This window comes from Oreochromis aureus, linkage group 18, assembly GCF_013358895.1.
Source record: "Oreochromis aureus strain Israel breed Guangdong linkage group 18, ZZ_aureus, whole genome shotgun sequence".
Classification (NCBI taxonomy): domain Eukaryota; kingdom Metazoa; phylum Chordata; class Actinopteri; order Cichliformes; family Cichlidae; genus Oreochromis; species Oreochromis aureus.
In genome coordinates, this window is record NC_052959.1 from 35373268 (window position 1) to 35434215 (window position 60948).

The 60948-nt window shown below is 42.1% G+C and overlaps 2 protein-coding genes and 2 gene segments (V, D, J or C); 3 read left to right on the plus strand and 1 right to left on the minus strand.

The window, feature by feature from the left end:
- Positions 1-6308, plus strand: part of iqub (IQ motif and ubiquitin domain containing) — a 7368-nt gene extending 1060 nt beyond the window's left edge. Inside the window, exons 4-12 of the mRNA XM_031759923.2 lie at positions 293-468; positions 1168-1323; positions 1873-2083; positions 2168-2343; positions 3425-3595; positions 4343-4519; positions 4603-4851; positions 4937-5122; positions 6027-6308. Of these exons, the coding sequence (XP_031615783.1) occupies positions 293-468; positions 1168-1323; positions 1873-2083; positions 2168-2343; positions 3425-3595; positions 4343-4519; positions 4603-4851; positions 4937-5122; positions 6027-6224 (1700 nt within the window). The 3' untranslated portion in view covers positions 6225-6308. The remainder of the gene's footprint in view (positions 1-292; positions 469-1167; positions 1324-1872; positions 2084-2167; positions 2344-3424; positions 3596-4342; positions 4520-4602; positions 4852-4936; positions 5123-6026) is intronic.
- A 1429-nt stretch (positions 6309-7737) lies between these two features.
- LOC120434325 lies at positions 7738-9744 on the plus strand. The segment is given in 3 exon segments: positions 7738-7803; positions 7917-8131; positions 9338-9744. Coding segments are annotated over 3 exon segments (276 nt in total).
- Positions 9745-15326: 5582 nt separating this feature from the next.
- Positions 15327-16325, plus strand: LOC116336135. The segment is given in 2 exon segments: positions 15327-15617; positions 15771-16325. Coding segments are annotated over 2 exon segments (426 nt in total).
- Positions 16326-35858: 19533 nt separating this feature from the next.
- Positions 35859-40068, minus strand: LOC120434308 (zinc finger protein 525-like). Of its 2 annotated transcripts, XM_039602161.1 has the most exons (3): positions 39567-40068; positions 38854-38941; positions 35859-37106 (listed from the first exon to the last, which is right to left on the minus strand). In XM_039602161.1, exons 2-3 carry the CDS (start codon positions 38873-38875, stop codon positions 36157-36159), a joined length of 972 nt encoding a protein of 323 aa, XP_039458095.1. In that variant the 5' UTR covers positions 38876-38941; positions 39567-40068; the 3' UTR covers positions 35859-36156. The 2 variants fall into 2 exon arrangements, 1 of the variants encoding a protein (XP_039458095.1); XR_005609047.1 differs by lacking the exon at positions 38854-38941.
- Between the last annotated feature and the right edge of the window lie 20880 nt (positions 40069-60948).

The following is a 60948-nucleotide window of genomic DNA, read 5'->3' on the forward strand; positions in this document are numbered from 1 at the left end:
CACAAGCTGCTTCATGTCCGTATACACAAAGTGCTTCCATAAGACATGACAACGCACTAAGAGATCATGAGTTACATCTGATTTATATAAAACTACAAGACTCCATAGTAAATAACACTGTAAAGATAGGGATAAGAGAGAATCATCATAATGTGACGTGCATTCATTTGAACCGACTTTTAGCTAAACTCCTGCAACAAGTTTGCCAGACCTGGGTTAATCCTGGTGCCAAGCTAAAGATTTCCATACAAAAATATGCCGTCTTTGAAAAACCTCAGTTATTGTCTCTCAGATGGGGGGGTGCTTCAGGAGGTGGTGGTGGAGATTGAGCGCCCACGCCATCAGAAAGCCTTCCTCGGTGGCTACAGGCATCGGCTGACGGGGGTGGAGTACCATCACGCCGCAGTCCAGACACTGCCCAAGAGGAGACCTGATAGAGGAGTGGCGGTCTTCAGCCGTGACACACAAGTACAGAAAACAGCTTCAAAAGCACCACAGTTTATATCAGAGTCAAAACTGGGACTAAATAAGTCTTTACATAAATAATGAAAAAGATCAGCACAGGAAACCCAGACTTCATGTTCAAATTAAACAATGTAATTATAGAGATAAGAAGAGAGTGTAATGAGCTCCCTGGACCAACAGACACAAACACCTCTGAGGATTACAGCGTTCAGCTAGTGTGATTCTGGCTTTGTTTCACGCTGATGTGCTCATTTAAAGATTCATCTACTTTCTTTTTTGTTTAAAATCTCTTAAACTCTCCACACTCGAGGTTTTATGTGGTCAATGCTGCAGCTTTCTGTCAATTTTACATCACAGGGGATCTTTTCTTATTCCTTTCATTTATTCCATCACAGTCAATACTTAATTTGTTTCAGTTTGAATTCAGTTTTAGTTACGACTTGAGTACTATTACACCAAATGTCAATGAGATTAACATTACAGTAATCTTATTCAAGTCTAATGTTAGTTATGTCGACTGAATTTGATCAAAAACTTTCCATTGAAACAAAACCCAGCCGAGTCAAACAAAACAAAGTCAGGAGGTCTGGAAGCTTCTCACCGAACTTTCACATTATTTGTAATTAACTTTGGTTACATGTTTATAGATGTGTGCTCTTAAAGCCAGTCAGCCCCTGATTTAGTTTGTTTTCGCTGCATCAGACAGTAGAGCTGAAGTCTCAGGCTCAGCAGTGTCCAGTCAATGCCTCCACCCAGATGACTGGCATCGGCTGCTACGTCTCCTGCATGAACGACAGGTTGGTGACTCCAGGGAAATACACCACTGCTGATGAGTACCACGACCGGAGGCTGAGAGCTGTGAGTGTACACTGAGCATGTGTGGTTACAATGCAGTGTTTTTGAGTAGCTGCTGGACCAAATGTTTGGACACACCTGCTCTAAAAGGTTTTTCATCTTTCATGCTGTTTCCAGCTCTGTAGAACAAGACTGAAGATATCAAAACTAGGAAATAACAAATTTGAGCTTCGTAGTGCGAGTGATGATTCAGTGTTGCCTTGAATTCTGAATATAAATGTGACCAGCAATGCTGCGCTGTTAGAGCTCAGCATGCTTTATGGTGGGAACACATGCCCAGATTTCTGAGGCTGGTAACTTCAGGCTGCTGGCCCTCTGTGTTACAGTGAAATCTTGCTCTTCTTCGTCATCTCAGGGATTCATGGTGTTTGAATTTTCAGATTTTTGGTGTTTGAAAAGGTTTTGATGTCTTCAGTCTCGTTCTGCATCACAGAAGATGAAGAACAGTGTGTGTGTAGTTATCATATACACAGTAAATTCAGTGTGTTGCTTTTAACATTAAATAAAAAATAAATTTAGTGGGACTAAGTATGTGACCCGTCACACACCCAGGTGATCCGTCTGCAGACGTTTGCTCGGCGCTGGTTGGCCCAGCAGGTGGTGGACCACCTGAGGAAGGAACGAGTCCGGCGGTTGGCCTGGCTGGAGATGCAGGAAAGGAGGAGGAACGAGGAGAAAGAGGAGCAGCTGAGAGACCGCCGAAACCGCTGGCTGAATCCGAAGAGGCAGGAGGACTTCAACCTGCTGTACCAAGCTCTGGAGAGTAGGCTTTAGGGGCAGGAGCAGTTCACCGCTTTATGTCTGTGAATGCAGCTGAGCAGTTACGTATTTTAACTTTGTGTCTCAGAGTGGAGGAACGAGGAGGAGCAGAGGATCAGCTCGTCCCTGCGAGGAGCTGAGAGGAAAGCAGCTCTCTGCGCGCTGCTGGACCAGGAGATGGATCTCATTGCTGCTATCGGACGCCATCACATCGCCGTTCACAGCAACAACTACGACAAAGCTGTCAGGAACTTCCTGGACAAGGTCAGAGGTCGCTCCTCCTACTCTACTCCAGCTCTCAACCCACTTTCATAATTTATCATTTATATGCAAAGAAAAGTCATCATTAAAAAGAACCATGGTTAAGTGTGTGTAGTCAGCACATAAGCTTGTTGTTCGTTGTGGATTATCGATTGCAACCAGAATCTAAAAGTGTGCCGGAAGAATCTCAGCTTTCGTTACATAATGTAAAGCAAATTTTTGGCCACAGATCTAATATTTTATACTGTACTGACATGTGTTATGAGGCATAGCTTCTAAGTTTGAAAACTTGATCTTGCATTCTTTCCAATGGCCAGCAGAGGGTGACTCCTCTGCTTGTAAAAAAAACAGTTCAGTTCTGTAGGAGTTTAAGGAAATGACTCCTTTGGCTCACTTAATTAGGAAAGACTTTCCTGATCAGTCTATGGTCTCAACTGCTGGTTTTTATATCTGATCAGTCATTATTTAACGTATCCTCGTTAGAATCGGAGAGACCTTGCACACTTTCCTAAGTGACTGTCCAAGAGTGGAGGGTGTTCTGGAAATCCATCCTACCTGACAAACCATCCTACCCATCGTTTCTACACATGCGCACAACACGAAATTAAGTGGCAAACTGCCGTACCCTTGTGAATATGAGCTAGAAACATACTTTAACGGGTAAAATGAAGTGGCAAACCGTCCTGGCTTTATGAATATGGGCTACAAGCATACTCTAATGGGCAACGTTAAGTGGCAAACCATCATGGCTGCTTAAATTTGTGCTGGAATTACTCTGTGACAGCAGACATGTGCATAAACTACTTACAGTAGGACGTTTTGCCAAAGTAGGATGGTTTGTCAGAATAGAGGGTCCCTCAGTTTCCAGTCAGATCCCCACCAACACGGTGATCACAAAAACACTCAACTTTCAAAAAGGACTTGGGTGAGACCTTGGTGGCTACCGCCATCTTTTATATACAGTCTCTGGTTTCTCCGTAAATGTTGGATCGGTTCAGGTGACTGTGGAATGTATTTTTTTAGAGCAAACTTTAGAGGAGCGTTTGGTCTCACAGGTACTAACACTGTGCTGTATCTGCTCCAGTCTGCGTCTCCTCATCAAAGGCGAGCAGCGGACGGTCGTCTGATTGAGATTGACACTCAGAACACCATCAGAGCCCGAGAGCTGCGAGATCTGTACAACAGCATCAGCCTGACCACCGTCAGCCAGGAGCAGAGGCTCCACTTCCTCATGACACTGAAACACACTGTCAAGGTAAAACACACACAGTTCTTTCACAGCTAACAGTACTCTGATGTCGTCCTCTTATTTTTAATATTATTTTTGGGGCCTTTTGCCTTATTCAGTCATGGGGAGGGGACAGGAAAGCAGGGACTCGCTGAGGACAAACAGCAAAGGGGCTCAGGTCAGACTCAGACTGAGACACAACATTTCAGCCTTGTAGCATTTGGTCAGCTGCTCATGCTGTTACGTTTTTATCAAAAATAAGTGGAAGTGAATCGCTCATGCTTCATAGCATAAATGAGTCCCTAAACTGAGGCTCAGTGGTTAGGACCACTGCCTTCACAGTAAGAGGTTACTGGGTTCATTTCTCTGGGAGCTTCAGTTTTTTTCCCATTGAATGTTAATAATAATCTGTGTCACTCTGAATCTCATGACTTTCACTTCTTGGTCAAAAGTGTTATTTTTAGAATAAAACATAACCTTTTCATAACCAAAACATTGGCTATTACAGAAGTGTACACATTCAACAGAAAACTATTTACTGCCACCAAAATCAACTTTAAACAGCACTTAAAATGCCAAATATACAATATGAAGCTCAGACAAGTAGTGCCCTTCAGAATAAAAGTCTGTGCTTGGTGTTGCCCTGTTCATAATTTGACAAATCAACTTTACTGACCTGGAGATACTAACGTACATTACAATAACATAAATATCTGTTTTACATGAGCAGTGCAGTTGCGCTGAAATGTTTTTTCTTCCATGCTCATTGGACAGGAGCAGGAGTGTGAGCTGACCCGGGACATCATGGATTTGGTTGACAGGGAGGTAGACCTAATGACTCGAGGGGTTAAATCAGCCAAGTTGGAGGGCCTGAGGAAGAGGATCTGTACTCTGTTACTTCAGTACATCAAAACTCCAGCCTTCAACCCTGAGGTGGCCAAGCTGCTGAAGGTGAGCAACCATCCCTCCTCATCTCACATGTTTAGCACAATCTGAAATATGATTTCATATGTAAAATGAAAAATCTGCCCCAGGTTCCCCAGAATCCCTCCCAGCTGAAGAATGACATGATACTCTGCCAATACTGTCATCGTTACCTGCGCCTCACGGACTTCATTATGTCAGCCAGCGGCAGTCTGAACCGCCAGTGCCACCAGTGCGCCAGACTCAACAACATAGCCAGATCTCGCGATGACTTCACCTTTTACAAAAGCATCCTGATGAGGCTGAGAGACGACGAGCAGAGGCTCAACGCAGAAGCTAAGATCCCCTTCCTGCTAAAGGTGAACTGCTTTCATTGTGTATATTGAACAGCTCCACTGATTTCACTCTTTTATCTACAGAAGTCTGCGATCTTCATCATTTCAGGTGCAGGACATGCAGTACTTGGTGGAAGCAGTGTGGGCGTCCCGGTCGGCCCTCAGCGCCAGCATCGACCTCTACAACCTGGTGTTTGTTCGGTGGGATCGTCAGAAGGACTGGAGCCCCTGGAACTGCATTCTGCTGTCCAAAGAAGAGACCTCAGCTCACTTAGAGGTGGAGGACATCCACACGGTCTGTACATGTCTGTACAATATCAATGTCTCTTTTGTTGAGAGAAAGTCTGTATTAGGACTGCCTCTCTCAGGTTCCACTAGAAGGAACTCTGACTCTGTGTTTCACTTCTGAATCGACCTCCTTGATGCTAATCTCTGTGAGCAGGTATCTGCACACCACGTCCAGTCCACCGTCTACATTTCACGCTTTGCCTGTCCAAAACGTGAAATGTTCACGCATGCAGAAGTTACAGTAAGTTGCAGTAACAGCAACAGAGGGAGATATTTTATTTCCAGCCAACATGAAAATAATCAAGAGAAAGTGTTTAAACAGACAGTAACACATTTACAAGTAAATACATATTAGTCCCTAGCTTAATCGATTCTGACGATTTAGGACCTTGGAATGTACTTATTGGCATTTTTTGCTCATTACCGACTTCTTGGCTTTAAATATATTATATATTATCTCCCCCTGCTGGTAATGCAACTTCTGCATACGTGTCCATTTCATGTTTTGGAGAGGTAAAGCGTGAAATGGACACGATGGACGGTGTGTCTATTACACGTTTTGCGGTTTGACATGTATCCAGAGCCTGAAGCCATCAGAGCAGAACTGTTGACTGGTTCCGTTACTGATGGTTTTTGGCACAGCACCTGCTCATGTTTCTGGCTAGAATGTTGTTCTTAGTTTTGTACAAAGCTTACATATTTGCACTGTAACTGAAGGCACTCTGCGCATTTTCTAATACTTTCCAATGTACATTTCATTGTTTTACATTGTATTTGTTTTAGTGGCATTTTACATTGTTAAGCACTTTGTGCAGAATGGACTGTTTGGAAATGTGCTATATAAATAGACTTGACCTTGATGCATTCTCTAAGCCACCTGTTCCAACACCTGTGTGTGTTTGTGTGTTCAGACATACGACACGACGTTAATCCACGAGATCGAACGCAAACACGCACAAGCTCGACGCCACTTCAGCCAGGTTCCCATTATGTCCGAGCACCTGGATACTCACCCTGTTGCTGTCCTTGGCAACCAACTTTTCTCCAAGCCCATTACCATGGCGATAGTCAAGCATGCCAAAGACATCACTCAGACCTCAGATCATTAACACTCTGTGCAGTTTTATTTCTTCTGCCTGATATTTCTTGTAACTTTCATTTGAAGTCTACAGTAAAGCTTATGTTGGTTCTGACTCTTGTACATTTATTTCTCTGATTTCATTTTTAAGGTAGAGGCTCATCTTAAAATGTCTCATACAAACATCTCGAGGATGTTTTGAGTTTGCCAAGATGTTCAGCTTTATGAAAAGTCATGTGCTTAACAAGCTTTTATATTCATAGCTTGATTTTTGGCCTGGTATGCAGGGTGAACTGTGGGGCCTTATTCAGTATCAGCGCAAGTTGCCATAAGAAGACATTCAGTTTCTAGATGATGATACTCACACTTACCAATGACAGCAGAACAGAATCCCAGCAGAGACGGGATTTAAGACAGACTGGTTTTAGATTTTAACAAATTAAAAACTGCTCACAGTTACAGATTTGTGTGTCCAAATGCAGGTTAAAGCTCCATCATGCAAAGCAATCTTCTCTGGACCATTATTTCAAATTTGAACTTTTTTTTGGCAAATGTGGATGTGTTATTAGACTAAAGAGGAGGGCGGCCGACCCGCTCATTATCAGCGCAGAGTTCAAACACCTGCATCTCAGATGATGGTGGTGCCTCAGTGCCTATGGAACCAGCAGCGTACTTGGAGAGTCCATGTGCTGAACTGGCCAGCCTGCAGTCCAGACTTTTTACTAGCTGAGAACATCTGGAGCCTCATAAAGCAAAAGAAACCATAAAGAACACTCGAGCATTGGGCAGCTACAATCCTCCATCCTTCACCAAGTCCAGGAGCAGAAACAGATGTTACACAAGCTGTCGCTGATTTGTGACCCCTGGACACTATAAACCTGTTATAAACAGGTAAATTCAAAGTGAATTTAAACAGCATTAACATCTTTAATGTAAATTGATGTCTGCTGCTCTCAGTGTAATTTACCATTGACCATGAACACCGCAGCTGCTCTGCAGCAGTCAAACATTGAGCATCACTGTAAATTTCACTGTAAACTAACCAGTGTAGCCTGCACTAAACTTTACCAGACTGACAGAAATTCCCACGCAGTCTTTGAATAACATCAACTATAACCGGTTATGTCAAAGCTAAAGATGTTTATTGACTCGTACAACAGACTGAGATGCTGAGTTCTACAAGTGAGAACTTTATTTACAACTACACATTGAGCAGTCTGTTGTAGGCAGTATTCTATTCTTTTGGAGATTGTGTTTTAGGTTTATCCCATGATCTTAAAAACTAAAGCTAAAAGGCATTTTTAAAATATTTCACTTTATGTTAGGAAAAATGCAAAAATGCACACAAAAGATGAGGCTAGAAATCAATGTTGACTGTTAGTGACCTTCAGGCCTTCAGATGGGTTTAGATTAAGTTTTATAAAAAAAACTAATATAGCAATATGAGAGGAGGAAGAGGCTGAAGGAGGAGCAACACTGTCACAGAGCAGAAAAGGACTCCCACTGTCAGATACATTCAGTATCTAAAGCATACAGAACAGATAGTGTGTGGAAGATGCTGTCACTGCATTACTGGCTCATGTTTCCTTTGTTTCTGATCACACTAACAGGTCGGTTAAAGCAGGAAGAAGAAATGTCTTTAAAGGATCTGTTTGCTAGAAATCACTGGAACAGGCGCTCACAGTTTAACATCGTCTTTAACAACATTTATCTCTTCCTTTAGGTGTCAGCTGTGATCAACTCACTGCAGTCAAGGATGAAGAGTCCACTTTAGAAGGAAACACTCTCACTCTGTCCTACAGATTATCCAGAGAAGCAAGAAGTGACGATTATTTCTACTGGTATCGGCAATATCCTGGAAAACCACCAGAGTTCCTGATCTCTCATTCAGGGACAGGAGTGGAAATATCAGATCCAGTTCCTGGAGTAACCTTTAAAGTGAGTGACAACAAAACACTGATGACTCTTCAGATCTCCTCTGCTGCAGTGACAGACTCTGCTGTGTACTACAGTGAGAGGAAACACCAAAACTCTGTACAAAACTGTTGGAGTCAAATTGTTAAATATTGTCATTGTGTTACTTAAATTTGTAAGTCTTAGTTCAAGCAGCATTCTCACAGACATTCCTTTGTCTCTGACCAGCTCTCCAGCCTGTTTGTTGGTGGGGAGGCTGTAGCGTTTTATTATAGGGACATCTATGTGAGGGTTCTGTTTTGTTGCTTGGTAAACTTCCTGCCTTTATGACCCTTTTGAGGGCAGGAGGTCACACAAACGCACACTACATGCACACACACACACACACACACACACACACACACACACACACACACACACACAGATGCTCGCACATGCATATACACACACACACACAAACACACACAGATGCTCGCACATGCATATACACACACACACACACACACGTGCACACAAATACACACATAGTGCCTTATCTTTTAGAACCATAGCGGGGTTTTACAATGGGAGGTGCTTGTGTGTACTGTAACTGTTTTCAATAAAAGGCGGCGAGGAAGGCTGTTTATTTGATGCTGGCTAGGAGACGGGGCTGGTTCCGACCAGTCTCCCTTGCTAGCAAGTAAAACCCGGTTCCGTCATTGTGTTGCTTTCCTCATGAGGAATAAGTTTCTAAACCAGTGGGGCCTGTGGAAGCACAGACCCAACAAAAACCTTTGGAGCAAAGACAACCGAATACTCCACAACATCCACTAGAGGGAGCCACACACTGTTAAACCTCTGATTCTTGTGTCATTGGACTGATGACAAAGACAACAGAGAAATGAAGCAGTAAAGATCAGAGACAGAGACAGAGCTGCTGTGGAAGCACAAAACTATTTGATTGGCTGAGCTGAACTGAAACCATGATATCACTAGGTAATTGGCCCCAACCACTGAAGTTGAACTCATCCAATGACATTATTTGTTGGTCATTGTGCTGCAGTGGAAGAACATTGTTCATGTGCTGTCTGTCTGGCTTTAATAACTCCAAAGACATGTTGCTGCACCTCTTTTTGCTTCTATCTCACATTATAGGTGAGTTTAAGAACAGGGATTAAAGTTTAGTTGAAGCTGCTGCATTAAGCAGATATACAGACTGCATTTCACTACTTTTCTTCTTTCTTTTTCCAGGACTAACAGCTGGAGACTCAATCACTCCTCAACGAGCTGAAGTCACTGAAACAGAAGGAAAATCTGTCAAACTCACATGTAACTATCAGACAAGTTCAAGTGGTGCTGAGCTTCACTGGTACAGACATCATTCTGACCTTCAGGCTCCTCAGTTTATACTCTGGAAAAGAGCAGGATCATGGAGTGGTGAATATATTCCTGATAATCGATATAAATCAGAAACATCACCTACATCAACTAATCTGACCATAACAGCCCTAACCCTGGCAGACACAGCTCTCTACTACTGTGCTCTAGAAACACAGTGATACAAAGTGTAGAAGAGGCTGTACAAAAACCTGAACACAGATATCTGACTACTCTTCAAAGAGGAGGGAAGTGGTATTCAAAGCACAGCTTCATATCAGATGGATTCTGCTAATTCCTGTTTTATCAGAGTCACTGTGGTTACAGCTGCTAATGAAACACTGTGGGAGGATTCACATGAGCAGCAAATCCACATCAACCACAAACCAACTGTAGGAACGTTCAGACACACAAAGAAACAAAGTAACTGATGCAACTGGCAAGTAACAGCTGCTGAATTTTAATGTACTGACAACGTATAAAAGAGAACATTAAATGGTAAATGGCCTGTATTTGTATAGTGCTTTATTATTTATTATTTATTTATAGATTACATTAGTTAGAAGATGCAAAAATGCACCTGAAGCAAAATAAACAGAGTGACAGAGGTTTATCTCCCACATGCTGTGATCCAAGCATCGCATCACCGTCCTGTAGAAAAGACAAGTGTTGGATACCAAGAGTACACATTATTGCAATCTGATGACAGAAGCATGCTGGCAGTTCAACCTGATGGAACATGAACTTCAGACTATCAGAGAAGAATTAGAAAAATTCCCACACAAGCTGAACTCCAAGCTCCAAATCTCTGTAAAAATGCCAATATCAGAATTTTCCCTTAGATACAGAAGGAACCACGAACCTTTCACATGCTGCACCTTATCCTGAGCAGCCACCTATCTAACATGCTGTCAGGATCTTTGAATTTCATTCTGAGGAAGCGTAACAGGAACCTGAAATAAAGACCAAGAGGAGAGACAGACTGTGGGAGGAGCTGAGGTGAAGTACAGAACAGAAAAACTCCACAGTACACAGAGTTCATCATACAGACCATACAAACCCTCTTTATTCAACATGCTGTCGTTCAGCTGTTCCACACATCCTCTGCTGATTATAATGATTCTAACAGGTACGCTAATATCTGTACATTTAAAAAACAACTGCTTTTAATTCCAGTGATTCATAAATATATTTCAATATTTATCATTTGGATAAAGCATATTTCTCTCATTTTAGGTGTTTGCTGCCAAGATCTCACTCCAACCAACAAAGAAGAGTTCAGTGTAGAACGCAGCACTGTTACTCTGTCCTACAAATACTCCAAGGAAGCAACTGGAAGTGATTATTTCTACTGGTATCAGCAATATCCAGGAAAACCACCAGAGTTCCTGATCTCTCACTCGGGAACAGGAGTGAAAATGTCAGATCCAGTCCCTGGAATAACCTTTAATGTGAGTGGAGACAAAACACTGATGACTCTTCAGATCTCCTCTGCTGCAGTGACAGACTCTGCTGTGTACTACTGTGCTGTGAGGCCCACAGTGACAGGAAACACCAAAACTCTGTACAAAAACCTTTGGAGCAAAGACAACAGAATACCCCACAACATCCACTAGAGGGAGCCACACACTGTTAAACCTCTGATTCTTGTGTCATTGGACTGATGACAAAGACAACAGAGAAATGAAGCAGTAAAGATCAGAGACAGAGACAGAGCTGCTGTGGAAGCAAAAGAGAAACTCTTGCTGTGACAATAAAGGTATTAACTTTTATTTTTCCAGAACAGAAAAACTAGGATCACACCATCAACTCAACAATTCTATGCCGTTCTTTAGCAGAACTACAAACCAAAGCTGGGTTGTACGTTATACAAACTCCAAAAAGGCTCAGACTTTGTGCAAAATTTCAACAAAAACAGAATGCAAATCTCATAAGTCCGTATTTTACTCACAACAAAACAAAACAAAAAAATAAAACTTTTAAAGTGAGGTTTTTTTTTCCTGAAAAAAGGTGACCTTATTTTGAATTGAATGGCAGCAACAGGATCTCAGGATTGGGCAGCAAAATGCTCGAAGAGTACGTTGTACTAAAAGAAACAGTTGGAGGAACATTTGGCAACTAATGAGGTTAATTGGCCACCAGTCAGGAACAAGACTGGGTATAAATAAGTGCCTGTGGAACTGGCAGCTGGCACATCTGGAAAGGCACCATCAATACTGAAAGGTGCTTACAGGTTTTAGTGACATATTCTCTGCCCAGACGGCTTCTTCAGAGGTCTTCATATTTTAGCAGGACGATGCTAAACTACACACTGCATCTATTCTAACAGCACAGCTTCATAGCAGAAACATCTGGGTGTTGAACTGACCCAGACCTTTCACCAGCTGAAACATCTGGAGCATCATGAAAATACACCAAAGAAGGCCCAGGACTGCTGAGCAGCTAGAACCCTCTATCAGACCAGAATGGGACAACACTCCTCTCTTCAGGTCACGGACGCTGCACAGTGGAAACATGACCCAGCTTTTGAGACGTGCTGCTGCCGTCAAATCCAAAATAAGATTCATCATATTTTCACTGAATAATATAAAAGCCTTACATGTAAGAGTCAAATAATCATTGGAGAGTTCAGAAGATGATTTCAAGCCAAGCCTCTACTTTTGAACCATCATGAATTAATATTTGCATTAAACTTGGCTTCAAAGGTGTTGCTTTTTCTAAAAATATTTTTCGGTTACACCTTCTCACCTGTGTGAATTCTCATGTGGCTAGTCAAATCAGAATTTTAAAGCTTTTCCCGTATGTTTTGCAGGAATACAGCTGTTTACCTGGGTGGATTTTTGTGTGTTTTTTAAGTCCTGTTTAATTAAAAAATCTTTTCCCGCAGATGTTACAGACATGTGACATCTCACCCATGTGGATTTTCATGTGCTCCATCAGAATACTCTTGTGATGAAAACTTTTCCCACAAGTGTTACAAAGATGTCGCTTCACACATGTGGAGAACCAAATGATTACGGCAACGAAAACGTTTCCCGCATGTTTTGCAAGAGTACGGCTTCTCACCTGAGTGGAGCCGTGTGTGATCTTTAACTGAAGATGACGCACAAAACTTTTTACTACATGTTTGACAATGATACGGTTTCTCACCTGTGTGAGTTCTCATGTGGATGGTCAAATGATAGTTTCGACGAAAGTTTTTCCCACATGTTTTACAGGAATATGGCTTCTCACCTGTGTGGATCTTTGTATGCCTTCTAAGTACTGATTGGCTAGAAAACATTTTACCACAAGTCTTACAGAGATTTTTACCTGCATGGACTTTCACGCACTCCAACACAGCACCACTCTAATTAAAACCTTTCCCAGCAGACTTACCAACATGCAGCTTCTCACCTGTGTGAGTTTTCATGTGGGCTGTCAGGTTATACATGGAAGTGAAATTCTTCCCACATGTTTTGCAAGAAAAGCAGTTATCACGTGTGTGGATTATCACATGCCTCTTAAATCCTGATGGGTACCTAAAACTTTTCCCACAGGTTTTGCAAAGGTAATGCTTCTCACCTGTGTGAGCTCTGTTATGTAAAGTCATTTGGGACTCATGCATAAAGGTTTGTTCATAGACATCACACTTTAACGACTTTGTACCTGCACCAGTACTGGACCGACTCTCTGACGAAGGAGAGCTTTCTGCATTTTTACTTCTGTTTGGATTTCTCGTTGATCCTGAATCTACGTTCCTGCTTCTTCCCTGATCTTGGCTCTCAGCAAGAGGGGAGTTATTAGTGATGAGATCATTGTCTGGTTTATGTGGTCTCTTTCCTGAGCAGCAGTCACCATAAAGGTATCAGTCTCCTCCTTCAGTCCCAGCTGCTCTCCCTCCTGACTGCTGCACACTTCCTCCTGTTCCTCTTTAATCTGTGGAGGTTCTGGTTCCTCCTGGTCACAGAGCTGCAGCTCAATGAGAACCTCCTCCTCCTTACAGACAGACTGCTGTGGGACGTCTGGAGGGACAACGTGTTGAAAAAACAGCACAGAAACTAATGTGATGACAGAAGAAAACACGTAAGCACATATGTTGTTCTTTCAACTACTAAAGACTCTCAAATACAAAAATAGTGTTCACTTATAGTCAGAGCTGAGATCATCGCTGTCATTGAATAAAATTACAAAAGTAGCTAAACTCTGTGTCTTTAACAAACAGCAACTCCATGATTTAAAGCTGCACATTCACAGCACCTCCACCTGATTTCTCTCCCATTGCTCTTTTCAGCTCTCGAGTACAGCAGGCACAGCAGTGATTCAAACACTCACAATAAGAAGACACGTCAGAATAACTTCACGACTGTTGCACATCAGCAGCTGTCTGCCACCTGTGAGCTGAACGGCCTCACACTGTCATATTATGTGACGCTAATGTTGTTCCTGTGCATGAAAGACCCGACAGTGACACGTGGACCTGCCTGGAGCTGCTCAACTGTATATTGACTGATGCACGATGAGGGCTGCAACGTCATGATGCCTGTAACTAAGAAACCACATGAATGTTGCACTGCAGTGCAAAGCTAAGGCCGCTCTGAGACCGTCTGAACAAACCAAGCTACTGACAACACAATCAGCAATTATAATAGAAAATTATAATATCTGTCATTAAAACGATCATTAGCTGCACCTGAAATCACACTGACGCTTTTATTGTATGATTAATCAGAATATAAGAAGACCCACAGGGAGACTTCTGCCTCTGTACTTCTCTTAACGCATACATACCGGAATATTTACTTTTAATGTAATATCTTCACAGTTCTAACTTTATGCTGTTACATAAAGAACACTCAAATCCAGGCTGGTTTCAGCGCCTGCTGTTTGAATGGAGCACAGTGCAGTCCTGTCCTCTGTTTGCTCTTTGTTAGCTCACATCTCCAAAATGTCCTCACAATCATAAATGTCCCGCAGAGCTGTGATCAGGATCCTCCCTCAGAGTGACACTCACCTGTCCTGTGCAGCTTGATTTGGGGTTTCCAGGTGATATCCAGCAGTCTGCGCTGACGGTCGATCTCTTCCTCGTACTGGACGATCGTTTTTTCAAACTCCAAGAATATTTGTTCAGCAGCAGCAGTTAGTCGCTCGTTGATAAACTCTCTCAGATACTGAACTGAAGCCATTGTTACTGCCACAGCTCACACACTCAGCTCACACACAACAACACAACAGTCTCTGCGCTCAGACACACACGTGGAAAGCTAACGCCATTTGCGCCTTTCCTTTGTTTACGTCCGCCAGGTGTCACACGGTGTTGTTCCGGTAGAGGACGTTGTGGGAGACTTCTATCGATTTCAAATGGAAGAAATATAATGTTCTGTACCAGTCAGTCATAACCATCATCACTTGAATTTTGAGGTCTCTTCTTTGAATCACCAGATTTTTTATAGAAAACTGTTTGTTTTTTGTAATTTTGTGATTTTTATAAAGACAGAGGGGCAGTGTTCACACCAGTAAAAAATGTTATGTAGTCAGTCCAAGGTATAGTCAAGTTAACACAAAGTATTGCCAGAATAAATGATAAATAACAGTATTTGTTAATCATTAGTATTGACATTTATTTCAATTTATTTATTTATTTTTGTGATTTTCAAATCCGAAATATTTTGCATCTTGTTTATCAAATCTGAATATCTGGTGCTCCATACTGTCATACAGATAAATATCACTTATTAGTGTTAACGTTATTCTCTTCAATTTTAGTAATTCTCTTGATTAAAATATTAAATGCCATCTTACAAATTGTGTGACTCATGTCTCATCCTTGTGTGAACCACGACACCGCGGGTCGTTGTCCTTGCACACAGTGCAAAGTGCTCCCTCCTCCCTCCTCACAGTGATTCAAATGCTGCTAACAGTCTGTGAACCAGGAGGAAGAGGAAGTGAGAGAAGTGAACATCCAGCTCAAAGAGGAGACAGAGGGCGACATCATCCAGTAGGCGGTGCTCTCCTTCTGCACTGTGTTCAACCATTGTGTCAATAATAAGTGCTGCTGTGAAGAGAACAATTCTCAGACTGAATGTTGAACATCAGCTAGTTTCTCCTGTTGATTGAAACCTTGTTGTACAGATGGAACATTGGCTGTGGATTATTCTTGCTGCTCTTTTCTTTGGTAAGATACAAACATCAACATGTTTCCTCTGCACATGATTCACAACAAGGACAGAAAGAGGAGATTTCATCATTTTACACTGTGGAACTTTTCAATAACTTCAATCATCTTTATTGATCCATCTCTTCCTCTGCATGTTCTGTTCTTCCTCAGAGTGTAAAGGAGAAGACAAAGTGATCCAGGAACAAGGAGATGTCATTGCTGCTGAAGGAGACACAGTTACACTTGGATGTAGATATGAGACCAGTTATGCAGCTACACTCATCTGGTACAAGCAAGAAGCAAATAGTTACCCAAAGTATATGCTGCACTGTGTCTCAGAAACAACAGTTAAAGCTGAAGAGTTCAAAAACGACAGATTTGATGCAAAAATCAACGAGAAGCAACAGTCAGTTCCTCTGAAGATCCAGAAGCTTCAGCTGTCTGACTCTGCTGTGTACTACTGTGCTCTGCAGCCCACAGTGACAGGAAACACCAAAACTCTGTACAAAAACCTTTGGAGCAAAGACAACAGAATACTCCACAACATCCACTAGAGGGAGCCACACACTGTTAAACCTCTGATTCTTGTGTCATTGGACTGATGACAAAGACAACAGAGAAATGAAGCAGTAAAGATCAGAGACAGAGACAGAGCTGCTGTGGAAGCACAAAACTATTTGATTGGCTGAGCTATTAAACTGGCCCCGCCCACTGAAGTTGAGCTCATCCAATGACATTTTTTGTTGGTCATTGTGCTGCAGTGGAAGAACATTGTTCATGTGCTGTCTGTCTGGCTTTAATAACTCCAAAGACATGTTGCTGCACCTCTTTTTGCTTCTATCTCACATTATAGGTGAGTTTAAGAACAGGGATTAAAGTTTAGTTGAAGCTGCTGCATTAAGCAGATATACAGACTGCATTTCACTACTTTTCTTCTTTCTTTTTCCAGGACTAACAGCTGGAGACTCAATCACTCCTGAACAAACTGAAGTCACTGAAACAGAAGGAAAATCTGTCAAACTCACATGTAACTATGAGACAACATCAGAGTATGTACGCCTTCACTGGTACAGACATCATTCTGACCTTCAGGCTCCTCAGTTTATATTGTGGAAAGAAGCAAGATCATGGAGTGATAAATATATTCCTGATAATCGATATGGATCCCAAACATCACGTACATCAACTAAATTGACCATAACAGCCCTAACCCTGGCAGACACAGCTCTCTACTACTGTGCTCTACAAACACAGTGATACAAAGTGTAGAAGAGGCTGTACAAAAACCTGAACACAGATATCTGACTACTCTTCAAAGAGGAGGGAAGTGGTATTCAAAGCACAGCTTCATATCAGATGGATTCTGCTAATTCCTGTTTTATCAGAGTCACTGTGGTTACAGCTGCTAATGAAACACTGTGGGAGGATTCACATGAGCAGCAAATCCACATCAACCACAAACCAACTGTAGGAACGTTCACACACAAAGAAATAAAAAATACAAAATTACAAAAAGTAAACAAACTTTTATTACAGAAATATAAAGGAAAAACTAAATTCACTGCATGATTTTTATCTCAGGACACTAAGGCAGACACAGAGGAAACTGTGTGAGAAACAACGTCTACATTGTTTTCCTGGACTACAATCCAGGATCGAACCTTGTTCTCAACAATTTAATGTTGTCCTTCAGCAGGAGTCCAACTCAAAGCTGGGTTAGCAGTTATATAAATCTAATTCCAAAAAAGTTGGGACTTTGTGTAAAATGGAAATAAAAACAGAATGCAAATCTCAGAAACCCATATTTTATTCAAAGTAGAACAGAAAAAAAAAACAAAATGTGGAAAAAATCTACAATTTTAAGAAAAATATGAACTTGTTTTGACTTTAATGCAGCGAGATGTTTCAAGATGGAACAACAAAGGCTGGAGAATTAAATGGTGCTAAAGAAAACAGGTGGAGGAGCATTGTGATGGCATCAGCCACACAGGTGTAAATCAGTCCATTTCTTATTTTATTAGTTTGCTTTGCAGTTTTCTTCATTAATCTAATTCATTAATCATTTGGTTAAACCTAACACTGGTATTATGAGGCGCGCGCATAGTAACATTGTTTGGTTTTTCTAAAATGTTTTGTTATATTAATTATGTTTCTCTCTCTTTGAGTTACCTGGGTTTGGGCGGTGGCTGTTTCCTGTCTGGGCAAAAGGCGTGGCATAGGACTCTGGGAACAAAATGCCTGCTCAGCAGGACCAATCATGGGCTTACCAGGAGCAGGGGTGTTTTAGGTTTAGTTAGGTTATTCTGTGCTTAGTAAATATTAGTGTGTGTTTTTGTTTTCCCCCCTATTGTGTGTAAATGGTTTGGCCAAATCATTATAAAAGCTACCCTCATGTGTCTTTGTAACTAGGTCAGTTTGTGAGTTAAGTTGTGTCTCACTTTGTTTGTTTAAGTTTAGGGAAATTACTTTTCGTAGAGTTATATTTAGTTGACCTCTTTTATGGGCCTGCTAAGTATGTTTTTGAATTTTGTTAATTTTGGACTTTTTGAGGGTTAAAATAAAGAAAACCCTTTTTGAAGATACTTTTTTGCCTGTGTTTTCTATGCTTTGGCTGCTTGGTCCCTCACAAGCATTTTGAAAACAGTGAGGTTACTTTGTAGGGCTACAATGACTCGTCGACATAATCGATGACACCGACATAGAAATTTCTTGTCACATCTTAAAACCACATAAATGGTTTTTTTTGTTTTTGTTTTTTTTAATTGAAACTAAAACACACTACAGGAAGCTGTGGGGGCAGTGTCACCTATGTTGTCTGCCAAGACTGCACTCAATACTAACGAAGAAGAAGGCAGTGCGAACAGCAAAACAGAATCATCTGTAAACTTTGGAAACTTGTTATTTTGGACTGGAAAACAAAATCTTTTTTTTTTTTACTTTAAAGCTGAATTTTTGGTTTAAATACTACTAGAACTTTAATTCATATTGCTTAATATTTGTATTTATTTCATTTTTATTTGGACAGTCCTACTGAGTAAAATAGGACTAAATATTTAAGTATTGATGTTAAAAATACATTTGATTATTTTCAAATTCATATGTCTCCTGGGTCATTGTTTTAATTTTCTGTGGGACGAGACAAGAGGGTGATACTCACAGGTGGGCAGACCTGAGCAGGTGAGGTACTAAAGCCTAGAACAGGAAGTCTTCCCACAGGAAGCGGAGACAAGATTTATTGAAATAATCGTTGACTAATCAAAGACAAATTGGCAGATTAGTCGCCTACCAAAGTAATCTTTAGTCAGACACAATAAAAACTGTCAAACATCCAAAGCTGCTCATTTACTCTATTTTGTATTTAGTGGATGAGGACATGTAAAAATGCAGCAGAAGCAAAATAAACAGTGTAACAGAGGTTTATCTCTTTAAGGTAAAATCTCTCACATGAAGCTAAAAGTCCAACCAGGAAGACCATCTCATGCTTAGTGCAATATGTTGCTAACAGGGTGTGAATTTCATGCTTAAAACACAAACCTGAATGTAGAATGTCACCAAACAGCCCTGTGTGAAGCTGTAGCTGCTGTAAGCAACAGGCCCATAACTAAAGTCTCTTCTGATCCCAATGAATGGGAAGCTTTGACTCCGTTACATCTTAAGTCTAAATCAGGGATGTCAAAGCTCAGCTTGCTCAGTGTTTGAGTGTCTAAATGAGTCTCACAGTCCTGAATGTGGACTTGAAGCCATTTATAAATGTAACTTATGATTCTTAACTTGTTTGATCTGCTGCTCACCACAAACAAGCACAAGCAGAATCTTTTGGACTTTTAGCTGTATTTTCATAAGTGTTACAGTTTTTCCTACTGATACAAACTTATGGCCATTCATACTACACAAAGAAATCTAGCAACAAATAATTAATGCCCCCAGTATGGGAGCAGAGAGAGAGAACATGTGATTTAACAGGATGTACCACCAGATGTGTTGTTTATACAAAGACGTGTGGTATCCACGGAAACGTCAGAATCTCAGCTAAAAGCTCATAAAACAGTTTCAACGACCACCAAACAGCTTTAACAGCAAACGATTAAAGAGCAGATAAACAGATTCAACAAAGAGATGTAAACATAATGAGTAGATCGTTCACCCGCCAGCAGGAACACGGACACGCTGCCCGTGCTGAAAGTAGAGATGGACCGATCCGATATTATGTATCGGTATCGGTCTGATACTGACCTAAATTACTGGATCGGATATCGGCAAGAAATAAAAAATGTAATCCGATCCATTAAATATCAAAAAAGCACCTCACAAAACTTGCGACACGGGGTAACTCGCCTCATAACCGTAGCACGTCGGAGCAGTGTGCTCACGTGATAGAGCAGCTGTGTGTATTTGTAGCCTCGCTACCAAACCAGCATTTCATCTCCGAGGAAGTTATCCCAAAGAGAAGTAAAGCAAGTGTGTAAGTTCATCTCTGAATGTTTGTAAAGGGTTCCCATGTTAAGCTTAACAACCGATATATGGAGCGACTGCCTCTCTCTCTCTCTCCTGCTGCTACTTCAATCGTGAAACTGATCAATGATCAGCTGATCGGCTTTTCTGTCATGAGTCCGTCTCTCTTCTTTGTTTTGGCCCACTTTGCACCAGAAAGAGGAAACCAGCGGCTGAACAACAGCAGCACGTTTAACCTTGATAAGCTGTTGTTAGAATTTATTTAATATTACTTTCTACACCAGGATCCTTTTCACGTAGCTGACGGCTGGTAACTGTGCAGGGGCGGATCTAGCAAAGTTTAGCCAGGGGCCGATAGGGCATGAACAGGGAAAAGGGGCACAAAGACATACTTTTCTTTCTTATTCTCATTTAAAATGTCTAGCTTTTAATAAATAATTATCTGAATCTTACACCCAAAGTTTTAATCTGATGTAAAATGTATAGAAGTCCATTACGGTATATAGTAACTATTAAGTCTAATATACCCTAGTAAGCTATAGTACTTTTTCCTTTGGGAAAGTACCATCTGTGCAGTCTGCAATTCTGTTGAAGAAAGATGTTGAATCAATTTAATTATTCTTGAAAATAATTGATTTCTGTGCATTTTTTTTCACCCTGCATCAAATTAAAGTTGATTACATCGATTAAGCATCATGAGGTGGAGGGTGGGGGTGGTTCCCTATTTTTTTTTTTTTTTTGCTGGGAGTTTGCAACCCTATTAGTTAGGTTGCTTAATATTTCTGCTAAGTACTCTTTAAAATACCAGAATAGGGAGGATGGAGCAGGTTTAAGTTTGTTAGATTGATCAGTTTTGCTGAACTATGAAATATTTTGGGCGCAGTGTATTTTTTACATACAGGTATAACAGAATAGCTTTAGTGTTGTTGTTTATTTAAACTTGAGTATGAACTTATACAAAATGCAGCAAGATATTAAAAAAAAACAGTTTTATTGATTAAAAAACACACTATATCGGATTCATATCGGTATCCAAATTTATGATATCGGTATCGGACATAAAAAAGTGGTATCGTGCCATCTCTAGCTGAAAGCAGACATCTCACTGGAAATGCAGATTCCGATGATTAGACCAACATTCACTGAACCAGAAGACCAAAACTGTGCTTCACGTTTGAAAAACATTTTCATGAATTCACTTTCTTTGGCTGTTTTGCTTCCACCATGATTCCTGCACACCTCTCTCTCTCTTTCTGCTTTGAGACCATCAAAAATCTGTTGTCTGCATTATGTGCTTGCTTATTACACACCAGTCTACTGTTGTGTATGCTGCTGTCGGCCGCTGTTTTTGTTTATTCCCAAAAATGGCTTCTGACAAGAAAGCCTCATTTTTGCTTTTCAATACAGAAGAAATTTCAGCTTTCACAAATGATGCCAAACTACAAAGTGCTCAGCTGTGTCTCTAAGAAAACCTCTGTGACTTTGTGAGAAACAGAAAAGTTTATCTTTTTCACTTTCTGCTATAGAAGTTTTAGATTTTTTACAACTACAGTTAAAAAAAAAAAAAACTGGACATCTGGGCAATGAGCTCCCAGAACTTCTTCTGTCGTTGTATTTCTCACAGTTTAAAGAGTTGTGCTGACAATTTTTTTTTTCTGCTTTTTCTTCATGTAACTTATTTACACTGACAGAAAGTTTCACCAGTTTTGCCAACTTAACATCAAAGTGGGCTGTATGTGTCATGTGGTGTAAAATGAGTTTGACACCCCTCGTCTAAACCTCTGTAGCACAGGGGTGTTTCAGAAAGACGGAGGTCAGCGCTGATGGGAACAAGAGCAGTACATGTCTGAACTGTTCTGGAAGCACTGGTTTCAGAAGTATCTGCCTCAACTTCAGTACAGTCAGAATTGTCAGAAAACCAAAAAAAAAAAGCATCGCTCCTGGAGATGTTATCATCATGACTAAGTGCCTCGTTACTCACAGCTGACTGAAAGACATACTTCCTGACAGCAGATGGCTTGTATAGTGGCTATACATTAACACAAGGATTATCTCGATAGGCTCATCGCAAAGATGTTTTCTTCAAAAACAAAAGGAACTATGAACAGCTGCTTTGACCTTTGACCTTGTTGGAGACACTGACTTTTGTATTGATATAGACCTATTCTTATTCCAAACACATGTGGGACTCAAGCTTTTGTTCTTAAAATATTTACATTAATTGACTTTGACACAAGTATTTGTGATATTTTTGTTGATGTTATTTCTCCTATGTGGTGGTACGGTATAATTACTGGTGTTGAATAACTGTGGCCTGGAATATTTGAGTCATTCATGTCAGTTTTTGTCAGTATTTCTAAAAATTTATATTAACAATGTTAGATTTTTATCATGATATGTTATTTTGCGATAATCATCTTTATCATCTTTATCACCAAGCCCACCATTATTTCCATTTACCCCTAGTTTATCTTATCCTGCACTACTTAAAACTACCGTGAGCCTCGTGAAGCTTGGTTGGATAACAGATAAGCTCAAAGGCAGCTGTCCTCAGCTCTGAGAGGTCCCCACAAAGAAGGAAAAAGATCTTTCCCTCAGGCTGTGGCCTCGTGTGGCTACTTGGCTCAGAGAGCAGAGGTCTCCAAACACCTCTGCAGGTACAGGAGTGAGGTTTCGAGTCACCTCATCCCTTCATGCAGACTTTTTCTTTTTGCTGCCCCTCCTGTGCAGGTATTTAAAAACAAAACCAACCAACCAGTGCATGCTGGTCCTATACCTGCTTACCCTACCTATACAACCTGAGGTTTCTTTTTTTTTTTTTTTAAATACTTTATTTAAATATCAAAGTTACCATTGACAAATACACACAATATAAACACCATGCAACAAATAATTCACGTTATGTTTTACATTTTACAAGGATAAAAGCTCCCACGGCAAGCTGACAACCTGAGGTTTCCATATCCTATCTTGACTTTTTAATCCCCCAGCAGCAAACAGCAGTGAAACAAATAGTGCAATAAAAATATACATATATAACAGCTTCAACATCTGCCATTTATTTAAAACCAAACAGCTCATACATGTTATTTCACACCATAAGACACTAATAAAGTAACAGCTGTCAGTTATTTACCCCCCACTGTGTACCATAATATCTCAGTCTGGACCCACATAAAACATTTGTAGCTACAAACCTAACAAATCACTTTCATCCATCGAATCTATCCAGAGTTCAGAGGAAACCATTGATTGATGTTTCTATATGCTTTCAGTTAAACATCAATTATCAAAAATCAGTGCCAGCAGGACACCCAGAGAAAAATCTGAAATGGCCAAAAAATAATTTAGTGCGTGCATCTCTAGTTCCAACATACCCTAAGACTTCTCAGCTGTGTGAGTTCTCATGTGGCGCAAGAGCTGACTACTATAGGTGAACATTTCCCCACATGTTTTACAATGATGCGGTTTCTCTCCTGTGTGCGTTCTTATGTGCACCGACAAGTAACTACTACGTGTGAACATTTTCCCGCACATTTTACAAGGATATGGTTTTTCACCTGTGTGAGATCTTACGTGCTCCAGCAAACGACTACTGCGTGTAAACATTTTTCCACATGTTTGACATGGATACGGCTTCTCACTTGTGTGGATTCTCATGTGGACAGTCAAAGTACTCTTCTGACTAAAACGATGCCCACACATTTCACAAGAATACGGTTTCTCACCTGTGTGGATTCTGTAATGTCGTTTCATTTCATAATTATCTTTAAAGCGTTTTCCATAAACATCACATTTTAAAAACTTTTAGCTGTGTCAAAATTATACTGACTCCTGATCTGGGAGGAAACTCTTGACTTTCATTTTTATTTCCAGTTGATCCTGGATCTGCACTCCTGCTTTCTTCCTGATCCTGGCTCTCAGCTACAGCAGAGCCTCCTGATTCACTGTGGTCTCTTTCCTCATTAGCAGCAGGCACCATTAAGGTATCAGTCTCCTCCTTCAATCCAAGCTCCTCTCCCTCCTCACTCCTGCAGAGTTCCTCCTGTTCCTCTTTAATCTGTGGAGGTTCTGGCTCTTCCTGGCCCAGACTGGAGCTCCTCTCCTGGTCACAGAGCTGCAGCTCAATGAGAACCTCCTCCTCCTTACAGACGGGCTGCTGTGGGACATCTGGAGGGACTAAAGGAGACAACAAAAACAAAAGTGAACTGAAGATGGTTCTCTGAAATGCACAAAAGGTTTCCACTTGTTGTCAGTGCTGCGAATCGCTACCTTATCGTGGTGGAGGGGTTTGTGTGTTGTGTTGTCTGGGGGTTTTTCCCCCTGGTAGGGTCTCATGTGGCAAATTGGTCCAGGGTAAGGGACCAGACAAAGAGAGATTCAGAAGACCCCTATGAGTGTAAGATCAAGGGAACAGTTCACCCTTCCTTGGATAGGGTTACCAGAGCCCTGCCCTGGAGCCAGGCATGGGGAAGGGTGTTCATGAGCAAGCGTCTGGTGACCGGGCCTTAGAACATGGGGCCCAGCCGGGCCCAGCCTGAAAACGGGACATGGGCCCATCGTCCTGCAGGCCCACCACCTGCAGGAGGCGGCATAAGGGTGGGTGCAATATATGCACCCAACCTCTAGGAGCGGAGCGGAAGCCCTGGTGGACCGATCCCTGGCTACCAAGACTGGCAATTGGGACATGGAATGTCACCTCTCTGGTGGGGAAGGAGCCTGAGTTAGCCTGCCTACTCAAAAGTAGGCAGACAGAAGCCAGACGTGTCTCTCTGCCAGGGGCTTGAAATAGTTTCTGCTGACTTGTATCAGGGTGTTACCCTACTCAGACACAAACTCAAACCCTTTCAGGTACCTGTAATCAAGGGAAGTGAAAACTGTTTTTCTCGCTATGATAGCATATAATCGATATTATGTGGTACAATCAACCTTCACTTTTCTCACCGGTGGTATATTCAAGGGAGCAAACACTGAGAAATGTAGGCTAAAGAAAATGACATGAGGTAAAGCTAGTATTGTTTTTAGTCAAAATCATAAATTCCCAAACGTAGATTGAGTATACTTCATGACAGTGGAGGGATGGATGAATGTTACTGCACTAAATGGCTGAGTTTACAGAAAAGCATGTGTGTGTGTCCTCCTCTTGTGCACACACACCTAATAAACCACACACATGTACCTGGATTAGCTGATTTCATGAGACAGATACTGCTAACCCTAACCCTCCCAGGAGGGCCACTTCACAGGTGTTTATAGCTAATGCAGTGATGTAGCCGCCATTCTGGATCAGGACATGGCACACGATGCATGACTATATCAGCTACTTCCACTGGAAACTGTGGTGACAGCGAAAAAGTCCATTTTTACTTCAACAGAGACTGCTTACTAAAATATTTCCTTATATTAAAAATCAATTTATTTATCAGATTTTCTGTCATGTTTAATACTGCACACTGTAGACCAGGGGTCTCAAACTTAAATGAGCTGTGGGCCACTGCTGGCACTGTCATCTCATTGGAGGGCTACTTTAGTGATCAAGTAGTACAAAACACACAAACAAACATCCACAACTATTTCTGAAAATGTAGTGTTCTGTTTGTTTTTAAATTCAAATATTCTATAAGACAAAACAGCAAACATGAACACACATTTCTTTTTCCCACTCTTCACTAACTGCAGCCTTCATTGATCTACCAAATAAACACATCGGTCCTCTCTTTCTGTTCAGACACGTGGCAGCACTTCTGCTATCATTTTGTTTGTATTTAACAAAATAAAAATGCAGACATAAGAGTACACATTAGTTTTGACTCTCTCACTGAACTCACACCTCAACATCTTTGTACTCTTTGCTCATATTGCCTTCATATCAAATCATTTTTGGCTTTTAAAGAACTTATTTTAACATTGCACTCAACAACAAACAAATCCTCCCTAACAAAAAAGTCACTTTAAGGGCCAAATTGCAATATATATAAGGAGGGGTGACGTGGGCTGCAAGTGGCCCCCTATGGAGGACCACAAGAGCCACGCGCATCGAAATAAAAAATTCTGTGCTTAATTTTAATAAACTGCATTTCAAATCCATTTCCCTTTCCTGTTCGCTCAGGGATTAACATGTGGATTAATAATAATAATAATAATAATGCATTGGATTTATATAGCGCTTTTCAAGGCACCCAAAGTGCTTTACAATGACATTATTCATTCACGCTCACATTCACACACTGGTGGAGGCAAGCTACGGTTGTAGCCACAGCTGCCCTGGGGCAGACTGACAGAAGCGAGGCTGCCATATCGCGCCATCGACCCCTCTGGCCAACACCAGTAGGCGGTAGGGTAAAGTGTCTTGCCCAAGGACACAACGACCAGGACAGAGAGGCCGGGGATCGAACCGGCGACCTTCCGGTTACAGGTGCCCTTCCCAACCCCCTGAGCCACGGTCAAAAACATGAAAATATAAACAACCAGACTATCAGCAGTGATTTAAGTACTTTAAGACCTCTGTGAAAATCATTTACAGTATATATCACAGAATTTAAGGCCTTTATAATCACAGAGCATACAGAGAAAAGTACTAAACTGAATCAATTTCAGCTTTCATTTTTCATGATGTATATTGTATTAATAATTAAACTTCATTATCTGTATCTTTACCACACATTTGCCACACAGGTGTAGATACTGTAGGTTCAGTGAATGCTTACATTGCACTGATTAGAATATACTGGACATTCAAAGCTAAGATTCAGCGCACTGTGTTAGAGGCTGGGATTTGATGAATTCATCATATATGCAACCTTTGATCATCGTTTATGTCCAGTTGAGAATGAATCTGTGCACTCACATATTAAATGAACTGAAATCAGTAGTGTGATCTCCAGTCTTGATATAAGGAATGAGAGAACTGACAGCTGTTATTTTAATCAGCCTGTCTCAATTGTTTTAACTCTAAGTACCATAGAGTAATGTGGTAACATCTGGACTGACGAGTTTACTGTCAGCATTGTAATCGCTAGTTTAAAGGCTGTAGGTTGCAGCCATTGCTCTAACACCGTATAAATGTAACAGGGCTCAGTGCTGGTTCTAACAGTCTGAGCTGCTTCCAGCTTTATTTGTGAAGAGCACAGCAGCTTACAAAACACGTAGCGAGCTCGTACAGCTGCGACGTAAAATTTTCATAAGCTAAAATGACCTTAAAATAGCGGGGCTCACGTGGGGTGATGCTAGCGTTAGCCATGTTATACGTTACCTTCAACAGGTGGTCAGACTGCGTAAACAGGCACTCAGTCAGAGGTTGGCTCTCCGTTTCGCTGCAGGGTCCCTTCATTCTTCACATATCCGTGTCGAGCCGAGTGTAAATCCCGAGGCTGAACGGCTTTTACAAGCACACACGCTTCTTAGCAGGGCGAAGCTATGAGCTAGAAAAATCCAGGCTGGCAGACAGCCTGTGTCTGACCAACCAATCAGAGAGCTCCTTACATCCCTACGGTGTGGCTAATTTGAATAGCAGCAGGATTTTTAAAATGAAGTTGTTAATCCAACTGCTAATCCAACTGCTAATCCACATGTTAATCCCTGAGCGAACAGGAAAGGGAAATGGATTTTGAACTGCAGTTTATTAAAATTAAGCACAGAATTTTTTATTTCGATGTGCGTGGCTCTTGTGGTCCTCCATAGCCCCCGGGCCGCGAGTTTGAGACCCCTGGTGTAAACAACCTTAGAGACATTTACTAATGTCTGCTACATAACTACTACTTCACTTCAAATAAATAATATTAAAACAAATTTATTATTATGAATATCTGGTAGCAGCACCTGACATTATTTGCTCTATTAAGACAGTTTCACTTCATCATCTCACGCTTTCCTAAATTTATAATTCATCTTCACAGTGCAGTCCTGTCCTCTGTTTGCTCTTTGTTAGCTCACATCTCCAAAAAGTCCTCACAATCAGAAATGTCCCGCAGAGCTGTGATTAGGATCCTCCCTCAGAGGGACACTCACCTGTCCTGTGCAGCTTGATTTGGGGTTTCAGGTGATATCCAGCAGTCTGCGCTGACGGTCGATCTCTTCCTCGTACTGGACGATCGTTTTTCAAACTCCAAGAATATTTGTTCAGCAGCAGCAGTTAGTCGCTCGTTGATAAACTCTCTCAGATACTGAAGTGAAGGCATTGTTACTGCCACAGCTCACACACTCAGCTCACACACACAAATTGCACCCTAACGCACAGAAATTGCTCCACGTTCAGTCCGCACAGGTGTGAATGTCTCATAAAGTCTAAATTAAGCCTTTGAAGACGCAACAGCCTTGCTGCTCGCGCGACACACGAGAAACGGAACCACTTCCGTCTTTTCCTTGTTTACTTCCGCCTGCTGTCACACAGAGAGCTTCCTGTCGATGAGGAAAGTGGCTTTGAATTCCGCTGTGATGTCTGTATGTTCTTTTAAATTCACAGTGTTTTCTTCAAAAAGAAGATGAAAAATGCACAAAAATATACCAGGGCATCAATAAATTAATAAAGTGCATAACTGCGCTGAAATAAACGTCACAATAATCTTTATTAAGCCTTTTTCTGACATTGTGCTCACATTAAGGTGAACGTGACATTTCAGCATGAATAAACTGTCTGAATGTGAGATTCACCAAATCGACCCAATGAGCAGCAACTTTCTGCAGCTAAATGAAGATGAAGCTGGACATGCAGAGATATGAGAGGAGGAAGAGGCTGAAGGAGGAGCAACACTGTCACAGAGCAGAAAAGGACTCCCACTGTCAGATACATTCAATATCTGAAGCATACAGAACAGATAGTGTGTGGAAGATGCTGTCACTGCATTACTGGCTCATGTTTCCTTTGTTTCTGATCACACTAACAGGTCGGTTAAAGCAGGAAGAAGAAATGTCTTTAAAGGATCTGTTTGCTAGAAATCACTGGAACAGGCGCTGACAGTTTAACATCGTCTTTAACAACATTTATCTCTTCCTTTAGGTGTCAGCTGTGATCAACTCACTGCAGTCAAGGATGAAGAGTCCACTTTAGAAGGAAACACTCTCACGCTGTCCTACAGAGTCTCTGGACAAGCTAATGTCAATGATTATTTCTTCTGGTATCGACAATATCCAGGAAAACCACCAGAGTTCCTGATCTCTCATTTGGGAAATGGAGATTTATTGAGCGAGAATTCTCCAGAGTGTCATTCAAAGTCGTTGATGATCAAAGACAAATAACGATCTCCTCTGCTGCAGTGACAGACTCTGCTGTGTACTACTGTGCTGTGAGGCCCACAGTGACAGGAAACACCAAAACTCTGTACAAAAAAACCTTTGGAGCAAAGACAACAGAATACTCCACAACATCCACTAGAGGAGCCACACACTGTTAAAGCCCAGGGCTTTGGTTGGATATAAACCCTTCTTTTCATTCCACTTCACTAGTGTGACACGTGACTCAGTCCACTGTAAATCATTAAGTGCTGTTGTGAGTTTTGTGAGTCTAAAGTAAGAAAGTAGAGCAGAAACTAAACTCTGGTGATTTATTATTTAAGTATTTCTCATAAAGAGTTTTTCTTGGCCTGATATGAAACATTTAGCAAACTGAGCGTGTTGAGCATCAATTTTGTGGCTTCAGTTTTACTCTCACAATAACACTTGAAGAAAGAACTTTTCAAACAGTCTGTGTACAGATTGAAAGCTGGGACACCAAGTTCCAAAAAGTTGATTCTGTTCATCTGGACGTTTTCAGTGTGAAAGCGATTCGTCACTCATCCAGGCGACTTCTTCAGTCTCAGCTGACTGTAGGTTTCGTCAACTTTATAAACAGTACATTTGCACAACTACTGAAACTAGCACCACTGAATGAACAACGGACTGTGAAGTCAGTTCCTTTATCATTAATATGCAAATTGTCATGACCATTGATCAACAACCACGGATCAAAGAACATTGAACAAATGACCTCGGGACATCAAGGTTTATACAACAATGTATTTTAGTCCCTTTGCAATCCGGTATCATGAAGCTGTCAGCTGAGGACCTGTAAGGAGTCTGTTTTGCAAATAATGACTCAGACGTTGGTCTAGTTACATGAAAATAGTAATTAGTTGCTAATTACTGATTACTTCTCAAAGAAAGTAATCTTGTTACTTTACTGATTACTTATATTCAAAAGTAATTAGTTACTTATTACTTAGTTACTTTTTAAAAACATGATACATAACCTCAATACGTAATAAAGAAATAGACCTTTAGCCCATAATCCATCATATAAAACTGAATCAAATGAAAAAGTCTCTTTCTAAAATTTGTTTTATTAGTATTAATCTTTTAACTTTATGCACATTGCACCAAGCAAAAATTAAATTCTTTGACTTGAAGAAATGTGTTTAACATTTAAACCTATTTTCTGAATATTCCAGCAAATAAAATAAAATAAAGTTTTGTGTTTACACTCTTTCAAATAGATGCAAGTAAAACAGCAAAAATAAATAAAATCAAAGATTCAGCAGCACTCAGTCCTGTCGCTCTTATATCTATTTTCACCTGTTTAGCAGGAGTGGGGCGGGTGGAGGTTTGCCCACAGCGGTCATGTCAGTGGGGGGATGCGGGAGTCTCTCTGTGATTGTCACATTCCCGTGGCAGCACGCTCGCTGCTTGCTCAGATTTGAAGTTTAATTTTTTGCTGTAGATTCAGTTAAAAGGACTAGATGTTACAGTCCCTGATAATGCATTGCTTAAGATGGAGAGACTCTTGAGGGACGGCTGTTATGAGGAAAGGCAGCCCAGAAATTTTGCCAGCAGCACACATCGTTGTGTGCCTCAACTTTCGGTCTTTTACCCAGGCTAATCTGCCATTTTCCTTCCTTGGTTAGGTTTAGGGATTAGAGATCAATCTAGATTATCATTTTATCAGCAGTGGACCTTGGATTCATCGGGTGCTTCGGCCATTATCACTAGACACCCTCATCCAAGGAGGCCCTGCCAGGGTTGATCAGGCCCTCGAGTGTGTCACTGGTTTATGTTAAATTGTTATTTCTCTTCTTCTTTCTTCTGTTTAGTTTCCTACAGTTTATTTTCTATCTATTTCTATCTACTGCAACTGAGAAATGATACTTACCTCTTTAGCATTTATGGAGCCTCACTTCTTCAAAGGGATAGAAAAGGTGATAGAGAGAAGTAAGACAAAAGGGACAAGATAGGAGAGAGCAGAGAGGAGAGCCGGAAGGAGGGCGTCTGATCTGGCTTCCCACACCTCCCTGCCGGATCGGGCTGTACGCTCTACCTCCCCACTGCCTCCCAGAAAAGGGAAGAAGAGCAGAATATTTCTTTTCTCTCGTGGTTAGCTGACTGCTTTAGCTGCCCAAGTGATGTCAGCCCTTTTTAACCATAGCCAGTGACTGGTCCTCTCAGCAGTGTTAGCTAGTTCTCTTATAGCCTGCCGTTGCACCTGTCCTCTGATCCCAATCTCTCTAAGCAGTTTTGCTGTTGTACTGGCCACAAAGCCCCTGCACTGCACTTCCACTGGGCACACCTTGATCTTCCAGCCTCTGTCCTCTGCCTCAGCTGCCAAGTCGGCATAGTGCAGCTTCTTACGCTCAAATGCTTCCTCAATTGCTTCCTCCCATGGAAGTTTTCTGCCCACACAGAGTGTACAGCGGACGCTAATGTTTCTGTCACTCTTTACAGACTCAAACTCAAAGTAATGTGATTACTTCCACGCTTTAAAGCGCTGCGTGTTCGTACTCTCTCCATCACACCATATTATCCATGTTGATCTGCACCGTCTGTTGCTGCCACAGGCGTCACTGTCATGAGACACTTTCACAAACAAAGTCACAGTTTAGTAATGCAGCATGGGTGCGGGAAAGTAACAGTAATCTAATTACTTTTTTGCAATACTGCTCATCTCTGATGTCCTCTTCTCAGTGTGCAACAGGAACTCTGTGCTGTAGAGGGAGTAACACGGTTGTATTCAATACAAATTTATTTATATAGCACCAAATAGTCACCTCAATGGGCTTAACACTGTAAGGTAAAGACCCTACAATGACACAGAGAAAACCCCAACAATAACATGAACTCCTATGAGCAAGCATTTGGCAACAGTGGGAAGGAAAAACTCCCTTTTAACAGGAAAAAACTTCAAGCAGGACAAGGCTCAGGGAGGGGCGGTCATCAGGTGAGAGGAGGAAGCCAGGACAAAGTCACGCTGTGGCAGAGAGCCAGACATTAATAACAACTAATGATTAAACACAGAGAAGAGTAAGTTCGTCCCACCAAATACAGTTGTTGTCTTAGAACAAGAACACTGTCAGGAGTTTCAGAAGTTTTCCTTTTGCTCATTTTTAAACTATAATTGAAGTTCTGCAGGTTCCTCCTTCAGTCTGACCTTCTTGATGATGATGACTGCAGCATCACTGTCATTTCTAAAGCTTCATCAGCCTGAATGTAAACAGAGCTCAGAAGGAGGAGGAGCTACACCAGTGAATATGAAAGGCTTCATTTAGGAGCTGAAGAGCTGCTGTGTTCTCTCTATTGTTCATTCAGTCCAAGAGAAAATCATGTTCCTGCTTTTCATTTGGATGATGATAGTCTCCTTTCAGACTGGTGAGTCATCAAAAGATGGAGTGAGATGTAAAAGGAGATGATAGACATGAAAAGATTTGGATGTTGTTTGAATTGATTCACTTTTTATAAACTAAGTTTAAAGATACAGAAACATCCTGGTGAAATATGTCTTTGTTGTTTTCAGGATCCTCTGAGGATTTATTGACACCATCTAAAGATGTAGTGATGAGTTTGGAAGGAGACACTGTGACTCTCTCCTGCAACTATTCAGGCTCTGTCAGTTACTTCTTCTGGTACAAACAAAAGTCAAGTTCACATCCACAGTTTCTCATCAATGAATATTCAGAGCAAACAGAAAAGCTGAAGTTTAGAAAAGATCAAGACAAAAGCGAGTTTTATCTGGAGATCTCCTCTGCTGCAGTGACAGACTCTGCTGTGTACTACTGTGCTGTGAGGCCCACAGTGACAGGAAACACCAAAACTCTGTACAAAAACCTTTGGAGCAAAGACAACAGAATACTCCACAACATCCACTAGAGGGAGACACACACTGTTAAACCTCTGATTCTTGTGTCATTGGACTGATGACAAAGACAACAGAGAAATGAAGCAGTAAAGATCAGAGACAGAGACAGAGCTGCTGTGGAAGCACAAAACTATTTGATTGGCTGTGCTGATCTCAAACAATGATGTCACTAGGTAACTGACCCCGCCCACTAGACCTGAGCTCATCCAATGACATTATTTGTTGGTCATTGTGCTGCAGTGGAAGAACATTGTTCATGTGCTGTCTGTCTGGCTTTAATAACTCCAAAGACATGTTGCTGCACCTCTTTTTGCTTCTATCTCACATTATAGGTGAGTTTAAGAACAGGGATTAAAGTTTAGTTGAAGCTGCTGCATTAAGCAGATATACAGACTGCATTTCACTACTTTTCTTCTTTCTTTTTCCAGGACTCACAGCTGGAGACTCAATCACTCCTCAACGAACTGAAGTCACTGAAACAGAAAGAAAATCTGTCAAACTCACATGTAGCTATGATACAAGTTATACACATCCAGCGCTTCACTGGTACAGACATAATTCTGACCTTCAGGCTCCTCAGTTTATACTCTGGAAAGGAGCAAGATCATGGAGTGGCAATGAATACATTCCTGATAAGCGTTATAAAACCCAAACATCAGATCGATCAACTGATCTGACCATAACAGCCCTAACCCTGGCAGACACAGCTCTCTACTACTGTGCTCTACAAACACAGTGATACAAAGTGTAGAAGAGGCTGTACAAAACCTGAACACAGATATCTGACTACTCTTCAAAGAGGAGGAAGTGGTATTCAAAGCACAGCTTCATATCAGATGGATTCTGCTAATTCCTGTTTTATCAGAGTCACTGTGGTTACAGCTGCTAATGAAACACTGTGGGAGGATTCACATGAGCAGCAAATCCACATCAACCACAAACCAACTGTAGGAACGTTCAGACACAAAGAAACAAAAAATACAAAATTATAAGTAAACAAACTTTTATTACAGAAATATAAAGGAAAAACTAAATTCACTGCATGATTTTATCTCAGGACACTAAGGCAGACACAGAGGAAACTGTTTGTGTGAGAAACAAAGTCTACATTCTTTTCCTGGACTACAATCCAGGATCGAACCACGTTCTCAACAATTTAATGTTGTCCTTCAGCAGGAGTCCAACTCAAAGCTGGGTTAGCAGTTATACAAATCCAATTCCAAAACAGTTGGGACTTTGTGTAAAATAGAAATAAAAACAGAATGCAAATCTCAGAAACCCATATTTTATTCAAAATAGAACAGAAAAAAAACAAAATGTGGAAAAAATCTACAATTTTAATGAAAATATGAACTTGTTTTGACTTTAATGCAGCGAGATGTTTCAAGATGGAACAACAAAGGCTGGAGAATTAAGCGGTGCTAAAGAAAACAGGTGGAGGAGCATTTTGAAAACAGTGAGGTTAATTTGTAGGGCTACAATGATTCGTCGACATAATCGATGACACTGACATAGAAATTTCTTGTCACATCTTAAAACCACATAAATGTTTTTTTGTTTTTTTAATTGAAACTAAAACCCACTACAGGAAGCTGTGGGGGCAGTGTCACCTATGTTGTCTGCCAAGACTGCACTCAATACTAAAGAAGAAGAAGGCAGTGCGAACAGCAAAACAGAATCATCTGTAAACTTTGGAAACTTGTTATTTTGGACTGGAAAACAAAATCTTTTTTCATTCACTTTAAAGCTGAATTTTTGGTTTAAATACTACTAGAACTTTAATTCATATTGCTTAATATTTGTATTTATTTCATTTTTATTTGGACAGTCCTACTGAGTAAAATAGGACTAAATATTTAAGTATTGATGTTAAAAATACATTTGATTATTTTCAAATTCATATGTCTCCTGGGTCATTGTTTTAATTTTCTGTGGGACGAGACAAGAGGGTGATACTCACAGGTGGGCAGACCTGAGCAGGTGAGGTACTAAAGCCTAGAACAGGAAGTCTTCCCACAGGAAGCGGAGACAAGATTTATTGAAATAATCGTTGACTAATCAAAGACAAATTGCCAGATTTGTCGCCTACCAAAGTAATCTTTAGTCGCAGCTAGGGATGGGTACCAGTGTCCGGTGCCATCATGGCACCGGTTCTGACATAAACGGTAGTAACCAGACCGAAAAGCAGCGCACATTTCGGTGCTTTTTTTTTCCTGAGCCAATTCTAGCCAATCATTTTACGTTTCCGAGGATAGTAGGCGGGCCAGAATACGTGACGTTCTTTTAGAGCAGAGCTACAGATTAAAAATGCCCAAGGCAAAGCGATCAAAAGTCTGGCTGTACTTCACAGCAAAGATGCAAACTCAGCAGCCTGCAACAAGTGCTTTAAGCTGATACTGTGATACTGTCAAAGGAGGTAACACCTCAAATCTGATGAAACACCTGGCGGCGCGCATAGCGTTTTTTTAAAGCCGAGAAATGCGCCGTGTTTGATAGCTTGCTGCGAGACCTCACACCGTGCACATCTACTGCGGGTGTGGTGCCTGTTATTGGACCCGGAGTTAGCAACATCCCCAAAACCCAAAGAGTAGAGTCCTGGCCCCTAGCCCTGCCAGTGTAGCAGAAATGATGACGGATGATGATGGCAGCAGCAGCCGTTCTCCTCTGCGTGAGTAGCTTCATGTTGTTAGGTGTGTAATTAACGTTGAGTACGCTAACCACATTATTACATTAATGCATGTAAGGTGAACTAGCAAACACCGTAGTAGTTACATGCGGCTGTCTTCTTGTTTGGTGGCAGATACTCCCTTCACCCTGGCCAAAAACATTTGAACCAGCATGAATTTGTACATTTGTGTCAAACTTGGCTCCAAATATTTGACCTTTTCTAAAAATATGTTAAGACTACAGCTTCTCACCTGTGTGAGCTCTCAGCAGGAGAAAATAGCTGATGTTCAACATTTAAATGGCTAGTCAAATGAGAATTTAAACTTTTCCCACGTTTTCCAGCTATTTACCTGAATGAATTTCTGTGTGTTTTTTAAGTGATGTTGAATTTGAAAACTTTTTACTGGAGGTGTTACCAACATGTGACCTCTCAACTGTGTGAGTTCTTATGTGGGAAAACAAACTTTTATTGTGACGAAAACTTTTCCCGCATGTTTTGCAAGAGTACGGCTTCTCACCTGAGTGAAGTCGTGCGTGTTCTTTAAGTGACGATGACCTGGAAAACCTTTTACCACATGTTTGACAAGGATACGGTTTCTCACCTGTGTGAGTTCTCATGTGGCTGGTCAAATGACAAATTCGACAAAAGTTTTTCCCACATGTTTTACAGGAATATGGCTTCTCATCTGTATGGATCTGTGTATGCCTTCTAAGTGCTGATGGGCAAGAAAACATTTTACCACAAGTCTTACAGAGATTTTCACCTGCATGAACTCTCACGCGCTCCAACACAGCACCGTTCTGATTAAAACCTTTCCCAGCAGAGTTACCAACATGCAGCTTCTCACCTGTGTGAGCTCTGTTATGTAACGTCATTTGGGACTCATGCATAAAGGTTTGTTCATAGACATCACACTTTAACAACTTTGTACCTGCACCAGTACTGGACCGACTCTCTGACAAAGGAGAGCTTTCTGCATTTTTACTTCTGTTTGGATTTCTCGTTGATCCTGGATCTACACTCCTGCTTCTTCCCTGATCTTGGCTCTCAGCAAGAGGGGAGTTATTAGTGATGAGCCGATCATTGTCTGGTTCACTGTGGTCTCTTTCCTCAGCAGCAGTCACCATGAAGGTATCGGTCTCCTCCTTCAGTCCCAGCTGCTCTCCCTCCTGACTGCTGCACAGTTCCTCCTGTTCCTCTTTAATCTGTGGAGGTTCTGGTTCCTCCTGGTCACAGAGCTGCAGCTCAATGAGAACCTCCTCCTCCTTACAGACAGGCTGCTGTGGGACGTCTGGAGGAAAAAAAAAAGACAACTAATGACATTATAAAAGAGAGAGAGAGAGAGCCTTTATTTGTCAGTTGCAGTTGTCCACAACCGTGATGACAGACCTTGCCGACCGTACATACAATACAAAAACATCACATTGGGGAGACAGGTCAGGCTAGGTAGCAAGGGAAAAAAAACAGTGAAATGTGTAACACAAAAGGATAATACAGGAATGCACAGATATCAACAAACCATAACATAATAAAACACAGACAAGCAACATGGCAGAGTATTCCAGTGTGTACAGCTGATCTGGGACCGCTGCAATCTTCGATTGCGCCTCCAGCTGATCCGCTGTCCACATCGGATGGGAGGTAAGCGTTGGAGGAGGCATTGGATTCAGGGGAGGGAGGGTGATAGTGAGGGCGTATCAGCGTCAGTGTACGTTTCGTGCGTGTGCATGTGTATCCCGTGTTCAGCTGAGAGAAAGTGTCACCACGCCCGGTTAAGCAAAGGTCAACAGTCTCCAGTGGACCCAGGTGGCCTTGAAGGAGGGACAAAGAGTTCTGACAACAATCCTGTAATCATGGGAAGAATTTGTTGTTCCAGTCGGCTTCGACCTTGGCAGGCCTTCAGCTGGTGCCAGTGGGATAGCTGCATGAGTGAAGATGGTGAATGTTTGGGTTTAGTGAGAACAACTGCATCCAATTTTTACAGTTGGTCTAATGTCCATCACTGGTCACCAATTCTCTCAATTCCCGTTGTTCTTCTCCAAGATCTTATCCATATTGCGTTCAAAACACAGTCTGAGTACTCACAGCCCTGCCAATCGTCTATCATGTCAGCCAGCCTTATGGGATTTTGAACAGCTGTAGCCGCTTCTCGTTCTTCGATAAGCCAGCTCCAATCAGCCCGACCTCTGTTATCGTGGTTCCAAATTGGTAGATGTCATTCAATGTCCTCCATCGAGAGTGTCGCCAGGCGCAACCGACCATTGAGTATTCAGCAGCAAACATCTCCGCAGGACAATCGGACTCTCACAAGCCCCGCAGGGTGTCAATTACGGGACCAGTTGATCAAATCCATAATTCTTTAGGTTTTACAGAACAAGACTGAGAAACTCTTTGAGGGTTAGAGTTAGACGAGACTAGACAAACACATAGAAGCAGCAGGGAAGATAAGGGAGGGAGAGAGGGAAACATGCGTCTGCCTCCTCCGAGAGCCAAAGAAGACATGTAAGAAATGTAAAGAAGAGATCTAAGCAGGCAGATTGTTGTTTCAAACACAAATAAGGCTCCACAGCACTCTATAATGTGTCACACAGAAACACACTAAAGGAATTCTAGTCAGAGCTGAGATCTTCACTGTTGTCAAACAAACTGAGGTCTGGTTAGCAAACAGTAAGTACATGGTGTCAAAGCTGCACATTCATTCAAGGATTCAAGGAGCTTTATTTGTCATTTGCATCACACGTTAACATGAGATGGAACGAAATTATGTACACACAGTCCGGAGTGAAAAGAAACAGAAATTTTTTTCTTAAAGTTATAATAAATAGTTGTTGGGTTTTTTTTGTTTTTTTTTTAAACAAACAGAAATGACAAGTAATAAGACAATACAATAAATAATACTATAACTAGAGTGCAACAACCTGACAACAAATTCACCCGATTTCTCTCCCATTGCTCTTTACACTCTCGGGTACAGCAGGTGACTCAAACACTGACAATAAGATTATCATGATTACCAGACATCAGCAGCTGTTTCTCACCCGTAGTCTGAACGGGTCTCATAGTGTCTGTTTTATGCTGATGTTGTTCCTGTGCACGAAAGCCCTGACACTGAGAGGGTGGATCTACCTGTACATGACCAGGCTGCATCCTCAGTGCTCAAACATCTGAAGGTGAAAACCTGTTTTATGTTTCCTACATCTAATCAAGCTCACAACACAAACGCTCAGCAAGTACTGGTCTCTGTTTATGATAAAGAAAGGCAACGTAGTTGATGCCTTGTTACTAAGCAACAACCTATATGCTGCACTTAAGTGCAACGCTAAGTCACACTCTGAGTCTGAACTTTTACAAACCAAGCTACTGAGAACTGAGGACACAATCAGCAGAATGTCTGTGATGAAAATGACCATGAGCTGCCTGAAATGACACTGATGCATTCATATTATTGGAGACCCACAGGAGGACTTCTATTGCTGTATCTGCATCTGTATTCTGCATCTTAATGCATACATACATGAGGGTATTTTACATTACATTTTCTTTTAAAGTGATACCTTCACAGTTCTAACTTTATGCTGTTACATAAAGAACACTCAAATCCAGGCTGATTTCAGCGCCTGCTGTTTGAATGGAGCACAGTGCAGTCCTGTCCTCTGTTTGCTCTTTGTTAGCTCACATCTCCAAAAAGTCCTCACAATCAGAAATGTCCCGCAGAGCTGTGATTAGGATCCTCCCTCAGAGGGACACTCACCTGTCCTGTGCAGCTTGATTTGGGGTTTCCAGCAGTCTGCGCTGACGGTCGATCTCTTCCTCGTACTGGACGATCGTTTTTTCAAACTCCAAGAATATTTGTTCAGCAGCAGCAGTTAGTCGCTCGTTGATAAACTCTCTCAGATACTGAACTGAAGGCATTGTTACTGCCACAGCTCACACACTCAGCTCACACACTCGGCTCACACAACAACAACAGTCTCTGTTTAGTCACACAGGACGAAAGCTAACGGCATTAGCGCCTTTCCTTTGTTTACTTTCGCCTGGTGTCACGTGTTAAAGTTTCGCCAGAGCGGGACTGTTAACGCACCTCCCTCTCTCTCTCTCTCTCTCTCTCTCTCTCTTATCAGTGAATGTAAAGTATTACAGAGAGCTCGGGGAGTCAGTGTAAAGCCGCCAACACCACAGTGATGAGCTGACTCTTTTCGGTCCCACACTCTCGGCTCTGTTCACACACGCGCCTTTCCTTTCTTTACTTCCGCTTGGTGTCACACGGTGTTGCTCCGGCAGAGGACATTTACCTTTAACTGTTCCGCTGTCGAAGATTTCTCTCTGTTTCAAATCAGTTTCCAGCTGAAATCAATTTTTTTCTACATCCATGGAAAACAAGAAAATCGCAAATATTATCATTTGAATTTTAAGTTTTCTGTTTTGAAATTATCTGAATATGTTTCTTATATTGAACTTTAACATGATTCCTATCTTGAACCCAGTGCCTCCTTAAACTGGTTTTAAATCTCATTTCTATAAAAGGGAGTTACTGTTTGGATCTGGTGAGTTTAGAACAAACAAAAAAATATGCTTTCTAATCAAAATATATAAAGTTTGATTAAAAACTTACAAAGTAATGCCAGAATAAGTTATTAATTAATTATTATTATTGTTTGACTGGGCACAAATTAATTTTTATTATATTCAGCTGTTAAACATTTGGCATATTGTTTATTGAATTAGACTCTCTGGTGCTGGTCACCACCAGCTCCCTCACAGGGAAATCTCCACCGTAGGCCCACCCAGAAGATGGATAAACCCAGCATTTCATGAACACTGCGATGGAGACCTTTGGGTTGTGTGAAGATATAAATACTTGGATACTCCTCAGAGGCTCTGGACTTTTACATAAAGATATTATAGTTAGTCCTGTAGAAAGTTATATATTTACAAATATATTATCATCTCTGGTTACTGTGGTATGAATGACTCTGAATTACTTTATGGTAAATAACACGCTACTGGCAAAAAAAAAAAAAAAAACAGTGAAAGAATGTCATATCACAAGATTTTAGTTCAACACACAAGTTATGACCTTTGACCTTCCTCAGGTTTTATTTAACTGTGTCTGAGAAAATCTCATGTGCTCTTCATACAGCTGAGTACATTCAGTGTACATTCTTATCTCTCGCCTCAGTCTTGAATCCTCGTCACCTGATTCGTCACTGACCTCAACCAGCAAAGGCATCTGATAGGATGGTACTGCATGTTCTTCCGTTAGTGCCGTTGTTGCAAATTAATTATTTAATTAATGTTATCTGTTAATTAGAGTTATCAAACATGGGATTAGACAACACCCACGATGACTGACCCATCTGGAGCTGTATTATTTGGAATATACATCCATCTGCCAGCCCACACATTGAACACACACACACACACACACACACACACACATATATATAAAAAAAAAAAACACCCAGCACGCCCCTGCGGGCGGTTTATCCTTCAAGCTCGGGTCCTCTACCAGAGGCCTGGGAGCTTGAGGGTCCTCTTGCAGTATCTTAGCTGTTCCCAGGACTGCGCTCTTCTGGACAGAGATCTCCGATGTTGTTCCCGGGATCTGCTGGAGCCACTCGCCTAGCTTGGGAGTCACCGCACCTAGTGCTCCGATTACCACAGGGACCACCGTTACCTTCACCCTCCACATCCTCTCGAGCTCTTCTCTGAGCCCTTGGTATTTCTCCAGCTTCTCGTGTTCCTTCTTCCTGATATTGCTGTCATTCGGAACCGCTACATCGATCACTACAGCCGTCTTCTTCTGTTTGTCTACCACCACTATGTCCGGTTGGTTAGCCACCACCATTTTGTCCGTCTGCATCTGGAAGTCCCACAGGATCTTAGCTCGGTCATTCTCCATCACCCTTAGGGGCATCTCCCATTTTGACCTTGGGACTTCCAGGTTATACTCGGCACAGATGTTCCTGTACACTATGCCGGCCACTTGGTTATGGCGTTCCATGTATGCCTTGCCTGCTAGCATCTTGCACCCTGCTGTTATGTGCTGGATTGTCTCTGGGGCATCTTTACACAGCCTGCACCTGGGGTCTTGCCTGGTGTGATAGACCCCAGCCTCTATGGATCTTGTACTCAGAGCTTGTTCTTGTGCTGCCATGATTAGTGCCTCTGTGCTGTCTTTCAGTCCAGCTTTGTCCAGCCACTGGTAGGATTTCTGTATCAGCCACCTCCTCTATCTGCCGGTGGTACATACCGTGCAGGGGCCTGTCCTTCCATGATGGTTCCTCGCCTTCCTCCTCTTTCTTGGGTTTCTGCTGCCTGAGGTATTCACTGAGCACGCTGTCAGTTGGGGCCATCTTCGTGATGTATTCGTGGATGTTTCTTGTCTCATCCTGGACTGTGGTGCTGACACTCACCAGTCCCGGCCCCCTTCCTTCCGCTTAGCGTACAACCTCAGGGTGCTAGACTTGGGGTGAAACCCTCCATGCATGGTAAGGAGCTTTCTTGTCTTGATGTCAGTGGCTTCTATCTCCTCCTTTGGCCAGCCTATTACCCCAGCAGGGTACCTGATCACGGGCAGGGGCGAGGTGTTGATGGCCTGGATCTTGTTCTTACCGTTCAGCTGACTCCTCAGGACTTGCCTGACCCTCTGCAGGTACTTGGTGGTTGCAGCTTTCCTAGCGGCCTCTTCATCGTTCCCATTCGCCTGTGGGATCCCCAGGTACTTGTAACTGTCCTCTATGTCTGCAATGTTGCCTTCTGGTAGTTCAATCCCCTCAGTTCTGACTACCTTCCCTCTTTTTGTTACCATCCGACTACACTTCTCCAGCCCGAATGACATTCCAATGTCATTGCTGTATAACCTGGTAGTGTGTATCAGTGAATCGATGTCTTGTTCACTCTTGGCATACAGCTTGATGTCATCCATGTACAGGAGGTGGCTGACAACCGCTCCGTTCCGTAGTCGGTATCCGTAGCCAGTCTTGTTAATGATCTCACTGAGGGGTTCAGGCCTATGCAGAACAGCAGTGGGGACAGAGCATCTCCTTGGTAGATCCCGCACTTGATGGTGACTTGTGCTATGGGCTTGGAGTTGGCCTCTAGTGTTGTGTGCCACATTCCCATTGAGTTCCTGATGAAGGCTCTTAGGGTCCTGTTGATCTTGTACAATTCTAGGCATTCCAGTATCCAGCTGTGGGGCATTGAGTCATAGGCTTTCTTGTAATCAATCCAGGCAGTGCACAGGTTGGTCAGTCTGGTCTTGCAGTCTCGGCTGACTGTTCTGTCTACCAGTAGCTGGTGTTTTACGCCTCTGGTATTCTTGCCAATCCCTTTCTGTGCCCGCTCATGTATTGACCCATGTGCCTGTTCATCTTAGCCGATATGATGCCTGACAGGAGCTTCCATGTAGTACTGAGGCAGGTTATTGGTCGGTAGTTGGATGGGACCGGTCCCTTCTTGGGGTCCTTGGGGATCAGGACCGTCCGACCTTGGTTAGCCATTCGGGTGTCTCTCGTTAACTAGCAGCTGGTTCATTTGTGCTGCCAGGCGCTCGTGGAGTGCAGTCAGCTTCTTCAGCCAGTAGGCGTGAACCATGTCGGGCCCTGGTGCTGTCCAACTCTTCATACTGGAGACCCTTTCTTGGATGTCTGCCACTGTGATGGTTACTGGACCCTGTTCAGGAGGTCGCTATGGTCTGCCCTCAGATCCACTAGCCACTGAGCATTGCCGTTATGGGTTGCGTCCTTCTCCCATATGCTCTTCCAGTATTGCTCCGTCTCCAGCCTTGGTGGTGCTGTTCTGTTATTGTTCCTTGCCACTGAGAGTACACCTTTGCTGGTTCTGTGGAGAACAGCTGGTTTATTCTCCTGCCTTCTATCTCTCTGGTGTACCTCCTATATATATATATATATATATATATATATATATATATATATATATATATATATAGATAGATAGATAGATAGATAGATAGATAGATAGATAGATAGATATATATATATATATGTGTGTGTGTGTATGGGATGTTTAACTGCCACCTTCGAGCATTCAGAGGGAGACTGGGTACACTGAGCCCATTCACCTCCATTGCTGAAGCTCCTGCACTGAGCTTTGGCCACAGGGTGGTTGGTGCCTGTTGTGGTGGTAAGCCCCAAACCCAGGTTATGGTTAGCCTGGGTTTGAGTTCACTGACGGAGTTAAATAACTCCTTGGTGGCAGGATCCTTGGGTTCCTGAATGCTCTGGATGTAGTCGGCCTGTCTTGGCTGACACGCCTCTACAATGTTGCATGTTGTTCAGGATCAGCACCACCCTGGTCTGGATTGGCAGACTGGGGTGGTGGCTCCCATTTTCAAGAAAGGGAACTGGAAGGTGTGCTCCAACTACAGGGGTATCACACTCCTGCGTCCCCGGGAAAGTCTATGCCAGGGTGCTGGAAAGTAGAGTCTTTCCATTAGTTGAACCTCGGATACGGGAGGAACAATGCCGTTTTCATCACTGGATTATTGGATCAGCTCTTTACCCTCTCAAGGATAACTGAGGCTGCATTTGAGTTTGCCCAACGAGTTTTCGTGTGTTTTGTGGATTTGGAGAAGGTATTCAACTGTGTCTCAAAGTGTTCTGTGGGAGGTGCTCTGGGAGTATGGGGTGTGTGGTCTGTTATTAAACCATTTGATCCTTCTGCAACCATTCCAAGAGCTTGATCCACATAGCTGGCAATAAAGCGAATTTGTTCCTGGTGGGTGTTGGACTCTGCGCTCTGCAGATATGAGGAAACAGTGAAAGGAAACAGAGCTCAGCAAAAGGAGGAGCTACACCAGTGAATATGAAAGGCTTCATTTAGGAGCTGAAGTGCTGCTGTGTTCTCTCTATTGTTCATTCAGTCCAAGAGAAAATCATGTTCCTGCTTTTCATTTGGATGATGATGGTCTCCTTTCAGACTGGTGAGTCATCAAAAGATGGAGTGAGATGTAAAAGGAGATGATAGACATGAAAAGATTTGGATGTTGTTTGAATTGATTCACTTTTTATAAACTAAACTAAGTTTAAAGATACAGAAACATCCTGGTGAAATATGTCTTTGTTGTTTTCAGGATCCTCTGAGGATTTACTGACACCATCTAAAGATGTAGTGATGAGTTTGGAAGGAGACACTGTGACTCTCTCCTGCAACTATTCAGGTTATGTTCAGTACCTTTTCTGGTACCATCAGAAGTCCGGTTCACGTCCACAGTTTCTCATCAATGAATATTCAGCGCAAACAGAAAAGCTGAAGTTTATACATGAGAAAGAAAAACAGGAGTTTCATCTGGAGATCTCCTCTGCTGCAGTGACAGACTCTGCTGTGTACTACTGTGCTCTGCAGCCCACAGTGACAGGAAACACCAAAACTCTGTACAAAAACCTTTGGAGCAAAGACAACAGAATACTCCACAACATCCACTAGAGGGAGCCACACACTGTTAAACCTCTGATTCTTGTGTCATTGGACTGATGACAAAGACAACAGAGAAATGAAGCAGTAAAGATCAGAGACAGAGACAGAGCTGCTGTGGAAGCACAAAACTATTTGATTGGCTGAGCTATTAAACTGGCCCCGCCCACTGAAGTTGAGCTCATCCAGTGACATTATTTGTTGGTCATTGTGCTGCAGTGGAAGAACATTGTTCATGTGCTGTCTGTCTGGCTTTAATAACTCCAAAGACATGTTGCTGCACCTCTTTTTGCTTCTATCTCACATTATAGGTGAGTTTAAGAACAGGGATTAAAGTTTAGTTGAAGCTGCTGCATTAAGCAGATATACAGACTGCATTTCACTACTTTTCTTCTTTCTTTTTCCAGGACTAACAGCTGGAGACTCAATCACTCCTCAACAAACTGAAGTCACTGAAACAGAAGGAGAATCTGTCAAACTCACATGTAGCTATCAGACAACATCAGATTATGCTAACCTTTATTGGTACAGACATCATTCTGACCTTCAGGCTCCTCAGTTTATACTCAGGAAAAAAGGAAAAGGAACTGCAGGTCAATATATCCCTGATAGAAGATTTGGATCAGAAACATCTTCTACATCAACTAATCTGACCATAACAGCTCTAACCCTGGCAGACACAGCTCTCTACTACTGTGCTCTAGAAACACAGTGATACAAAGTGTAGAAGAGGCTGTACAAAAACCTGAACACAGATATCTGACTACTCTTCAAAGAGGAGGGAAGTGGTATTCAAAGCACAGCTTCATATCAGATGGATTCTGCTAATTCCTGTTTTATCAGAGTCACTGTGGTTACAGCTGCTAATGAAACACTGTGGGAGGATTCACATGAGCAGCAAATCCACATCAACCACAAACCAACTGTAGGAACGTTCAGACACAAAGAAATGAAAAAGCAAATTCACACAGCTGAAATTCAAAACCCACTGATTTTAAATACATATTTATGCATTTAATACTAAAATGTTAATTTATGCTCTTAGTACTTAGTTATGTGCAATTTAGATGGAACTGTTTAGAAGCTTCAACTAAGGATCTGACTTAGCCACAAAAGTTGTGCTTTACATAACTTAGGAGACTGACATTTTAAAGAAGTGGTTTTATGTTTTATTCCAGCAGTTATAAATGCATTCAGAAAAAAAATAAAGTAAACTATTCTAATCTGTCCTTAGTTCTCTTATCCCACACTTGTAACCACCGTGGATCTTGAAACATGGCTGGATAATAGATGAGCTTAAAGCGGTAATTCTCAAAGTATGTGGCATGCGCCACTGGTGGGGTTCTGACAGGTGGGGCACAAGTTACCTGGCAGAAAAACCATATGCAACTAATGTTTAACATTAGTTGCGCATGTTAAGCATCTGCTGAAAAGCTGCAGCCGCGTGTGTAAGTCGACAGTTGCAATAAAGGAGTGTACTAAAAAGTGCGATCATGTGGTCGGGTCTGTTGTGCATCTTTTACAGTGGTGCCGAAACCCAGGACTGGGGCATGAGACCCAACCACATTTTTTTTATAAGACTGAACTTTCTTTCCCATGTCTGGCCACGTTCACGTTCTGCTTAACTTGTTGCTTTTTTGAAGAAGTGCAGCAAACTAATGAAGCAGCCTAGTGACAAAAGTTACAAATAGTTGTTTGAAGTGAAAGTTGTTTGTTTGAAACAAAAATTGTTGAAGGATTCATTGTGAATGAGTTGAATGAGGCAGCTGTTGTCAGCTGTGGTTGGTCCCCATGAAGGAGACAAAGCATCTTTACTTCAGGCTGTGACCTCATTTGTGCTCCTTGGCTAAGTGAGCAGAGGCCTCCAAACGCCTCTAAGTGGGTCCAGGAACAGGCTGAGGGAGTACGAAGGACCAAAAACAGCCTGTGAGGATTTTTAATCAGCATCTGCTTTTTGAAAATCTTTGACACAGACAAGTGAAGAAACTGCACTCCTGTGCCGCTGTGTAAAAAAAGCAACCCAAAATCTCCCGAGCACATGGTGGCCCTTTACCCGTCTTTGGATTCTAAAGTTGCCAAATCATGTTTAGATTTTAACAAAACCCCAATGCACAGCATCAGTATTAAAATGATGCACAAAAAATATCAAAATAAAGAAAAATTAAAGAAACTATTAAACAAACAGTTGCATCTGCAGGTATGGGAGGAAGTCTTTACTGCAGGAAAGGGGATTCTGACCATCTGTAACACAAAAACAAAAAAGATAAAACAATAAATAAATAAATGTTTTTCATGCCTTTCTTCATTAGTATTGTTTTCTTCAGAAACCTTTCCAGAGTAGAGGAACATTTGAATTGGATGCAATGATCAGCCTGCCATGAATAAGAATCATCTGATTTTCATTGTGTTCTCAGTCTTGACCAACGACGGGCCAGTCAGCCTCCCATGTGTGTGGTATATGTATGAATAAGCCTGTCCACTTCATGTGTGTATGTACTACATGTCACAGCAGCATAAACAAATAGTCCTGTGGAATCTTACAGCCACATGCTAACATGTTGTTAATGCTGAAGCTTCTCACAGTGAGCGAGCTTCACTAAAGTAAACCACCAGGGGACCAGGTTGTAACAATAAACCTGTCATGGCAGGCAGGATGAAAGAACCTAAGATCTAAAAATCACTAAAATATAACCAGAAACTAACTGAATCAAAGAATATTAATAATTAAAAACCTAAACATTGAGTCACCAGACTGAGGACCATGACAAAACCCAAAAAGTAGAAACCTGCAGCCGAACCAGGCTCAGGGGCGGGGCCATCTGCCACAACCGGCTGAAGTGAAGAAGACGACAGGATAAAGACATGCTGTGGAAGAGAGAAAGAGATTAATAACAGTATGATTCAATGAAGAGAGGTCTGTTAACACACAGTGAGTAAGAAAGGTGACTGAAGAAGAAATACTCAGTGCATCATGGGAGTGGTCCAGCAGCCTACACCTTTGCAGCATAACCAAGGGAGGTGTTAGATTTACATTGTTGGAATGTCATTTATGCTTAGGACTCGGACTCTGTAGTTTTCTCTGGTCCCCTCCCCAATCAGACCAGGAGTGACATGTTTAGCCGCATGTTCTCCTTAAATTGCTGGCTGTCTGAGTGGTGTCCCAGAAACGATGTGGGCTTCATAGATAATTGGCAAACCTTCTGGAGGAAACCTGGTCTTGTTGGAGAGGCGGCATCCATCCCACTTTGGATGGAGCAGCTCTCATTCTAGAAATATGGACCAATTTATTAAACCCCCAAAATATGACTATCCAGAGTTGGGACCAGGAAGCAGAGTTGCAGTCTTACACGCCTCTCTGCAGCTTCTCTCCTCCTGCTACCCCCAAAACCCATCTCCATTGAGACTGTGTCAGCTCCCAAACAGACAAAAAAACAAACTAAAACCAGCAATAAACAACTTAAACATAAAAAATCACAAAGAAAGAACAATACAGTATCCACATCTGAACCAAAGAGTAAAACAGTGAAATGGGATTATTAAATATTAGGTCTCTCTCCTCCAAGTCTCTGTTAGTACATGACTTAATAATTGATCAACAAATCGATTTACTCTGCCTTACAGAAACCTGGTTGCAGCCGGATGATTATGTTAGTTTAAATGAATCAACACCCCGAGTCATTCTAACTACCAGAAACCTCGAAGCACAGGCCGAGGGGGTGTGGCAGCAATTTTCACACCAGCCTATTAATTAACCAAAGACCAAGACAGACTTTTAATTCATTTGAAAGCCTGATGCTTAGCCTCGTCCACCCCAGCTGTAAAACTCAGAAACCAGTCTTACTTGTTGTCATCATCTATCGTCCACCTGGGCCTTACACAGAGTTTCTCTCTGATTTCTCAGACTTTTATCTGATTTAGTGCTCAGCTCAGATAAAATAATTATTGTGGTGATTTTAACATCCATGTAGATGCTAAAAATGACAGCCTCAACATGGCATTTAATCTGTTATTAGACTCAATTGGCTTCTCTCAAAATGTAAAAGAACCCACCACCACTTTAATCACACTCTAGATCTTGTTTTAACATATGGCATAGAAACTGAACATTTAACAGTGTTTCCTGAAAACCCTCTGCTGTCTGATCATTTCCTGATAACATTTACATTTACAATAATTGATTACACAGCAGTGGAGAGTAGACTTTATCACAGTAGATGTCTTTCTAAAAGTGCTGTAACTAAGTTTAAGAATATAATCCACCACTGTTATCATCTTCAATGCCCTGTACCAACATAGAGCAGAGCAGCTATCTGAGCGCTACTCCAACAGAGGTCGATCATCTTGTTAATAATTTTACCTCCTCACTATATGCGACTCTGGATACTGTAGCTCCTGTGAAAACTAAGGCCTCAAATCAGAAGTCCCTGACTCCGTGGTATAATTCTCAAACACGTAGCCTAAAGCAGATAACTCGTAAGCTGGAGAGGAAATGGCGTGTCACAAATTTAGAGGATCATCATTTAGCCTGGAGAAATAGTTTGCTGCTTTATAAGAAAGCCCTCCATAAAAGCCAGAACATCTTACTATTCGTCACTGATTGAAGAAAATAAGAACAACCCCAGGTTTCTCTTCAGCACTGTAGCCAGGCTGACAAACAGTCAGAGCTCTACTGAGCCAACCATCCTTTAACATTAACTAGTAATGACTTCATGAACTTCTTCACAAATAAAATTTTTATCATTAGAGAAAAATTACCAATAATCATCCACAGATGTAATATTATCTACAGCTACTTTTAGTACCATCGATGTTAAGTTAAACTCTTTTCTCCAATTGATCTTTCTGAGTTAACTTCAATAATTACTTCCTCCAAACCATCAACGTGTCTTTTAGACCCCATTCCTACAAAACTGCTCAAAGAAGTCCTGCCATTAATTAATTCATCAATCTTAAATATGATCAACCTATCTCTAATAATCGGCTATGTACCACAGGCCTTCAAGCTGGCTGTAGTTAAACCTTTACTTAAAAGCATCTCTAGACCCAGCAGTCTTAGCTAATTATAGGCCAATCTCCAACCTTCCTTTCATATCAAACATCCTTGAAAGAGTAGTTGTCAAACAGCTAACAGATCATCTGCAGAGGAATGGCTTATTTGAAGAGTTTCAGTCAGGTTTCAGAGCTCATCACAGCACAGAAACAGCTTTAGTGAAGGTTACAAATGATCTTCTTATGGCCTCTGACAGTGGACTCATCTCTGTGCTTGTCCTGCTAGACCTCAGTGCTGCGTTCGATACTGTTGATCATAATATCCTATTAGAGCGATTAGAACATGCTGCAGGTATTACAGGTACTGCACTGCAGTGGTTTGTATCATATCTATCTAATAGACTCCAATTTGTTCATGTAAATGGAGAGTCCTCTTCACACACTAAGGTCAATTATGGTGTTCCACAGGGTTCAGTGCTAGGACCAATTCTGTTTACATTATACATGCTTCCCTTAGGCAGCATCATTAGAAGACATAGCATAAATTTTCACTGCTATGCAGATGACACGCAGCTCTATCTATCCATGAAGCCAGGTAACACACACCAATTAGTTAAACTGCAGGAATGTCTTAAAGACATAAAGACCTGGATGGCGCTAACTTTCTGCTTCTTAATTCAGATCAAACTGAGGTTATTGTACTCGGCCCTGAAAATCTTAGAAATATGGTATCTAAGCAGATTCTTACTCTGGATGGCATTACCTTGGCCTCCAGTAATGCTGTGAGGAACCTTGGAGTCATTTTTGACCAGGACATGTCCTTCAACGCACATATTAAACAAATATGTAAGACTGCTTTCTTCCATTTGTGCAACATCTCTAAAATTAGAAATATCCTGTCTCAGAGTGATGCTGAAAAACTAGTTCATGCATTTTGTAGCACCCTCAAGGATGGACGTACGCACGATGTAGTTATGGAACAGGGTTTATTCTGGTCTTGGCAACCCGTGAGAACTGCTCACGGACAAAACAATAAAACAAAAACATCACATAAAAATGCGCTCTTGCACGCAGTATCAATCAATCAAAAATCTTAATTACAGAAAATAAAACATTTAGACACACAAACCTCGTGAGCTGACATCCAGGAGGTGCTAAATAGTCCTTTATGGCCTTATTGCCTTATCCTCCATCTTCTTTCTCAATTATTTCCACTCTTTAAACGATATTTTCTCCATGTGTGGAGCTAACCGTGAGCTGCAGCATGCAGACACCATGTGCGCTAGCAAAAGGAAAAAGTGGCTGGGTGGAGACCCAAACAGCAAAGCTGTACCCTACACAGTTCACCACCAGAGGGCGCAAAGGAACAAAATCCAGACATACAGCTTAACAAACATCAAATGCAACAAACATCAAATGCAACAAACATCACATGCAAAAGACCGTTACACTCCCACCAATCACTCGTGATTTAAAGAATAAAGTATTGCCTAGGAACTAATGAGCGGCTTTTGAATGAACTATCATGAATTATCCTTTAAGCAGAGTGCGGTTGAGAATCTTCTTCCGCTTCCATCAGAATGACTGTCTTCTGAATGGGTCTTTCCAGGTGCACAGGTTTGGAGGTACGTTTTCCTGCTCTATCCAGGGTTGGATCACTCAGCAGCAATTTCACCTTCCTCACTTTTCCATCCTTTCCAGGATACACTTCAATGATCCTTGCCAACTTCCACTGGTTGCGTGGAGTTATCTCATCCTTCAGGAGGACAACATCATTGATCTTAGCATTTCTGTGCTCTTTGGTCCACTTCTGTCTGCCTTGAAGATTTAACAAATACTCCTTTTTCCACCTTGTCCAGAAAGTGTTGGCAAGTAGTTGAACACGACGCCACCTCTTACGGAGATAAAGATCTTCTTCCACAAACCTTCCTGGAGGTGGAGACACGATTGTGGACTTCATGGTTAGTATGTGATTCGGTGTTAAAGGTTCTGGGTTTGATGGATCACATAGTTGGTCAGTAGTCAATGGTCTGCTATTAATCACTGCCATGACTTCATACAGGAATGTCCTCAGAGAGGAGCTGTCGAGTTGTTTGGCTGATTGTTCCAGAATGGACATGAGAACACTTCTTATGGTGCGAATTTGTCTTTCCCAGACACCACCCATGTGACTAGACGCTGGGGTGTTCATGAGAAACTCGCAGTCCAGTTTCCTAGCTTGGCTTGATCCATTTCCTTAAATGCTCCAATAAACTCATTTCTAGTGCCGACAAAATTCGTGCCTTGATCGCATCTTATCTGGCGAACTGTACCTCTTATGGCCATGAATGCACGTAAGGAGTTGATGAGGGAATCTGTAGAGAGATCATCAAGCATTTCAAGATGCACTGCCCTGGAGCACATGCAAGTGATTAGCAAGCCATAACGCTTTAGCTCCTTGCGGCCTTCTTTGACATAAAAGGACCAAAGCAGTCCATCCCACAGTAGGTGAATGGCGGTGTGGTCTCCATCCGATCCTCTGGGAGGTCTGCCATCTTCTGCTGCTCTGTGCGCCTTCTGAACCTTCTGCATTTTACACATTTATAGATGTAAGATGACACAATCTTGCTGCATCCAAGAATCCAGAATCCGTTAGCTCGAAGTTCATTCATGGTGATCCCTCGTCCTTGATGGTATGTCTTCTCGTGATAATGTTTGACCAGTAATGCTGACACGTGACTGTCTCTTGGCAGGATCGCAGGATGCTTGACATTGGGGTGCAAAGCTGCATGTGTTAAGCGTCCGCATACCCGAAGAATGCCTTGGTCATCAAGAAATGGACATAACTTGTGTAACTTGTTAACCTTGTCTTTCATCTGCATCACATCATGGTGTTGCAAGGTTTTTATTTCCTGAGCAAAGGCTGTTTCTTGAACCATCTTTAAGATCGTTAACTCTGCTTCCTCTCTCTCTTGTAGGTTACTGATGTCGTGTGATCTAATCTTGTGATCCTTTGCTCCTTTCACATAGCGCTTGAGTCTAGCAACTGCTTTAATCATTCTCGACCAGTCGGAAAACTTGTGTAGGCGATCTAACAAGGACCTTTGTTCCTCCACTTGTATCTTGTGGACTTGAACATTCTTAACCTCTGGGTCACTGGTTGATAACTCTCCCACCTTAATTTCACCACTGGGTATGACCTTCTGCCAAAGGAGGTCTGGGCCTTTGAACCAGTTTGATGCTACAAGTTGTTCTGCTGTGAGGCCTCTTGAGGCGTGGTCCGCCGGATTGTCTTCGGAAGTTACATACCTCCATTGGGTTGGATCTGTGCTTTGTTTGATGCGTTCCACTCGGTTTGCAACAAACACATGAAATCTTCTGGCTTCATTGCTGAGGTATCCGAGTACCACCTTCGAGTCAGTCCAATACCTTTCTTCTGAAATTTCCATTTCCAATTCCTTTTTCAGCATGTCACCAGTGCACACAACAACAACGGCCGCCGACAACTCAAGCCGAGGTATAGTTGTGACTTTGGTTGGTGGAACTCTTGATCTTCCCATCACCAATGAGCAGTGGACTTCACCAGTTGTGCTTACTGCTCCGAGGTAAGTGCACATTCCATATCCAGATGCGCTTGCATCGGCAAAATGATGAAGTTCGTAGTGCTGTGCCTTGAAGTTCGAAGGAATGTAGCATCTGTGAACCTTTACATCTGCAAGGTTTCCCAGGTCACGCAACCAAGCCTCCCACTGAGGTCGAAGACTGTCAGGTAAGTTATCATCCCAGCTGAGTTTATCTCGACACATTTGTTGCAAGATCTGCTTCCCCAGCAGAATGAAAGGTGACACAAACCCAAGCAGATCGAACACAGAGGCGACTGTGGCCAATACTCCTCTTCTGGTGAGTGGTTTTTCCTTAACAACTACTCTGAACTGAAATTGATCCGATGCCACACACCATTGTACGCCAAGCGCTCTTTCCATATGTACTTCACTGTGTACCATATCTAGATCTTTGGGAGCTGCAGCGCATTCTTCCTTCAGAAGCGAAGCTAGAACTTTGGTGCTGTTTGAGATGAACTTGTGCAACCGAAGTTTGCCCATGCTGCAGAGTTTGCGTGCTTCATTAACCAGCTGTATTGCCTGATCTTCAGTGTCAACACTTGCTAGCCCGTCATCAACGTAGAAGTTGGTTTTGATGAACTTGATGGTTTCTTCATCAAAACTTCCTTCCCCTTCAGCTGCAAGATGCTTGAGGCCGTAGTTGGCACAACCTGGAGAAGATGCTGCTCCAAATAGGTGTACCTTCATCCTGTAGACAGTGAATGGAGTTTCCAGGTCACCGTTCTCCCACCACAAGAACCGTAGGTAATCTTGGTCGCTAGCATGCACATGGAATTGGTGGAACATGCATTCGATGTCACACATGAAAGCCACTGGGCCTCTTCGGAGCGACACAAGACTCCGAGCAAGGTGTTTGTTAGCTCTGGACCAGTCAGGAGATGGTCATTTAAGGAAGTGCCTTGGAACTTGGCAGAGGCATCAAAGACGATTACCTAATCTTTCCGGGTTTTGTGGATGATACACACCATGGTGTGGGATGTACCAAACTGGTGTCTTGTCAATGTCTTGCTCTGGGACCCTTTCAGCATCTCCATGGGCTAGGATCTCATCCATGAATTTCTTATAGTCCATGTAGTACTGCTTGTTACGCTTGAGCCTTTTTTCCAAACATTTGAGGCGATGAATAGCACATGCCTTGTTGTTCGGCAGGTTCGGCCTTTCACTCTTGAATGGGAGTGGCATTTCAAAATGACCATCCTCCTTGTGCCTAATGCCGGTCTTCATCTTTGTTAGAAATTTGAGATCTTCTTGAGAGACCTTTGTGTCTTCTGGTACTTTCTCAACAAAGTCAGACTCCAACATCTTTAGGACCTCTGCGGGAGAGATAATTTCCTTTATTTGAGTTCTGTAGACATAGTGAACCTTGTTGGTGAGGTTTGAAGAAGGCTGAATGTCAGGCACCACTTCCTTCACGATGACTTGGTGACTTATTCGAAGGCATCTCCATAATCAAGACATGAATTGCCATAACCCACAATACTCCATCCCAGATCAGTTTTTTGGGCGAACGGCTGATTTTCCCTTCCAGACACAACCTCACGAGGAACAAGTGCTTGGGGGCAGTTGTACCCAATCAGCAGACCAACATCACAGCTTTGTAGTGGAGCGATCTCACTTGCAATGCATTCAAGATGAGGCCAAGCCTTAGCTGTTGTAGGCAATGGAATGTGATCTCAGTTTGCGGGAATAAAGTCTCTGGAATATGTTACTGGTAGGGAAATGGTCTTATTTGAGTAGAACCCTCTGACTTGTAGACCTGAGAGCTTGCGACAAGCCACAACTGTGTTTCTTGAAGACATGGTAGTGAGCTTTAGCTGAGTCGATTCACCTTTGACATGCAGAGCTTGTGCCGTTTCTTCAAGAATAAAGGTTGTATCGCTCTGTGTATCAAGGAGCGCGTACACAAGAATTTCATGCTCTGGCTCACCTTTGGTTGACACCCATACTGGAATAATGGAAGATGTGTGAGTGTCGTCAACATTCTGCGTGACTCTGTTAGAAGTTGCTTCACTTGTTGTTGGTGTGACACTGTTGTCTTGTGAGATGTCTGAGTTCGTTTGTCTTGTCCTGTCACTGTTCTTGGTTTGATTTCTCCTTGTTCTGTCTTCCTTAGTGCGATTGTCATGAAGACATGTCGGATGTCTTTTATTACATGTGTCACAGGTCTCTCTGCCTTCACAATCCTTGGAGCGATGACCAGAGTTCAGACAGCCAAAACATAACTTCTTGTCTTGAACAAACTTTAGTCTCTCAACAATGCTCTCATTTATGAACCTTCTACACTTAAGTAGGCTGTGACCCGACCTTTCACAGTACACACAACTAGCACTAACAGTCCTTTCATTTGAGCGAGTTACTAGCACCTTTGCTCCATTGTCTCTGTTCCTTGTTGTTTTTGCCCCTTCAGTTTCACTTGGCTTCAGAGCATAGAGAGATGTTATGGGATTACAGGCAATTTTGGCTTCCCGTGAGATGAAATCTACAAATTGGCTGAAGCTTGGAAAGGTGTGAGTCTCTTCTTGCACTTCTGTAACCTTTCTGTTCCACCTTGAAGTCAGCAAATCTGGAAGTTTTGCAAGCATTTTGTGGTTTTCATTGCAGTCATTGAGCACTTCAAGCCCCTTCATTTGCGACATGGCTGTCTTACAGCAGCAAAGGAAGTCAGCAAATGCTTGAAGTTCCATACTGCCTTTAGAGCTTATCTTAGGCCATGCGTCAAGTTTGTCTCTGAAGGCCTTTGCTACGAGGAAGGATTGCCATACCTCTCTTCGAGAACTGTCCATGCTGCATAGTATGCAGACTCTGTGCCAAGCGGAAGTAGCCTTCTATTGCCTTCCTTGCAGGGCCACTTACATATTTCCTCAGGTAATAAGTCTTCTCTTCAACTGGTATATTTTTCCTGTCGATCAGAGTCTGAAAGGAAATTTTCCAATCATTATATCTGATAGGATCACCACTAAATATTGTTGGCTCTGGTACCGGAAGGCGACTTGCATTAAGAGACACTGCAAATGCTTTGACCAGATCTTCTGTGCTCACCTCACGTTGCGGTGTCACATTTTGTGGTGAGGAACACCGTTTCATATGCTGGTCATTGTTTTCAGACTTGACCTCATTTTTCTTATCAGATCTGTGGTGAAGTAGGTTGTATATTTCTTCATCTGAACATTCACTTTGTTCATACACCCGCTGTCGAGCCTTTGCTGCATTCAGCTTTTTTACAGTCTCAAGTTGCTCTACTTCTCTGCGCTTAGCCTCTAGAGCCTTTTGTCTTTGTGCTATTTCTGCTTCTTGCCTTTCAATTTCCTTCATATGGATTTCTTGCGCATTAAGCAGAACTTGGAGAGCAGCCTCATTTGCTGCAACTTCAGCAGCTGCGTCTTGTCTTTTAGCTGAGAGCCTGCTGGAGTGTCTAGAGGAAACCCTTGAATGAGAAGAGAGCTTAGTGTGGTGTGACTTAACACTCAACCTGTCTGAGGCTTCTAACTTAGGCATAGACTCAGTTTCCTTCCATTTTTCATCCCTTTGACTTTCCACATCTGAGGCTACGGATTTAGATGAAGACTCACTGTCCTTCCAAAGTTCTTCATCTCTTTGAACCACCGCACTACTTGGACTTGGACACTTCCTTACAGATTCGATAATTGTCTTTGTTATGGCTTCACACGTATCCATCCTTCGTCTTGTGTCACTATCTGGAGATTCAATACGTCTGAAGTCATCATAGGCAGCATTCACATCCTTAGAAGCACTCAAAACCTTGGTAACATGTTCTTGTAGCAGATCCTTTGAGCATAGACCATCTATAGCTCCTTTGGCATCCTTAATGACAACCTTCCACTTCTCATAGCGCACACTGAAACGATGTGCAGCCTTCTTTATGTGCTCACCGTACAGTTCTTTGCCCTTTTCCGTCAACGTACGGACTCGTTGGCTCTGTCGTGCTTTTTGTGAGGTAGTAGAAACATCATCAGCTGTGCCTTCAACTGCTTGTAGTTGCTCATCTGCAGAAAGTTGTTCCACATCACCCTTTTCACTGACTTCTGGATTAGCGTCAAACTCTGCCATTGTTGCAGGGTTTTGTTTTTTAGTGTATTTTACTTAGCCTTAATGTAATGGTGCAGCAGCTTTAATTTGATTTGGTAGTTGAGGAGCAAATGAATATTAATCACGTTTACTGTTACAACTTTAAAGCACAGTAATTACTGTTACTCTTTAAACATCACTCAACGTGTATACTTAAGTCACTTTACATATCTTGTCCAAGCCAGTAATACTGTTTCTTACAGAAGCTGCTGAAACCCACCATACGCACAATGCACAGGTTACTCATCACAACATTAATCTATCACTGTATGAATATCAGTCACTTAAACAGCAGAAATGTAAACAATGAGAAAGAAAGAAAAAGGAAACATTCCAGTCCTTTGTTCATTTATAAAAGGAAACTTATCTTAATTATTTTTACAGTCCTTTTCGTTTTTATTTCTCTCTTTCTTGTGGTTAATTATATTGAGTCCTTTAACTGAGGCAACACTTATTTTCGGGCACCTGACTTTCCTGCGGGGCTGCGTCCTTTTATCTACCCGTGCAGAGCGGAGTTCTCACTGTAGCACCCTCAAGGATGGACGACGCACGATGTAGTTATGGAACAGGGTTTATTCTGGTCTTGGCAACCCGTGAGAACTGCTCACGGACAAAACAATAAAACAAAAACATCACATAAAATGCGCTCTTGTACGCAGTATCAATCAATCAAAAATCATAATTACAGAAAATAAAACATTTAGACACACAAACCTCGTGAGCTGACATCCAGGAGGTGCTAAATAGTCCTTTATGGCCTTATTGCCTTATCCTCCATCTTCTTTCTCAATTATTTCCACTCTTTAAACGATATTTTCTCCATGTGTGGAGCTAACCGTGAGCTGCAGCATGCAGACACCATGTGCGCTAGCAAAAGGAAAAAGTGGCTGGGTGGAGACCCAAACAGCAAAGCTGTACCCTACACAGTTCACCACCAGAGGGCGCAAAGGAACAAAATCCAGACATACAGTTTAACAAACATCAAATGCAACAAACATCAAATGCAACAAACATCACATGCAAAAGACCGTTACACATTTATTACTTCCAGGCTGGACTACTGTAATTCATTATTATCAGGATGTCCTAAAAACTCGCTGAAAAGTCTTCAGTTGATCCAAAATGCTGCAGCAAGAGTCCTGACAGGGACTAGAAAGAGAGAGCAGATTTCTCCTGTTTTGGCTTCCCTTCATTGGCTTCCTGTTAAATCCAGAATTGAATTCAAAATCCTGCTCCTCACATACAAGGTCTTAAATAATCAGGCCCCATCTTATCTTAATGACCTTGTAGTACCATATCACCCTATTAGAGCACTTCGCTCTCGCACTGCAGGCCTACTTGTTGTTCCTAGAGTATTTAAAAGTAGAATGGGAGGCAGAGCCTTCAGTTTTCAGGCCCCTCTTCTGTGGAACCAGCTTCCAGTTTGGATTCGGGAGACAGACACTATCTCTACTTTCAAGATTAGGCTTCAAACTTTCCTTTTGCTAAAGCATATAGTTAGGGCTGGACCAGGTGACCCTGAATCCTCCCTTAGTTATGCTGCAATAGACGTAGGCTGCCGGGGATTCCCATGATGCATTGAGTTTTTCCTTTCCAGTCACCTTTCTCACTCACTGGTCGTGTCCAAATTCATGGGCTGCATCCTCCTGAGGCCGCATTTGTAGACCGATTACAGCTGACAGCGCGCAAGGCTGTCCAAATTCATAGGCTGCTCGAATGCAGCCGACAAATGGGTCCTCATTTTCTCCGAATTTGAGGATGGGTCTGATGTATCCTTCTTTGCCCACCATATCCCAGAATTCATAGCGGCCCAGCCAAACTCTAGTTACCGGCAATGGCGGCCGGTACTACGCTTTAAAATTACTCTTATTCATTTTCTGGGTCACAAAATAAACTTTTAACATATTTTCAGGCGAGAAAGTAGCTGTGTAAACATCAAATATCTGCTCGGTTTATCAAGATATCGCATATTTGGAAAAGTGCTACGACGTTTTCGGAGACGCCTGCTACCCACCAGCTCGATAGCGAGCCGGGAGCTCGAGGGTCACTGAAGCCGCTGAGAACGGCACAACTCCCGGCACATCATTTTCAGATCACCGCGGACTTTCGTTACTCGGGTTAAACGAGTGTATAAGTACCTGAGAAAACCTAAAATGTTATTGTTGGGCTTTTTCAGTGTTTTGTTTGTTCGTGAGTAAATCGGCTTGGCTGAGATTAACGTTATTAGATTAGATTAGATAAAATAAAACTTTATTAATCCCCAGTGGGTTCCTCCTTGGTTTTTATACAGCTGACTAAACGTCAAACAGAAAACTGATTAAACAGAAGTGTGAGACGGTCGAGAATTTACGCCAGTGTCCTGTTATATTTTACATAGCAAGGAGCAGACAGGCGAAGTTTATTAAACTCCACCGAGCAGCGGTGACGTTAATCAGAAGGCTAGACCGTCCAATTTCACTGCTGTTTACTTCCGCCCACGCGACCGTCTGAGGACCCGCCCACGTGAGACCGCGAAGGCCGGGTCCTCAGGAGGATGCAGCCCATGAATTTGGACACGACCACTATCTGTTAATAGACCTCTCTGCATCGAATCATATCTGTTATTAATCTCTGTCTCTCTTCCACAGCATGTCTTTATCCTGTTTTCCTTCTTTCACCCCAACTGGTCGCAGCAGATGGCCCCGCCCTCCCTGAGCCTGGTTCTGCCGGAGGTTTCTTCCTGTTAAAAGGGAGTTTTCCTTCCCACTGTCGCCAAAGTGCTTGCTCATAGGGGGTCATATGATTGTTGGGTTTTTTTCTGTATTTATTATTGTGCTATCTACTGTACAATATAAAGTGCCTTGAGGCGACTTTTGTTGTGATTTGGCGCTATATAAATAAAATGGAATTGAATTGAATTGAAATATCTAGTCATGTATGCTTAGAGGTGTATAATCAATGTCATGTTGGTAGAGGTTTGATCCTTAATAGTCTGCAAAGACTTTGTGTGCATTACAGGGTGTTCTGGCATTCACACCCACA

Excerpts from the sequence above, each read along its gene's own strand:
- LOC120434308 (XM_039602161.1), bottom strand. The coding sequence starts at position 38,875 with ATGAGACCCGTTCAGACTACGG. Across the intron at positions 37,107-38,853 it reads GAGACCCGTTCAGACTACGG|ACGTCCCACAGCAGCCTGTC; the intron begins GTGAGAAACAGC and ends TTTTTCCTCCAG.